At 38.6% G+C, this 72,089-nt stretch overlaps 1 protein-coding gene across 2 annotated transcripts; it reads left to right on the forward strand.

Annotated features, from left to right (window-relative positions):
• Positions 1 to 6,639: 6,639 nt before the first annotated feature.
• On the forward strand, positions 6,640 to 54,709 carry ITGB8 (integrin subunit beta 8). 2 transcript variants are annotated; one of them, XM_030969438.1, is made up of 14 exons: positions 6,640 to 6,824; positions 21,599 to 21,684; positions 24,258 to 24,432; positions 26,941 to 27,187; positions 28,946 to 29,111; positions 31,834 to 31,992; positions 36,760 to 36,855; positions 36,943 to 37,032; positions 39,625 to 39,759; positions 42,634 to 43,036; positions 44,106 to 44,331; positions 45,884 to 45,987; positions 47,066 to 47,229; positions 54,530 to 54,709. In XM_030969438.1, the coding sequence occupies exons 1-14, from the start codon at positions 6,695 to 6,697 to the stop codon at positions 54,692 to 54,694; spliced, it is 2,346 nt and encodes a 781-aa protein (XP_030825298.1). In that variant the 5' UTR covers positions 6,640 to 6,694; the 3' UTR covers positions 54,695 to 54,709. The 2 variants fall into 2 exon arrangements, with proteins under 2 accessions (XP_030825298.1, XP_030825304.1); XM_030969444.1 differs by lacking the exon at positions 54,530 to 54,709 and adding an exon at positions 47,323 to 53,732.
• The last annotated feature ends 17,380 nt before the right edge of the window (positions 54,710 to 72,089 follow it).

Raw genomic sequence — 72,089 nt, forward strand, 5'->3', positions numbered from 1 at the left:
TTGTGGAAGGAATATGAGGAAGAAGATGCAAAGCTGCTTGAGATAGCTGCAGCAGCAGCAATCATGACCTTGGGACTCTGTTAGGGAAGTGAGACACAGAGGAGTAGGTGGTGAAAGCAAGAGGCCTGTAAGTATCTGAGGATCCATTCAAAGTGACTGGGTGGAGGGAGGGTGAGAAGAAAAAATAAAAACTTTTTAATGCAGATGAGGAAGAAGGCAGAATGGGAGTAGTAGTCTTCAACGGGAAAAAAAATTAAAAGAGGAAAAAAAAATTGAGGAAGAAGAAAATTAAAACACCTGAAGTGTAATACAGTGACTTCATGGGCACCTAAGTTGGGTCTCAGCACTAAGTGGAGATTACATACCTTCTTCAAGCACCAGAGGGAAAAGTAGGAGACAGGTAAAAAGAACAGAAGGAAATAGGTGGAGGTAAAATAAATGCATGGAGTTCCAATGTTCTGTGGACAGTTTGAGATTGCAATAATAACAACAACAACAAAAAAGTGTGTGACTTGCTAAACTTCACAGTGGCTGTTGTTCCTCTGTAGAAATAAAAGTGCTATTTGTGCATGTCACAAAGTATTCTGTGAAATGTGTGTTTTCAGAGCTCAGTTGACTTCAGTGTCTGTGGATCTATACCCACATCTATCAATATGAAACCTGGTCTTCACCCATCCTCCATGGAGCTAGAAAACAACATAGCTTTAAAGATGCTATGACTGTTTTTGGGTGGGCTGCAGTCCTTTGTGAATATAAAGCTAATTGAAACAATATGCTCTTTTTTCTCTGTTAGTCACTGAAGGCAAACAGGAAAATGGCACACAGATTAGTAACACAGGGTCAGGTCTTCAGTCCTTCAGGCCAAAGTCCCACTGAAATAAGGTTAACAAAATAACTCATCTGGCCTACTGTTCTTCTGTCTGTTCCTTTCAGAAATCAAGTCATGGTGCCTGTAAGTCCATGAAGTAATATCTGAAAAGTATTAATGACAGCATATAGAAGAATCCCAGGTAAATTTTATACTCCGAAGACAGATTACAGGGGACCTCACCTCTCTGAAGTCAGAAAGACTCTCAAAACAGTGTATTTGTCAAAAGAAAACACTTCTGTCTAAAATATCAGTTCAGTCACATAAAAATGCATAGTGGAAATACCAAAAAATCTTAGTGAAACACTATTCTTTAAAACTCTTCATGTGACAACATCTGAAATGTTCTTCTTTCAGAATGCATCTGTTTAACTAAATATACTACTGGGGTTTTTAGTAATTACTTCCAGAAAGAGATTTTTAGACCATTTCAATAAACAATTTCAGCTTTGACCACTTGTTACAATACATATTTTTATGGTTTAGAGTATCCTAGGGGGACTACATAGATAATTTCTTATGCTTTCTTGTGTCTAGAAAAATCATCCTATTCTTTCTTAAACAGAGGACAGGGACACCTTCATTGAGCGCCCCTGCCCCGAGCCAATATACAGATCAGCTGCCTGCACTACAGATCTCTTTGGAAATTAATGTGTAGAACTTAAAGCACTGGGTTTAACCTAGTAAACCCTAAACAGAATGATACCTTCTCACCTGTGAAACAACTGCTTTTTCTGTCTCAACTGCTTGCTGACCATTTCTGTTGAGAACCCATCTGCACTGGCTTTTTTTTTTCTTGAATAGTCTGAAATATTTCAGGTTTATTGTCTTATAACACAGTCTTCTTCAGTGGACTTGTCAGAAGCACCGAAGTACAGAAGATCATGCTCTGGGATTTCAGGAGAATTACATACTTTATTTTTAATATAAATTTTTTACAATTCAGTTGGTATATATAAACAAAGCAGAAAAGTGTACCAGTATGGTATTGCAAGTAATTTTCTCAGAAGAACAGAAAGGAGAAATTTCTGTCACATAGACCAGAAAAGAAAATAATTTTATAGTTAAAGTTTTCCAAATATATTATGAATAACAACAACATTTAGATGCAGTATACATAAGTCACCAGGCTGAGTATATGGAAAATAAAAAGTGGAATTCCACCTGTCTCTGCATGACACTGACCAAACTGTTAACACTGAGAGGGTAAACGCAAAAAGGTATTGGTTCAGATGCTGCCAGATAGTTTCATGCAGGCCTACTGAAGTTGCAAACCTAAGTAAGGTTTGTAAATTCACATAAAATGTCCACCTGAAATCAAAGTAAGCCTTCACAAAAAATTAAGTAGATTATTGGACAACGTGAATTACTGCTTTACAGTAAAGTGGATAATTTTCTCTTTGTGCCATTTACATCAGGAAGTTCAATAGCATGGGCTGGTAACTAAGGTAGGTATTAATGAAAAAAATAATGAATTTTGGGGAGTAAAGATTTTTCCAGTTTGGAAACTGACATTGCCAGTTCTTACAAGAACAGAGGCTAGAAACTAAAAACAATGTGCACAGTTTTAATATCTTATAAGGAAATGCATCACATTTTTCATCACATTTTCTTTTTCAGAATTACAAAATAAAAGCACATTTTTTTAAAAAAATGTGTACTGCATTAGGCAGCTGGAATTATATGTATAATTTTTCTGTATATAATAAACAGCATAGGTGGATTGTTCATAGTCTGCACTTCTGAGGAAAAGGCCTTCTTGGCAACTGTTTTTTTGGGAATAGTAACTGATTTTGAATTTGGGAATAGTAACTGATTTTGAATTCCATCATTTTTGATTGATGGATTATAATGGATTTGCACAATACATTGACCTTTTTATATGAAACAGATGCAGTTTTAGATTCAAATATTGTATAAAGAAATGAACACAAGAGATAGCAAATGCAATTGTATCTGACAGACAAGCATATGATTCTTTTTGTTAGTTATACTGCAAAAAAATTCAAATTTGCATGTTAGTGGGATCGAGTTAAACCAACAAATCCAAAACAATTACTGTACTCTTGCAGGATTCTATACTATTAAAATAGGGAAGTTGGAGGAAAGTAGAATTAATTTAACAATACCAAAATGCTTTTTACGGGGATTTTAATTGTGTCTAAGATTCCATAATAATGTAAGAAATCACAAGATTGGATAAATAATACTTTTCATTTTGAAAAAGCTTTGATACTAGTTGCAAAATACCATCAACCTTCCCTTTGCAGTCCTGGTTTGGACTCTCCCCCAAGAAATGGCACATTAAAGATGGTTGGAAATACTCAACCAAAAAAGGAACATGGTTTTCGTAAGAAAATTTTTGGGGTTTTTGACCAGCTCTAGTTAACATTCATTGCAGATGCAATATTTTCAAAGCTGTTTCCTGAAAAGAGAGACTATTCACCAAAAATGTGATAGACAATTGCATTTTGTTTCAATAAAGCAAACGTAAATACTGGAAAGAAGCCACAGTTATAACACTTCAACAAATTTGGGATACATGTAATATAATAACACACTTTCCACCACAAAAAATTGTAGAATAACTTAGGTTGGAAAAAGCCCCCTGAGGCCCAACCATCCCTCTGCTCAAAACAGGTTCAATTAGTTCAGTCTGCTTGGGAACATGTTCAGCTAAGTTTCAACTCTCTCCAAGGACAGAGATTCCACAAACACATTGCTTCAAGATTTCACAGCCCTATGGATAGGACAATGGATTGAGACTTTAAATCCATTTCCAGTCGTGTTAAATTCCTTGTTACAGGAGTTTAAGAGTTACATACTCTCATATGTGACCTTGGATGATTCAGTTTCTCCACTTGCAAGCCTAGAATTATTATTCAAAACTCCTGCCTAATTATATTATTGCATTATAAACACTGTCTAAATAACAATATATTCAAAGATGCTATCACTGCAAACTAAATGTTTTTAAGTCCTTGGATTTCACCATGAGAAGAATGAAGCTAAAGAAATAGGGCATTTATATAAAGCAGCAGAGTATACTTTAAACTCTTACAGCAGCCTCTATACATTGAGGCCTAAACTATTTATATCTTCAGCTCTTGGCTTTTTTACTGGTGACTTTATTCAGAGTGCATAGTTTTCACCCAACATTGGCATCCTTTCCATTATATTTTCAGGGTTTAAGTTAATGACCAGAGTAGTTTCATTTTGGTAACCATATTATCAGATTTTTTATGAAAATGATCCATCTTTATTCTTCCACATTAAACTGCAGGTATTGTCTTTCTGCCCAGAATACCCAATCTTTGCATGATGTTCTCATCAGGACTAGTGCATGTAATGACTGATTCCTACTTGTATGATGAACAGCCTTTGCTTAGAAACTCAGAAGATAATTCATGCTGTTGAGGACGTAGCCATTTTTTTATGCCGCTTATGATAATTTACATTCTGTCTAATAAATAGTTTCATACACAATATATCTGTATGGGATATCAACTGTATCATTCCTCCCATCAGCACCACTTAGAACTATGCAGGTGAAAAATCCAAAATAGAGAGATCCCAGTTTCAGTCACTTTTGCTTCTGATAGCATTTTGTTTAAAGATACTTCCTTGAATTTCTTGATGTATCATCTGAATCCTTTTTTTCTAGATACATTTGAATCACCATAAATTTGTGACATCATGATCTATAAACTAGACATTACAGTACCCATCAGGAGTAAATTGAGTTTAGTTCACCCACCACCAGTGTATCTCATTTCAAATAGCACCCAACTGAGTTCTCAAGGGACATGTAGCTCTCCACCTACAGCTTTTGAGGCTGTGACCTCTGAAATCATAGAGCTTTTAGGTTAAGAATGTCACAATCTTTGAAGTCCTGTAGATGCTACATTTCTTTCTGAATGTCATTGCACATGGCTTTCTCACATCCCATATCCCCATCTGGGCTGTGACCACTCAAGGAATGATAGTCAGATGCCTGAAGTGGGGGATTTTTCCAAAATGAAGCAAAAAAGATGATACATCATTTAAAAACTCCCAAGAGTGGGACCACGACATTGCTACATTGCCAGCTCTTCCTCAGCACTCTTGAACAAACCTACCATGCTCAGTTTCTGACCTCTGACATTCAGATGCTAAACCATCCATAGCTTCCCAAGGCTTAGCACAGGATCTTAAAAGGCTTCCGCAGCCCTTCATTCGTAATGACAGTGAAACAGCACATAATTTACACTGGTTGCATTTGCAGGATTTATTAACGTTGTACCCCTTATAGGCAGACTTGGATGCAGCACAGAGATCCTTTTAGGATCCTGCATGCACTGTCACCTGTTGCCGGCATCAGAAATGAAGGATGCCACAGGGCTGGCCATCAGAGGCACGAGGTCAGCACACCTACCCCGTAACGCAGCCGGGCGGGGGCCTGGCCACCGGCGTGTGACAGGGCGAGGTGCCCAGGGGGGTTTTACCTGCCGGGAAAACGCCTCCACCCACAGCCTCCGCGGGGAGCGGAGCCCTGCAGAGGAGCACAGGGGCAGGAGATGCAGGGAGCCCCTCCGGGGAGCGGAGCCGGGCCGGCCGGGGCGGCGGCCGAGGTCGCACCTTGGCCCGGTGGGGCTTTCCTGGCCCGCACGACGCGGTACTTTCCGCACACGGTTAACCTTTGCGTTACTCCCACTGCGCCCGGAGGGGTGGAAACTCCGGGCAGAAATCATTCGGGGAGGGCGGTAAAGCAGGGGAGGTGGTTTTAGGTAGTGAAGTTTTACTGGCCGCACCAGGGGCCGGCGTACTGCTGCCAGCGGGACGGCCCGGGGGAAACAGCGGCGTTCCTGGGGCCGGTGGGCAGCGCCGCGGGTTGCGGAGGCGCTGACGGCGAGGGTCGCACAAGCAAGCGGCGGTGGGGTCACATGGAGCGAGGGCCGGCCCAGCCGGCGGAGCGGGGCGGAGCGGAGCGGCTGCTACAGGGCCACAACGGCGGGTGAGGTGCGGCGGGGGCCGCCGGCGCAGCGCTCTGCCCGCGACCTTCGCCCGGCTCCCCACCCGGGGGCAGCGGCCGTGCCGAGCTCGAGGAGCAGCGACCGAAGCCGCCGCCGAAAAAAGGCGCGGGCGGGCGCAGTGACTTCACCGCCGGGCCCGCCCCCGCATTCCCGCCCGCGGAACCTGCCCCGCTGCCGTCTCCTGGCAACCGGCGGGGAGCTGCGGGCCCGGCGCGCACCCTCCGCGCTGGGACCGGACAGCGCCACGCAGCGCCGCCGGCCGCGGTCTCCGGCCCTCCTCTCCCCGTCCTCAGCGGACCCCGTCTCCCCGGCGAGGAGAGGCGGCCCCGGCGGTGCCTCGGGACGGCGGCGGGCAGCGCCCACCTGGCCCCGGCGGGCGGGCAGGGGCGGCAGTCCCCGCCCCTCCCGGCAGCCGCCCTCTTCGCCCGAGGGGAGGTGCGGAGCCGCCGCCGCCGCCGCTCCCCGCGCGGTGCCAGGAGCCTCCCCGCGTCCCCCAGGCAGCGCGGGCGGCGAGGCGCCCTGGCCCGCCGGGCTGGAGGCGGATGGAGGGAGCCAAACTCCGCGCTCGGCCAGGGCCCCTCTGCCGCCGGGGGAGGGCCGGTCCTGGCGGGGCGCGGGGGGCGCGGCAGGCCCCTGCCCCCGAGATGCGGCGGCCCCCGCCCGCCCCTGCGAGCGCCCTACCTGTGCCGGGCCCGCCGCCGCCCCCTCCCCCGGCCCCGCCGCCGCCGCCCCCGCGGGGGCCGGGACTGAGCGCGCCGCGGCGCCGAGACACGGCCCCGAGAAGAGGGAGCGGGAGCAGTGCCGGCCGCGGCGCATGATGTGGGTGCCGCTGCTGGCGTGCCTCACCGCGGGGATCGTCTCCGTGCCCAGGTGCCAGCGCGGCCCCGGAGCCTTCCTTGGGGCGGCCCGGCTGCTGGCGGCCGTGCCGGGACTCTGCCAGCGCTGTAAGTGTCCGAGCGCCTGGGGCTGCTCGCCGTGCCCCGGCTGTTTGGGGCTGCGGCTGGGTTTGGTTCTGGCGCGGGGTCGTGCGGGGGCGGGGGGCTTGCCCGGGCCCGGCGGCTGCCTTGGGGCACAGCGCTGACAGCTGGGACCGCCCGGCGCCAGCGGGCCGAGCTGGCGGGCGGACGGTACCTGCAGGGAGAGCCGGGCTGGGGCGGCTCCTGACCAAGCCTCACACGGCCAGGGCCAGCCTGTGATTTAACTGCCCACGCCGGGGGCGTTCCGCCTTCTGGGAGCCGTGGTAGCTCCCGGGGAGCCGGCGGGACTATTGCGCTCCAGGGTGCTGCGGGTCCTGAAGTGCGCCCTCCGCAACACTTCGTGAAGCGGCACCCGGACCCGCCCGGGGGAACCGAGCAAGGGATGGACAGTTCTTGGGGGTGGTAACACTTTGTTTTTACGTCGTTTATATGGCATGCAATGGCAGGGTTAAATAGGGATAGAGCTACGAGAAGATTGTCTTCTGTTTACCTTGGGATAACGTGCATGTTGACAGTTCCCCGGGAGCTATGGTTCTCGGGTGAAAAAGGCTCTGGTAAATGTGGGTAACCCCACGCGTTGTGCGATTGCTTCCCAAAGCCCCCAGCATCAGTTTTAATGTGTGCAGGCTGAGGGGGGGTTTGTGCAAATGCACCTTAGATAGTGCAGCAGTTGACAGAGCAAGCAGGTTAGTCTATATTTCATAAAGGATCTTATTTAGCTAGCAGTGATCATAAAAGCAGATCTGGTTGTCAATCATCTTTCTGTATTTTTTTCTGCTTGTGGAATAATTGGCATTTCCCAGCTTCAGCCTGGAGCTGATTTAAAATGTTAACATGTAACCTCTGAAACTAAGATTTACAATGGGAACAATGTATTACTCTTAAGTTCTTTATTGCATATGTGACAAATTCATGCCTAATTCAGTAGGATTTGCCCAGTGCTGTTAAAAACAATGGAATAATTTGTTAACTTTCATAGGATAATTTATTTTACTTTTTTGGCTTTGTAATTTGAATTCAGAACCAAACCAAATGTCAATAGGAAAAGTAAAATATATTATTAAATTTCTTATGAAACATGACATCTCGTATGTAGTATCCCAGATTTTTTTTTTTATTCAGTGCAATTGAGTTGAAAGGCTAATTGAAACTTTATGAAGAGTATGGTTCTGTGCCTGAATGCAGTGTTGTGCTTGCTCATGAGTGTAGTTCCTGGGTACACACTATTGCAAATAATGCATCGGAACAGAATGCCACAGGGGGGAGGTTGTGCATGGGGCTTTTGTGCCAAAAGATGCTTGCTGTCTTTGTTGTGCTTCATAGTGAAAATATATATGGGCAATGCGTCACGGGTTATGTGTTTATTGTGACAGCAGCTCTCAGATTGGGCAGGCTGTAACTCACATAGACCTTGTTTTTTCCTTTTCATTTGAAACCTCTGCTAATTCATGAAAGCTGAAAGGCACACTGAATTCTTTCCTTCATACATAATCACTTTACAGGCTACAGCCGCAGTTGAAGCAAGAAGAGTGTTTTGTTTTGTTTTTCTGTGAATGAACACATGAAATTTTTTGTTATTATTAATGTTATTTGTGATTTTTTACATTTGGCTGTGGTAGCCAGTGCAGCACCACCTGGATTCTTTGAATGTCTGCAGGCTGCTTTGAGAGAGACTGGGCAGCAGCTCCATGTACAGATATTTGGCAGCATGGCTTTGTTCAAGCAGCCACTCCTCTTTGCTTCTGCATCAGCAGTGCTGGGCATGGAGAAAAGCATCGTGCTGTTCCTGTGCCATCAGCAAATCCAGTTTATTTATGTGCAGAGTTGGCAGAACCTTCATATCTGTTGCACTGAATCTCCAGTTCTAAAAGAGACTGGAATTAATATGAAATGTACATGGAACTCAAATTTATTTAATTCTTATTGGAGCATTTCTGGCTCTTCTAATTGAAAAAATTGAGAGCTTGAAAATACCTGGGGTATTTGTTCTGCAAACTGCAGTTTGAGATGAGAGTCATTGCCTGGGGATAAGCAAAGGTAGAATTTGGCGCAGGGTTTGAAGTTATAAGGAGTGCAAAAGGAAATCTCACAATGCTGTAAATTTGCAGTTCCCAAATTACAGGTCCTGTAAGCTCAGATAAAAAGAGTAGTGTTGCTGCCTTCTACAAAGAGTCCCTTGTTCAATAAGTCTCACCAAAAGGAAATTTGCAGTTCAGTAAGCCAATTATAACAAATACCTGACATAAGAATCAAGCTAGTTCTGTAGGGATTTCTACAGATCCCTGCATTTATGTTGGAGCATTAAACCTGACAAACTCCTAAAGGTGTGAACCCGTGGACTGAATAAAAGCTGGATTCTACAGCAAAAGCATGTGTATGCATTGTGCTAACCAGTTGAGTAGGTGCTTACTTCAGTGAAGACAGTTCCTTTGCCTCGTTCAGAAACCAACTGCTGAAACTCTTACCTGCTGTATAAGCACAGGGGTTATGTGGGGTTCAAGTACTGAAGAATGACTGATTGGTCAGGCTTAATAGATGACATTAGTTCAAATCTCCACAGTGTCCCAACACCAGTTATAATTAATATTAAAATATGAAAACAAAGGTATTTGGTGCTTTCCAAAATACCCAGGGAGTTATTCCTCTATGAAGCTCAAATAAACAGAGTGTACTTGTGATGTGCAAAGAGGAATGGGATGGAATGAAAATCTTTATCTCTGAACTAAAAGTTGGAAAACGGTCACACAGCAGTTCTCTTAGATAGTTGTGATTGACAGGTCTCTTTAAGTACCAACTTTAAAAGTTTGTATTTTCAGTCTTCTTGAGAGCGTGATTTGGAAAGACCACTGGGGAAAGTGGGGATCTGTGATCATGAAGGGGTCAGTTGTTAATTGATTTATGCCAATAGTATGACTTCTGATTCATTAATTTTCTCCCATCAAGGTCTTTGGTGCTTTGCCAGTCTGGTCGCATCAGATTTCCATGTGATCCCTCTAGTAAGAAAGTTTTATAAACCATTACTCGTGTTACTTGTCAAAGGAATAAGAAAGGCTATTCAAACCACCCATGGAAGTTTTTGAAGAGAGATGATTGAGAAATGTCCCATGACACACACACACAAGCACACAATAAAGTCTGAAATAAAAGATATATCATGATAGCTTTAATTGGTGTTTGTCTGTTAATTCTCTTGTGTACCCATGCGGCCCATTTTCTGTTGAGACTCAGTGGAAGAAGCTGTGTTATGTGGAATACCCAACACTGAGCCAGTTCGGCCTTTCCTGAGGCTTAAAACAATCCAAGAAGAAGAGAAGACCCATTTTTTATTTCCTGAGTCTGCGTGGGTGATCTGATCCCGAGGGCTAATGGACCATCTTTGGGAAAGCCAACCTTTTGGGAACCAGCCTTTGGGGAAAAACAACCTGGGTGTTTGAGCAGGCTGTAAGTTGCAGTTCTGAGGAAAAGTGAGGGAGAGGTTTGTTTATGTGCACATTGCTCAAGGAGCATATTTTGCCAATGACATGAATACATTTGCTTTGCAAATTGTACACTTTTCATAATCTGTTGCAATTTCATGTCTCTTTGGGAGGCTTATGTGGTAAGGTGTTTTTTTTTATTTTATGGTTATTACAAGTTGAATGAAACTCGTTGCATGTGTAGTGTTTACAGTGTTTTCATGCTACAGCTGTTTGAGATGAGGCTGGGAAAAGAGAGGAGAGGGGCAGTTTATGAACTAGAGAATGGTTATTCTCTAGTTCATAAACCATTCTCTTGGTGCTCTGGAAAGGTTGCCTCTGTTATTTTGGATATGCTGTTGCTGAGGAAAGTTGTCAAGGCAGTCTGAAGAGTGCATGCATCAGAAATGCTCTCTACAGTGTGAAGAGGCAGTTGCTTCTTTTTGGGCCTTTAAACTTTCAAGGACTGGAACTGCAACAACTGAGAAAGGAAAAATTAGACCCTGTTAGTCAAGAGGCCTAAATGAATAAATTTGATTTTCCATACAATCTAAGTTTAATTTATTTCACTTCCCCAGACCATCGGAAAGATGTTAGAATGTGAACTTCATGGAAGCTAAAGGAAATCTTCATTGAATGACCCCCATTCCACAAGCGGACATTAAAATGTCAGATTATAACCTCCCTTAGACTTTATAGAGTATTTAAATGCTGGTAATACTTTTCAAATCCCTATGGAGAATTTGTGATGACTTGTACATGTTGTGTCTTGAGTTTGGGACAATTAGAACCAATTACCATAGGAGAAGAAAAACAGAAGATATTTTATTTACAAATTGTGTAAGTTGACATGGGCTGCTGATATTTATCAAGACTTTTTAATAACAGTTTTAACAGTTGGACCAGAGGATTTAAAGGATCTTTTCCAGCCTAAATGATGCTATGATTCAAGGAGGTACTCCTGTGCCTACATGTACCTTTCTTATCCTCATCTCTGAAAAGTTCCTCCTCTTATATGAAGGTGGAATCATTCAGGACAACAACTCAAGAGGAGCCTCAGACAGGTGCATATAAACTCAAGTTTTTCATGTAAATATATATCAATGTAGAGGATTAGTGGTGGACTTGGCAGTATTGGGTTGATCTTAGCGGTCCTTTCCAACCTAAATTATTCTTATTCTATCCTCTGATTCTGTGAATAGATCTGATGTAAGGAACATTAACCTTAATGTAGAAATTAAATCTACATTACCTATATGATTTTTTTTCAACAATGTATATTTTAAAAACTGAATATAGAAAAAGTGTACTTTCTTAGTTCGGGATAGGTGTATCTAAGGCAGTGATTGGGATTTAATGAGTTCTGTCAGGGTAAGAAGAACAAGTGGAATAGCTTGATGTTCTGACCTTTAAAGTTTGTTTAGTATTCTTAAAATATATAGGTGGCACTAAAGTCATATGTTATATTTTCAAAACTTATATATGTGAACTATTTAGAGCTTTTACTGTAACTGGTTATCTGGACATCTTGGTATAAATTTAACTTCTCATGATGAATTTACTGAAAACAGAAGACTGGAGAAGGATATAGTTTCCATTTTGTTAATAAACTTTCTGTGTTTTGGTTTTTTTTTTTTAAATAAAATTCTTAAGACCTCAGTGCTTCTCATTCTACTTGCAACCTCCTTTTCAGCAAAATCTTGTTTTCAAAGTTCCTGTATCTCCTCTACTAATTGCTGACTTCTGTCTAACCAGTGGAAAGATGTAATAATTCTTTTTCATCTGCTTAAGCAAACATAATTTTTGATGGACAAAGTAGGATATGGTCTGTTATTCTTTTCTAAGTACTTGAACTTCATTAATTTTTTTTTCCTTTTGGCAGTTTACATAAATGGACTTGGGCTATTTAGTATAACTTTTGGGAAGGAAGTGGGGCTCTAATGAATTAGTTCACTGTACACTGTAATGGAACCTTTCTCCAAGAAGAAAAGTAAGCTTCTTGCCAGCCATTCAGGATTCCCCCTTGTTCTGGTGGCAGAACAAGAATAACCCCTTGAGCAAAATGTAAGTGTTTCAGGATGATCAGAATTTACAGCATTAGAAAGCTGCCAAAAAAGCAACTTCTAGCTGAGGCTAAATTGGCCTAAATTGAAAACTTTGCAAAGCTCATAATTGACTTTTTTCTTTATATGTTTCTCTGCTTCCCATGACTTCATTGTCATATGCCTGTGGTAACTTCTTGGTATTTACCCATGGTGACAATAATAATGAGTCTGAAGTATTTATGGTCATCAAAAGATGCTGAGACAAATATTTTAACTATGGTTATTAGAGAAAGAAATTTCTGTAGCTTTAGGCGGGTCAAATGATGTTCCTGGATGTTTGATTTTCATTTTACTTCAGGCCTCTTCTCTGCCCACTGATTTGGGAGTTAGGTTGTTAGCAGCAGTAGTTCATTGGGTTCAAATATTGAAGACTTCTGGTATTTTCGGTGTTTTGCTGTTGTAGCAGTGTTATGAATACAGCTGCGTGGTGTATGGTGACATCACAAAAGTAGTCCAAGTCTGATTAAACCAGTAGCTACCCTTTCTAAAATAAATTCTGTTCCTTCTCTATGTTCAAGGGAACTAGGCTAAGTGAATTCTGTTTGTTCTATACTTGAGAGTACAATTTATTTCCATCTTATCTCTGCAGGGTGGAAAGGGTTAGTACTGTGCTGAGGACAAGATGGGAGCTTCTTCCCAGAAACAACCAAGTTCCCATCTTTTTGTTCAAACAAGTCTACCAGGAAATAAGAAAACTTGTAGGAACTTACACAATGGCACGAATGGCACAAAGTAACTAAATAAAACTAATGACATCAGCAAGCAGGCTCTTCCAAGCTAAGCAAAGTTGTTGGAGAGCATTTTGCTGTTAGAAATGTTGTGGCATTACTTCAGAACATTAAATAAACCACTACCTGTATAAAGCCTAGAATTTGCACGTTTGAAGTCTGTCCCTTAAGAGAGCATTTAAGCTGCACCTGCAGACCCTACACAAATGTGAATACTTCCTTGAAAGAGCAGAAAGAGAAGCTTGCATTCAAACAGTCTGTGTGCACCTGTAGTTTACTTATAATTAGTATGTGAGTCTGTATATTTTATAGCCCACTGTCATGTTTTGTGTAATCTTTGCCCCCAAATTATAAAATTTAACAGGCTAAACCTAAAATAGAGGTTGTACAGTGTCTGTTCCTAGACAGGTGGGTTGGGGTTTGAGGTTTTTAATTATGAAAAAAATCCCAGAAAGTTTTTTACCAATTTGTCTCAGGGACAATAACCATCTTTGGAGATTGAAAATCCTATTGAAAAGCAAATTACTGAAATAACAAATATGATAGACTTGGTATTCCAGAAAACAGTAACATTTTTTAAATAGCCCTCTTGAATAAATGCTCCTCCCAATCTTGTGGGCTACATACAAATCCTTAGGGAATGGTGGTTATCCTCTCTGATACCAATCTTAGCTTTTATTTCATATTCTTGAGGTTTCCTCATTGCAAGTGTAAACTATGTATGTTCAATGATCTGTCTCCCTAATCCACACGTGCACAGCTTTTGGTTTGTTTCACGAAAATATTCTGTAAAAGCACAATTCAGTTTATCATTTTGTGTTCAGAACTGAGGGACTTGTTCCCCTAGGTTGTCAGCTTTGGGAATTTCGAACTAGAATAGATTTGTTCCAAACCACCATGTATGCAGATAAAAGAGAGTGATGTAAGTAAGCTATTTGCATTGCTATGGACTAAGAATCTATCAGGTTGTCTTTGGTGACACTGTGTGGGAAGAAATAACCCTGAGCTATTAGGATCCTCTGCACTTGCTGCTGGGTATGTGAATGAAGAGACAGTGCCAGGATGAGGTCATGCTCCTATAGGGCAGAAAGCAGCAATTTGATAATGATTAGACATGCAATAAAAGGGTACTTTAGAGAAACAATTAGGGGTTGAAGGCCTGGTTTAAGGAGGTACAGCTATAGAAGATGGTGGGAGATAAAGCTTAGGCTGGTCTTTTATTCGAGGTTGATCTTCTTAAGCAGGCAGAAAATAGTCATTTTTATCTACCTTTATAACCTTCATCAGCTCCTGATTAGGTAAGACTTTATAGAATACACAGGAAAATAGCTACCATTCTGGCTGTTGATAGGCTACCTGCTAGCAGTGCTTACTAATACAAAAGAAATTAAATTAGCAGTGATATATGGCAGTAGCCATTCCAGGCTTTGCTGAAGCAGCATGACTGTATTCACGCTGGTCAGCTCTGAGGGAGCTTCTAGCAGCTGTAGATGGCTGGAGTACAATGATTCCTATGACCATGTTCCATCCTAGGAAATAGAATGACCACAACTCCACACATTTTGAAGTTTCCTTGAAATCAAGGGATTTAAAAAAAACCAAAACAACCTTTTAAGCTCTCTGGTTCCATATGCTTTGCATTTTTATTGGTGTAAAGCTGTACAAGCAGGACCATCAAACCTGTGCCATAGAAGCATTAGCTTTTATGACTGTGGGAAATTAGTCTGTTCTAATGATATAATCCTAGTAAATTTTCCTGTATGTTTTATTTGCAAGAGACAGGATAGATTAGTTTCTGAAGCCAAGTAGTCTTTGACTCATTGTTTGCAGGCATGAATTGCATCAACAAAATGTAACCATCTCCCAGAAAAGCAGGAAGTTGCATAGAAAGGAGAGGCTACAAGTAAAGTTGGCCAAGAAACAAAAATTGTGTTGTGAAAAATTTCAAGGTTGCATTGCTTGTTTTCATTCTGTATTGTGGCTTGGGAACAAAGTCAGACTGGAGTAGTCAATAGCTCTGTCTCTCACAGTCAAGGCCATGTCTGAGGCTGTGGTTTGAATGTTGTGTTTTTGAGTCCTAACTGCAGTACCAGTAGCTACTATGGGTAGTACCTTTTAAAAATGGTGTTATATGCATCTGTCTGAAAAAAAAATCTTCAAAATTGCTATATGTAGATGAAAAACTTGGGTTGCTATGCATCTGTCTGAGGCTTATGTTCCCCAAGTCTTCATCTTAATGTGCAACCTTCATGTAAGTGCTGGAACTTTTCAGAGAGATGAGGATAAGAAAGACACAGGTAGGCTCAGAGAATGTCAGGAGTATCTCCTTGAATCATAGCATCATTTAGTCTGGAAAAGACCCTTAAGATTCTCAACCTAACCCAGCACAAGCCCACTAAACCATGTTCCTAAGCATCACATCCACGTCTTTTAAATACCTCCAGTGGATGGTGGCTCTACCACTTCCCTGGGCAGCCTGTTCCAAGGCTTGACAGCCCTTTCAGTGAAGAAATTTTTCCTGATATCCAATCTAAACCTTCCCCAGCACAACTTGAGGCCATTTTGTCTTATTGTTTGTTAGCTGGGAGAAGAGGCCAACCCCCACCTTGCTGCAATATCCTTTTCAGGTAATTATAAAAGATGATAAGCCCCCTCCCCACTCCTGAGCCTCCATTTCTCTAGATTAAACCACTCTAGCTCCCTCAGCTGCTCCTCATAAGACTTGTGCCAGACCCTTCCCCAGCTGCCTCGCCCTTCTCTGGGCATGCTCCAGAGCCTCAATGTCTTTTTCACCAGCAGCTTTCCAGCCCCTTTTCCCCCCAGCCTGTAGTGCCACATGAGGCTGCTCTGACTGAAATGCTGAACCCGGCACTTCCTCTTGTTGAGCTTTATATAATTGCCTCAAAGCCTAATATGAATATCCTTCTCTAATTACAGAAGCGTTCATTCACTTTTTGGGAACTCCATGTCAATGTGCCTTTACAGAGCAGACTTACAAAGCATTTTCTATCCTCCAGCTTCAGCTATGACTTGTTTTCTGCCAGGGCTTTCCCAATGCTGTGTTGACAGAGGTGTCCTCCCCTTTTGTCTGCGCTGTTCAGCTGAAATCCAGTGTCAGCTCTCTCCAGTGACTTCACTCAGACCTTGCACAATGTGCAAAAAAAGGAAGATCTTGGTGTTTTTTCCTGCGTGCTTTGCAAAGGCACAAACTCATACAGGGCAGACTTCTGCATTGCTTTGCATTTTAATGGCTTTGTAAATCACCTGTGTAGCTGTAACTAATGTCCCTCATGCTTAAAAGGTACTTCCTTCATAAGGTAATGCAGATTAATTTGGGAAACCCAAAACTCTCAGGAGGGAAGGGGAGGGGAATGGCGATGGAGGGGGGGGAGGGGGTATATTGGCAGAGTTAGGAATGGGAAGTCCCTATCAGTTATCAGGACTTGTTCATTAGTGATTCTTGTCACTGCATTTATTTAGATGTACAAAGACTTCTTATTCGATTTTCATCTCTGCCTGTTACCATTTCTGTAACCACATAGTTACAGATAAACCATTATGGTTTATCTCTTCCAGTTCCATTTTTCCATTAGGAACACTGTAAAAGTTGATTAGTTTCGTTTGGAGGGGTTTTTATCTTGTTTGTTTGTTTATTTGTTTGGAAAGGTGTTTTTACTCTTGTGCCAGATTTACAGAAGTATTTTTTGAGAGCTCAGAATTTAATAGTGTTTTGCGCCTTTCTTTTATACATCTTTATTTTCTTAGCAAAAACATGTCTTTGCCATGCAGAGTTTTAGTTTACTGCTTCTTTTGTTGCTGGCAAAAAACATTTTAAAATCAGTGTGCAGCTTAGCTTCTTTCTGTCTCAATAGTGAAACGAAAGTGCCCAAAAGTTAATGATGAAATGAAGCAAATTAACAAATCCCATATGTAATAGAAAAAATGGGAGAGGAAAGAAAAGTTGTTTGGTATTCTTCTCAAGTAATCTTAGAATTTTGTTATAAAGCATAAAAAGTGTACAGTATTCAAGTTAAAATCTCCTTTCCTGGGCAAGGTTGAGTACCTCTTAAAGCTGATTTTGAGGTTTACCTTGTAAGCTTATTGGAAAATCTGGTCGTGATATAGTGTGTTTTTAAGGTATGGCACAAAAGGCAGAGAAAATTATTGTTTGGGAAAAAAAAAAAGAGGGGAAAAATCCCCAATTCCAGAACAGGGTTTTAGGATTGGCAGTTAAAGCACAGACACTCATTTTTTTCCTGTAATCTGAGCAAGTAACTGTCCAACATAATAATAATGGAAAAATAATCCCTCCTCTGTAGCATTTTTATAATGCTTTTCATTGTACCTGCATGCTCAGTCAGAGCGAGTGGGGAAGCCATGTGTTAGGTGGGATGGCCACTGTCTGTCCCCTCTGCAGGGTCATGTTGGTCTGCTCTGAAGACAGAAAAGTGAAAGTAACTGCAGTATACTGCATAAAAGCTGCAGCTTTCCTCATAAATTAGTCTATACATGAGTTAATGAAGACCTCTTTCATTATCTGTGCAGGGGGATAGCCTGGCTGATGGCTGCCCTAGAAAAAGATTAGATGCACAATTGAAGGAAAACCAGCTCTGTGGAAGCTGGATATTTTCCTATCTGCTTGCCTTAATGAGTGTTCACCAGTGTGAGGGCTATGATCAGGGAGCAAAAGCTGCAAGCTATATTTTGGCTGTATCTTTTAAGAAAGCAAGTGGTACACCCTCCAAAAACCAGCACAAGCGTGTACCAACTGTGAAGCTGATACAAATCCAGATTCTTGGCTGTACTTGAACAAAGTGCTGTCTGTTTGAAAACCTGTTTAACATCCCCTCTGAGACGCCAGAGTGCTTTTGTTGCTATTTCATCTCTGAGATAAATACCCTGATTGTGATAAGGTTACTTTCATAATAAGGAGGCAGGCTATAATTATAACATATAAGATGTTTGTCTTGCCTTGATCCCTCTTGTTGCAGAGAGTTTAGGCTTGCCACACCTGTGATCACTGTAAATAGCTGCAGTTGTTGGAGCATGGTTGTAATTTTGTGGAGTAGGCTGGAAAAGTGCAGCTTAACCTGATGCACTTTTTATTATATGCATATGCCTGTGCAGTTCCCAGCACAGAATTTGGCCCTTGTCGAAAATACCTTTTGGCATACATCAGTTCAAACTAAGCCAGTAGAAACTAGCCCTTAGCTTTGGCTAAACAGTAACTCAGTCTTGTCTGGACTCTGTTTTTGGTGAAGTGGCAGGAAAAATCTCCGTTCTTTTTTAAGTCAACTCATAAAAAATATTGCTTGCTTTACCATGATTTTTTAAAGCAACTGAAAAGTTTATACTTCAACAGTTATGGTTTTAGAGTAGGTTTACAACTAAATAATAAATATTTGATGAATGAAAGCATGTCCATAAATGTTACTGTTATTATGGACTATGTACTTGGGAACCAGAGTAGTGATGTAAACAGAATAATAAATAAAGAAATTAATTCAATTTTTTCAAGTTTCTCTTTATTAAAAACACAAAATTTCAACCTTTTGTCAATGGTACCAGGCTTCTCTATTGCCAATCTGTGACTTAATGTTGTGAAAATTGAGCTCTTGAGACTGGAGAGTTATTGGCAAAGAGTTTTGCATCCAGGAGTACTGTATATCTCATTTGTTAATGTGATCACACTGAAACTAGATTTTAAGATATTTTTTCTGATTTAGCAGTCTGCAAAGTCAGAAAGACACAGACCCCCCTATTTTTTACTGAACAGGCTGTATTAATAAACTAAATCAAGTTTCAATAGATTCAGTAAACTAATCATACAAAAAAAAATTGGGACAGTTATTTTTCAGTCAACTTTCCAATGCATCTGGAAAATGGCACATAGACACATGTTGTTGGGGTTTTTTAGCAAGTGCATATTAAAAAAGGTGTTAATATTGTGCTATGTGGTCAATGGCATTTAAATTGAAGTATGTGTTTTGCAGATAGGATTATATGTCTTAAGAAAGGAGTCTCAGATATTTTTGCAGGAAATAAATCAGGCCATACTTATTATTTGGCTTACTTGGTTTACTGATTGCAATGACTAGGAATTAATCTTCCTTATTCCTTATCTGAATAGCTAGAAACACACGTTTCTCATTTTTTCGTGTCAGCTATTTATTCTTATCAGAACAGCTCTGTCTCTTGCAATGAATATTAGCTTGAATGGGTAACCTCAAAATTAATGTAATTTTCTCCCTATTTTGCTCCATGGTGGTCTTAAAACCACTATTATGCTGCAGATCAGCAACTTATATTTTTCCTTGTCCTTTGACACTTTACTGAATTTATCACTCTTTTTTCTTGTAATGCCTTTCATCTCTGCTATCTTTGATATCCAGTTGAAGATGGAAGGGGTGTTTGTGTGCCAAGAACAATTACATTTCTTTTATTTTTATTCTTTCAACAACTTTTCATTCTGAGTCTTTGCACTTTATGAATACTATCTAGAAAGGGATCTGTGGCAAGGTCTACAACCCTGTGCATGTCAGTACCTACCCTAAATCTTCATACTTTTTTCCCTCTCCTGCAGTATGTGGTAACATTTTCTATGGCCTCTAGGACTGCTCTTTCAGAGTGAAGAACTAGAACTGCATAAAGTGCAGTTGCTATCTTCTTATAATTACAAAAAAAGTTTTATTGTGTTACTGCTGAATGAGCTTGCTCTCATTTCACATCCAAGTAAAACGTGCTATGCTTGTTTTTATAACAAAAGGAAACCAAACAAAAACCTTCAGATTTTGTCTTGTTCTTTTCGTTCTCCTTAGCAACTCCTTCTTTATTTATCCCTACCAACCTCTCCCACCCTTTAATCAGTTTTCCCAGCATTCCAGCACCTTCCTGGGCTGCTTTTCAACTTACTGTTTATATCATACCTGTAGCTCTTCTTTTCATTTATGCTTTTTTTCCTCACATTGCCTTCATGGCAAAATAGTCAGCAGCAGTTGATATGAAATAGGAATGTCGGTCTGACCTTTGAAATTAATTAAATTGCCACTAATCTACACTTTATCAGTATAATGCTGCAGTTGTGCTGCGCTAGGCTTGTTAATACTGGTATATGTGTTGTTGATAATAATAACAATGTGCAAACTGTGATTGGTGCCTTGCATCAGCCATCGTTCTAAGTGACCTCTTGAAAACTAGCTGTTTATATGATACAGGATCTCGTCTTAGAATCCACGGCTGAAATCAGCAAAATAAATTTTAAAAAAAGGTATTTTAGTACATATTTTCCTAATGCAACAGTACACTATGAGAAGTTTGTCTCATTACCTAAAAAGAAAGATGGTATGCTTTATTATTTCAGGTTGGAAGGAAATAATCTCAGACAGTCCGTGTCGCCAAAACTTTGCATGAAAACCAAACCTTTCATCAAACTGTTTTGATATGATGATGCACACTATCACAATGGACCAATTAACATATGTGGCCTTTGTATGCAGAAATTAAATTTATTTTGTTCCCTTTATATTTTCTAATATGGCATGCTGAAGATGCCAGAAAGCAATGTTGTTTAACACAGTACTACCCAGCTGTGCATTTTGTGCCCTCCATATAACTCCTAGCAGGTGACTTCTGTCTCGTTTGGAGGTGCACTGGTCTGCAAGAGGCTATTGCTCAACATGGTGAAAGGATTCACTAATGCTGACATTCTAGCTGAGCTGACCCAGCCCCTTGAAAAGACTCTTCTTCTCAATACCAACTGCCAAAGTTTCATAGGAAAGAGTAGTAACTTAAGCAATGATCTATGAAACAAAGATGTGAAAAGGATATAAAGGACTTTGCTGGTAGACATGTAAGTAGGCACAATTTTTGCAATTGGTGGTACAGAATGATGTGTCTTCAATCTGTGACACATGTAGTGTTGGATTAATTTCTATTTGCTTCTGGAAAAGAAAATCTTCCTCTTCTGGGAAACTATTCATTGTAAAAATGATTATGCAGAGGGGGAATATTTATAGAAGGTGAGAAAATACTTTGGGTTTCATGAGGAGTGAATAATGAATAATTCAGTCAAGTGTAAATGACTTAAAGGGAAAATGTCTGTGAAATGACAAGCTACCTAGTAAATTCTTTTCTCTTAGGCAGTAAATAAGCAAGATACATGCCAAAGATAAACTTGCACTTCAAAAGTTTTCTAAATCAGGATCGTAAAAATTTGGCCTTGTGAATTGTGAATGGAGTTTATTCAATTTGTGCATATATTTCTAGACTGTAGAGAAAATAAAACTGTGTTCCATTGCCACAGTGCCTTTGTTCTGTTTTACTTCTGTTTTAATATATTGTCATCACTCTTAATCTGGAGAAGTAATTTTTGAAATCTTGGTTTAAAATTAGGTATTTTACAATTTCACATATCATCATAAATCATGAATGTTTGGGTTTGTATTTCATTGCAGCGGAAAACAGATGTGCCACTTCAAATGCAGTAACATGCACAAAGTGTCTTGCTTTGGGTCCAGAGTGTGGATGGTGTGCTCAAGAGGTATGGCATTTTGCTTAATTACATTTGACTTTATATTTTAGCTGCTTCTGATCTTTATAAAGATAAAGACATTTAAACTGAGAAAATTATAGTGAGAAATAGCAAGAAAATCTTTAAATGACCCCTAGAGACAGAACCTGAGAAATCATGTGAAATACATTTTGTTTCCAAAGGAGAAAATGCAATCTTTTATTTGGAAAATTGCAGTAATTTTAAATAAAGTGAGACCTTCCTAATGCATTCCATCTGCTTTGTAGACAGCTTTGGCAGACTTACAGTAGCTTTGAGATTTTAAGAGTTTTTGGCTTCCAAAGCAAAATTACTTATCAGTACTTTGTATTAAGTCCTTATCATATATGAAAACAAGTCTACACATATATGTCTACTGCATTTAGCAAAAGGTTGTACTAACAGTGGAGTTGACTTCACCTTATGATCCTATCACAAATGGAAAAAATGATGCTTTTCTCATTTTGACACTGGAAACTATCAGTTCTGAGACTTGGCACGGAAGATAGATCTTAGGTAGCAAGAATTATTCTGAAATTATTGTTACTTTGCAAGCTGTAAGAATATGAGAATTTCTGGGTTTGTTTGACAGAAAACATATAATCCTGTTGATAGCATGATTTTGAGTAATCACTTCAGAGGAGCAAGCTTTTGAAAAATATCACTGGCAATCGCAAGCTCGTATGCTCTTTAAACTCACGTGGAAATTACCAGTGGTAGCTTTCTGGTTAGCAGCAGAGAAGGTAGATAAGTTCCTGGGGTGTATCTGGCAGAGATAAGAAGAGTAATGCACTGGTGATATCTATGTCTTGGAATTATTAACTTAGTCTGCCAAAGGTACAAGGCTGAGTAATGCAAGGATGGGTAGAGGCATGCAGGGCTTGTTTTCCCAGAGGAAGCCTAGCACGTGTGGATGGCACAATGGATTACAGTGTTCATTATTCTGGCCCCATGTCCTGTCTTACAAAGAGCAAAGCTTTATCCTCCTCCATCTGCATTTATTACAGAACAGCATTTGCTAATTCTCCAGTGCTATGGAGCTGCAGTACGTCCCCTTCTAAGTAGTCACATGGACTTGGCCAGTTTCACTTCTGCTCTGCTTGTCCTGCTTCACTTCTCAAGTCAATCCTGAGAGCTGTTCATGGACACCAGGGCTTTCTCAAACCCTCTTAAATGGCTGGCTCACCTACACATCATCCGTGGTTATGGAATGGCATAACTGATATTATTGCAGATGGAAATATTGCAGTGCAGCTTAGCCTGCCTGCTTCATGAGAAAAATCTTTTTAATAAGATAATCAGCCCTGAGGAACTCTTGAAATGCTTTGAATTTATACCCACACACAGTGGACCTCAGAAACACTACAAATCTATTAGTTATTACTAGTAACAAGAGTAGCTAAATTCTTTATGCATTTAAAAATCTAGCTTTTTGAAAAGTATCCACTAAAGAATATGTAAATAGCAGTAACTTAAAAAGCAGTCTCTGTTGGTTTTAATAAGGAAGGTTATAGAAAAAAATATATCAGGGATAGACTACAAAAATAAACTTTGAAGATTGAAAAACAAGATACAGGACTGTCATATTTCATTGTTCAGGGGCTTTCTCTAGTCTTTACAGGGTTTGGATGACAATTTATTATCTAATACACAGTTGACTGTAGTTTAGATTGCTTATTTTCCCCATTTGCACCTGAAAGATCAGAGATTGTGCTTTGTTTGGTTGGTCTCCAGCTTTGACTCAGATGGACCAATACTTTGAAAGACTGCAAGAGATCTTGTCTTTCCTCCCCCCGCATGTTCAGAATTGTATTAATCATCAGATTAGTGGTCAGGAAGGAATTTTGCATTGGATCATTTTGGCACAATTTTGGACAACTTTTCTCTTTCAATGCAGAAAAGGATGGGCTGCTTCTGACATCATCCTTTTACTAATCACTTCTCTGTTGCTACAAGGGCTTTTTTGTGTTGGTGACATCCTAAACTGTCCACTCCTGTAATTATACATGGTTTCCTCTTTCCGGGAATTGAAATGATGTAGTTCAGCAGGTCTTTGGATTTTGTGTAGTGGGATAGACAAATTCAGGCTGGCTAAATCTAGAGTTGACCTCTGGTGTTCCTACTAAATATCAGCCTGAGTAATGTTACCAGTGGATTCTTCTGAAAACTAACCTGTTTTGATGTTGTGGGAATGATGCTTTCTTGCTAAAATGAGCTCATAGCATGGCACAGAACTTTTTTGGTGACATAATAAGAGTGTGTATTTTCCTTTTTCTCCAAAGTCAGATTGTTCTGATTGTGCAAGATCCTATTTCTCATTTGAAATTTTTTTGTGTAGAAAAGGGTCAATGTGCAATTAGTTTTAACTTCTAATTTAAATATTGCATCATTGCCATTATTAAAAACATATGGCTTCATGAACTTGTCCTATAATTTATACAATTATAGTAGCATATTTTAGTGTTTCAAAGACCAATATTTTGGTTTTCTTCATCCTTTGAAGTTAATACAGTTTTTATTTTCCAGCTCAGATTGTTTTGTACTTTTTCTTTCTTATTAAACAGGATTTCATGGCTAGCACAACACAGAAGGGACGCTGTGACACTGTTTTCAACTTAATGAAAAGAGGCTGCCAATCAGATTTGGTTGAAAACCCCACGGTTCATGTCACAATGCCTAGTGACCATGAAACAAATACACAAGTGACACCAGGAAAAGTTTCAGTCCAACTGCGTCCAGGTTGGGTCATCTCTAACACATTGATATTATAATAAATTTAAAATAAAAACAATACTTCTAAGTACAGATATTTTGTGAAGAGGCATCTGGAATAATTATTTGGAAGAATGATGCTATAGCATTGTATTGTAGAATTGTGATGGTGTTCAAGTATCATCTTCACCAAGAATTGTTTCTGTCAAACACAACTCGGAATAATGCAAGTAATAAGTGGAAAGGGAATTTTAGGTATTCTTTCCTGTTTTCTTATGTGGTTTCTTGATTCTTTAGCCACTTACACTAACAGTTTTGCCTTACATGTATATAAATATTCCTTCTGAAAATAAATAGAGTTATAATCCCTAAATTCATAATTTGATAAACTTCTTAATTATTTCTCTACTTTCAAGTGCATTGACTAGACAACTAGAAAAATGCCAAAACCATAATATAAGAAAAGACTACATTCCTAAAGAAGACTTAGCTGTTCACTGCCTGAATTTTTTTATAACTAGTATATCTCCATTTGCCCTCAGCACAAGTCTAGTTAAATCAGTATTCATTCTCTGACTCTAAAAAAGCTGTAGCCAACAGCAGAAGTGAAGGTGATATAAAGGGATGCAGGGTTGTCTTTCACTCAAAAAATTTAATTTATTTCTTTTGCAAAAAGAAAGAACTATGTGAGAAGGATCAATCTTTGTCTGGAAAACATTAAATGTTTAGGAGAAGTATTTTGCTGATCTTCACTGTAGAAATGATAATTTTCTGTCAATTACAAGGGAAAAAGAAAGCATCTGTGTGAGTGTAAAGCACAAAGGACCTCTGCTTTTCACACTTTATTATAATAAAACAGTCAAGGTAACATCAGTCCTTCTCTTTTCTTCACTCTCCTTCTAAAGAAGTGACTGATTTCTGCTTCGAGAAATGGTTCGAGGAACTGAACTACCTCTAAGCACTGTCTGTGACACCTTTATGTCCAAAGGCATACTGGATTCATAGGAAAAAAGTTAGCTTTCTCAAATTTGGTTTCATTAACCTTTTTTTCAGTAAATAATGAAATTAGGTTTGGAGTTTTTTATGCTTTCCAGAAGTTTTTGCATCAGGGAGGCAAAAGAATGAAATTTCAAGGACTCCAGAAGAAAAACTTTGTATATATAGATATCTTGCCCATATTTTCCACCTCAGGGAAACACACAGATATACCACTATAGTTTTTCCTCAAAACAGACATTTGCTACAGTATATTCATGCAGACAAAGATGCTTTTGTTTTGATACTGGGGGGGTTTGTCACTGTTTACATATACTCATCATTTAGGATTTATTTGGGAAAAAAATAAAAGCTGCGCTCAGTATCTCACTATATGCAAACTGGAGACCTGCAAGGGTCGTTTACAAAAAGTAATTCAATTTGCATTGGCAAAGAGGAAACATAAATTACAGCACACTGAAATTTTCCTCATACAAGACCTAATACAGACAAATCCTGACATTTTCAAATGGATTATGTTCAAAGACCATTGGAAGAAAGTACTTTGCATATTTAAATTTTATGAGTCATATCTCTATACTGTCTGTACCTTTTGATAGTTTTAATTGAAAACCTGCATGGTTCTTCTGTAACATCTTCCTTCCTCCTGTCCTTTGCTGTATCTTCATTGCACAATACTGGATTAGATTCTTCACTCATCACATGAAGATCCTGAACTCATTTCTGCTGTGAGCTCACACTTTTGATGACATAAAATGATGGCTAATTTGAAACTGTGAATTACTGTACCCACTCTGCCCATACAAATCACTTCAGTCATATTCCTGACATTAAGAATATTAGACAAGCAAAAATGTGAGGGCTGGTTTTAGCAGTTTCCAAAGCATTAACATCTATCATCTCGAAATAAGAGTTCTATTTTGTATATACCAAAAGATGGATTTTTTTTAATATTAAAACATTTTAATAAAATATATATATTTTGATCCCACGGAGTTTTCTCATCAGATCTTTGGGATTTGATGAGCAGTTTGGGATAAACTTGTGTCATTATTTTTGTGAGTTTTTGAGGCTGTGCTGTCCTTGTGGTGTGTATGTAGTTTTAGATTCTGTCATATGACAAACTATTTGCAGGATACATTTACATACTTTGAAATGACAACCTTGAAGTGACTGACCCCAATTTGTATGCAGATCTGTGTCCTTTGTGAGCCACAACTGCTTTTTGTTATAATGCCAAAGGGATTGCATAACCATGAATTTAAAACAAAATGGAGAGAAGTCAGATTTTTACAATAAATTGCACAGTGCTCCTGCAAGAAAAAACCCCCGAGATGTTCTCCAAAACAGCCCTTTATGGCTTATTTTTGAATGCTTCTTCAAGGATTAATTTACTCTTGGGAGATTTTCTTGTTTGTTTGTTTTTCTCTTTGCTGACACAAACAACTTTGTGCTGAGGTTGCTACAAAAATAAATGTATTTTTAAGCACGTCCATTCAAAAATAGTAAACAAACGTATTTGTTTCTTTTTTTAATCAGGAAGTGAAGCAAACTTTATGTTAAAAGTTCGTCCTTTAGAGAAATACCCTGTGGATCTTTACTATTTAGTTGATGTCTCAGCCTCTATGCACAACAATATAGAAAAGTTAAATTCCGTTGGATTTGCTTTATCCAAAAAGATGGAGAATATTTCTCTTGATTTTCGACTTGGATTTGGATCCTATGTGGATAAAACTGTGTCACCCTATATTAGCATTCATCCAGGTAGAATCCATAACCAGTGCAGGTATGTAGTCTTTTTACATTCACTGTAGCACAGAGACGTGTATTTAATGACAGAATATGCATTATACATATTTATTTTTAAAATTCTTCAGAACTTATCTTTGTTTCCTTTTACCGCGGTTCTTTGACAAGGTTCCTAACAAAATGCTGAAAATTTTTTTACAGTGATTACTTCTGAAATACCTGGTGAATGATTTCAGAAAAACTGTTTCTGTATCAGAAAAAATGTGCTGTATTTTCTTTAGCAAAACAAGCCAAAACCCATGCTGCTTTGGTGATGTTTTGTATTTCATTTTAAATTCAACTGTTGTGGTTTTCATTATTTTGGATATGATACCTAGATTCATCACGAAGTTTTTACTTTCTGATCTAGGTACTTTCTAGTGTATGGTCATGTATTCATTAACTCTTTTGTGATAATTCTACTTTTGTCATCATGATGTGGTTTCTTTCAGCACATTTAATGAACATAATTGATTCTCTGATCTACTTCTACAGTTCTAATCTGAAGGAGCTCCTCTTTTAAATACAAAAGATGTTCTGGCCTGCATTTCTTTGTTCATGCCATGCCTTATATACCTTGAGTTCAACACTTGTATAAAGTGAGGAATCACTTCCAAAACCCCCGGAGAACAAGATTGCGCACAACAAATTCAGAGCTGCATAAATGATAGTAGCTGGAAAAATGAATATTAATTCTTCATACTTTCTTGCTTGCCTTTCCTGGGAAGACATGATCCAAAGTTCTGTGAAGTCCCTAAGTACCCTTTGTGATTTCAGTGGGTTTTGAATTGGTTCCTAGTAGTGGAGTTCCTTCTAGAGATGTGACTATCTATGGATAAAGCAGTCATCTAGGCCATCTATATATAGTGAGTGGATATTGATTAGCATTTCTAGGTCATGATGTATTTTGCCTAAGAGGACACATCTGCAAAGGTATTAATCCTTTCAATGCCAGTTTCTCTTCTTTGACTCTACCTTGATTTGGAGGAGACCAAGTTACAGTCTGGATGCAGTAGAAATTAAGAGTTGAAGGCTGCTCAGCACCTCTGAAATGGATGAGCACTTCAACTTGTGCCATTAATCACATCTGGGAATGGGTCCCAGGTCAATGACCTGTATAAGTGCTGCTTCACTAGCTTACCTATGATAAAAATCAGACTTTCTCCCTTTTGCATAATTTGAGAAAGTATCATTTGCTATGATGTTACTGAAAATGAATTTTCTCATCTATTTGATGAGGTAATTATTATTAATATCAATATTAATTTTGTGTACAGTTATGTAACACTAGTGGATATAGGAACTTAGATTTTGTGACAGTTCAGTAGCCTGTGTAGCAACCTATTAAAAGATCTTACTGTTACGGTATGATAGTCCTTTCTCAGGATAATGAAAAACAAAGTTGTACCACACTGTAAATATTTCAAAAGGTTTTATATACTCCCTGAGATCATACCATCCCTCTTGTTGCATTTTTTGTTCTGTATGAAACACTACATACATACTGTTAACATAGTAACTAAGTTACTATATACACAATTCCATAAAATACAAGATAATATACATTCTTTTTAGTTAATTATAACTACTTCCCACTGAACTTAATTTCACATGGACTTGTGTTTTTTTTCTGTTTCTTATTCTGTTCTACATACATCTTCATTAATATCAGGATTTTATGGGTTAGTGGGGATTCAACATTTTCATCTCCTTCAAAGGAAAAATAAGACTTTTTATGTGTTTTGTTTTTGTACAGTGATTACAATTTAGATTGTATGCCTCCTCATGGTTATATTCATGTGCTATCCCTGACTGACAATATAGCAGAATTCAGAAATGCAGTGAATAAACAAAAAATATCTGGGAATATTGATACACCTGAAGGAGGTTTTGATGCGATGCTCCAAGCAGCTGTGTGCCAGGTAAGGAAGAAACTTATTTACAAAAGAGTAAAGAAATAGTAATTCAGGCACTATATATATATATACATATATATGTACAGAGAGAGACAGAGAGAGAGAGATAAACTGGTGGTCAGTGTTCCTGAATTCAAAATGCCAGTGCTATGCCTGATAATACTAAGATTTTTTTCTTCCTTTTCCATTATTTCCACCTCAAGTGTAAATTTCCAGTTGAAACTGAAAAAGGGGAGCATGAGGGAACATGTTTCAGTATTGATTATGGATCTTCAATTTCTGGCTTTAACCAGCCTAACTAACATAGGATGGATGATGAAATTTGAACAGACAATGATGAAGTTTGAACAGACACATGCATTAGTTTCATTCAATTACATAATTCGTTTCAAAAATCATTAAAGCACTACTTATGTTCCTCAATGAAGACATACCATTTGACATTTCTTCTCCTTAAGAACTCGAAAATTAAATGAGACGTTGTACTTAAATGCTTGTGTAGATAAGGAAAACACAAGAACTTCTATGTTCTCAGCTTTTAAAAAATTCAAATTTTAAAACAGTACAAATCAACTAAAAATTAACTTTTGTATATAGATAAAATGTCATCACAGTCTCTCCCATGCAGAAAAGGATAGAACAGATCTGCATGGATAAGTCTCAACCTGTAAGCATATTAGATAAAGAGAGTTAGTTTTGCTCTAGAGAGCTACTTTTGGTTGTTGTTTTTCTTCTTATGCATATTAATGCAATACAAATTTTGAAATTTGGCTGATTCATGGGTTTGCTAATGCTCTATAAAATATTCAACTTCTATTCAAATCTAGGGCTTGGCATGCTTCTCATCTGTTAGAATGATGTCAGGACAATTGTTTTATCTTGTCCATCTTCACACTATTTTTCTGCACAGTACAATATCTCAAGAACAAAAAGTAATCCAAACTATGCTAAAAATGGATAGTTTGGTCCAATTTTATTTTCAAATTTTGATGAGCAGGTAAGTAAAAACCACGCTTCATAAACACTGTGATTGAAGCTGTTACAAAGAATTATTCTGGAACTTTGGAAAAATTCCTAAAAATTCAGTGTTTCTCACTGGACACATTCCACACTTATGACATATGAGTTCTAGAATAATATATGCTTCCAAGAACAATAGAATGGAAAGATTCATGAGAATGTGGAGGCTTTCCTGGTAAGTGAATTGTGAACTGAAATGGATGGGAAGAATGTGCAATTCATAATGACCATCATGAACTATAAATTATATTAATGTGCACTCATTTTGCCTACAATAGACCTTTATAACTTGCTCCATCTTGCTTTAACCAATGCATCATACTTGCAAGAGGTAGCAGGTTAGGACATGGAGCTACTTAAAAATTTAAATTGCTGTGACATATGTAGGTAGGAATCAGAATCACAGAACATCTCAAGTCAGATGGGACCCATAAGGATCACTGAGTCCAACTCCCTGCTCCTCACAGCATTACCTAAAGCTAAACAAGTCTCAAGGTGACAAAGTCAAATGATGGAGTCTTAGGAGAAGAGGTTTTTACAGTGCTGGAGGAGAATTTGGAATGATTTAAGACAAATCCTGTTTACAAATAAAACTTAAAATACTCCTTCTTTAGAGGGATGCTGTCTAGGAGTGTCTGAGAGAGACTGATGCCTAAAGTATAAGTTGGAAAGACATGACATCCCTCTGTACTTGTTATTCTTGCTGGCTTGAGATATTTAATCTCCATTCAGAGATAGTAGAGAATGAGCCTGAGAAGGGAGCTAAATTCCTTTCCATGTAGAAAGGAAGGCAGAGAGTAAGTCACAAAGCCTGGCTGAGTACATGGACTGTATTGCAGGTTCATGTTTCACATGAGAATTGTAGAGATTCTGTGTCATATGGAGGAGATAAAATGGAAGCAGTGAAAAAGTAGATGGAATAAGCAAGAGAGGGAATAATGAAAAAGCATATGATGTGTTTCCTGTGTGCCTCAGAAATTTGATTATAATCGGGGAGATAAATGTTTTTAAAATACAATTTGGCATCTAAATCAATTTAGGTATAAGCTTACTCTGCTACATCCTTCACATCACCGAATTCCTGAAAGGCATTCAATTCACCCTTGAGGTTGCCACTTTGCTATCAATCCCCTAAGATGGTGAATAAGTGTTGCATTTTGCTGCTTAATAAGGAATTTCTCAATTTATAATTGCATTAAGGCCTTCAAACTTTAGTTTATTGATTTGTGATCGCATACTAATGCACTTTCCAGGAAATTGTGTAGGAAAAGAAAATTATAAAGTGATGAGAATATAAATCAAAGTAAAAATAGAACAGTGCCAAGTATCAATACAGATGAATGCATATTTACTGGTCATAATGCTTCCTAGGACCCCAGAGGATTTTACAAACTATGGGCTTTGCATTTGTACTTCATAGTGACATGCACAATGTGGCAGCTGTTATCAAGCCCACTGTATAAAGCGTAACTGACATGTATAGTGGGACATGGCTCTTTAGAAAGCAAAGAAATTAGTAGTTTTCAGATATAGTACATTATGTCCATTTCCACACAAAATGCTTTAAATAGCCTGGTCTAAATGCAATGCTGCCAGGCAGTATAACATCTGAAAGTGGTCTTTCATGTTAATTTTTCATTTTGTTGTTGATTACTTTAGAAAATAGGTAGCTACTGCTTTCTTATGCCTAATTTTGTTTTCTTTGTAGAGCCATATTGGATGGCGTAAAGAAGCAAAGCGACTGCTTCTTGTGATGACAGATCAAACTTCCCATCTGGCCCTTGATAGTAAATTAGCAGGAATTGTAATTCCCCATGATGGAAACTGTCACTTGAAAGATAATGTGTACATCAAAGCTACAAGTATGGTAAGGTATATGTCATGGATTTTGCCTTCAGAGAGGCAGTGCAAAACTGTTTAAAGGAGGTTTTTAGATTGCTCTCAAAGCATTGCTTTTATTTCAGTTATTATAATAATATTTTTCCAGGTAGGCAAGTTGTGGAATGAAGAATTGGTCGCCTGGCATATTGACATTCTTTTTGTGTGGACTAAAGTATTTTGGAGTCTGAAAAAAAACAGTACACAGCAAAGAAGGATATGTTGTGGTTTTGGTGTGGGTTTTTATCAGCATCTCATAAAAATCACACACATATTGTATAAAATATAAGTAAGAAGTGTGTGGTGTGATATTTTGCACAAGTAGAAGCTGATAAGATGTAGGAGTTGTACAATTGTGCTCACAAGACAAAGGTAGTGGCTATGGTTTATGGTCAGAGGATGCACAGGAGTGTTGGTTGAAAGACTTGGTAAGAGTAAACTAAAGGGCATACAACAGCAATGAGCTACCTCAAATGGATGGACTAGCATTAAATGCATTCAGATTTCACAGAAAGCCAATGTGTGGTAATACAAACCTCTGCAAAAAGTTGCAACAAATCTGCTGTAGCAAAGTAAGATGCCTTCAACAGATTTTTTTAACTTTCAAAATATTTTCTTCAGTAATAGATAAAGTAGTTATGAAGAAAGGAATTTTTTCCTAAGAATTATAGGCTTTAACTGCTTTGGGTATTTTCTTAAATAAATATGAATTGTTTATTTAAGAAACATGAATCACTGCTTAATTGCAATGTAATCCCCAGAAAGCAGAAGTATGAGCTGTGATACAATTAGAGCACATTGAAGTTTTGTTCTCAGTGCTGGCTGCCCTTAGTTGAAGTGTACAGCCTGTGTTCAGCCAGAGCCAGCAATGTGAAAGTGAAGTCAGTGAGGGCTTGTGTAAGTGGGATTAGACCTGAATGTAATCCCAGCAACTGTTATTTACAAGGATGGTGGAGCAGCAGGAAAAGGCTGCTGGCTGTTGTGTTATCATGAAATACAGGAGGTTTCTGGGAAGCAGTGAGTGTCTGGGACCTTGCTGAGCGGAGGAGGGAGATCAGTGTGTGCTAACAGGAAGGTTATTTAGATTTCCGTTTATCTGACGTTCTTGCATTCATGTACTCCCTCTGTCACCTCTTGGATATTTCCTCACAGATGTCAGATTTTTTTTTTTCCATTCTAATCAGCCTATTCAGTTTATTCTACTTAGAGCAAATAATCCTGAAACTTTTCTTTCCCAATGCAGAACATTCTCTGTTTTTCTTTCTTTATAGTTTTCTTAGTTGCAGTACTATAAATCAGAGAATGTTTGCTCTGCTTATTACGTAGTTGCTAAAGGTACAAATCTTTTTTGCTGCTCAGGATTCCTTTGATAATAAAGATATTTTCTGTTTCAGGAAAAAAAACCAACAAACTGTATTTATTTTCTGTCCAACTTTGGGAATTAATTTCTGTTGCACCTGAAAAACACACCAATGGAAAACATGGACAAAATTAATGAATATATTTCTATGCAGCTATGATAGATTGATGCTCACTGAAAAAAAGGTGTTTGTACTGATATTCTGCATTCTGGTTTGATAGTTCATAATAGAACTTTCCCATATGGAAAATGAAATCTCCATGATGACTGCTACTAATGTATTTTATGAAATTGTTTTTTTTTAGCCACCCAAATAAAGTGACTTGAAAGATGCTTAGATCTGTGGTGGAACATTTAGAGCCACGTGTTTTCTGGCTGCTAACCCCTTTTTTTAAAAATATATGCTAATTTTTGCATGCCCACATGTTAACAGTAGGCATCAACTTAGTACTAGGAATTGCATTTTCTGGAGCAGATTTGATGACAACACAATAGTGTCTGTAAGGGAAGGCGTCCTGGTTTCTTGCTTTTTTCCTCTCATCCATGGTGGATGTGATTATTTTATTTATAGATATCCAACTTAAAATAAGTGAGTGAAATCAGAGGGCTGGAATCACTATTTGATACTTAAATGAAATATCATGAAGGTCTGTCAGTCTTTTAGAAAACATAATATGAAACATATTTTTGGATTTTTTTGGTATCAATACAATTTTGTTTGGCTGTGCTAAATTAAAGACTTCTGCAATTACATTGTTTTCCTGCTTTGATTCTTAGCTTTGGGTAGTCATGAGAAGATTGTATTTTGGCATATTTTTATTTCTTACTTGTGCCAGTTTAGAGGACTTTGCTTTATTTATTTGAACAAGCTTAGACTTTATATCAGAAATGTTTCCACTTAGACAATTTTTCTGCATGTTTCTTTCTAACTTCTGCTAAGCAGTCACAGAAGGGTCAGCGAAAAAAATGCATGACAGAAAAGAAATCTAGTCTCTTTTATTTAGACCTGTGCTTGGTTAACTCCCTTTCTGAAATACTTAACATTTGTGTTAGTTATCTTCTCAGCTTAACCAAGTTAAAATAATAAAATGACTGATGCAATTGAAACAAGAGAGATATTCTGAAATTAAAGTACATTTACCTGAGCAGTAGTGGGAAGAGATAAGATGAAAACACATAAAGTACAGCAAAGTTTTCACAGCAGGCAAAGTGAGGCTCCATAAGTGACCACCGGTACCTTATGTCATCTCTTTACATGCTTAAAAGTAAAAAGCTAGTGTGGGTCTGTTGATTCTTTGGGCTTTGTTTGGTTTTGGGTTTTGGGGTTTTTTTACTCAATTCTAATAAACAAGAAGCTGGACACTCTAGAGAGCTATTGATGACAAGTACATGGAAGTTCAGCCTTCCTTGTGAGCAGAGGTAGTCTGGGGATCCTGTCCCTGTAGCCCTTGTGTGTCTGGGCGTCATAAGCTCCATCTGAGTAACTTTTTGTTTTGTGAAGGCTTGGAAAGCTATTTCTGATACTCCTGATTCCAGAGTTACACGAGTAGCTGCAGAGTTGCTGAGGAGCCATTCTGCTAGAATTCAGACAGATCTAGTATCATGTGCTAAGCCAGAGGACTGACTTATTTTCCCAGCATCTCATGATCTCTTGGTGCTGCCCCTGTCATTCCCACATGTATGGTGCAGGAGAAGTTTGCAGAACGTCTGGCTTCACTCGTGTCCTGGGACCACTTGGTGTGTCTGTGATGTGCCAGCCAATTGCACATGGCCTGTAGGGTTGTGCAGCACAGTGGAGGCCCCACCACTGTACTCTGTGCCATGGAGAAGGAAGGAGGGCTTAGCACTGTGTTGTAGGCTACTCTTTCCAGCTGGAGCTGTAAGAAGGCATGTTTGATACTGTGTTATCTACCTTTCATCAGTTATCTTAAGGAACATAATCTTTTACCAAAGCATTGAAACGTTGAGAGAGGAATATACCCTGGCCAATATCAAACTGCACCAAGAAACTCTTTGTTTTCTCTGTACATTATACAGGCTCTTTATAATCATGCAATATGATGGAAAATGGATTTTGCTCTCTTGCATAAGATTCTCTTGGTCTCAGTTGTCTTGCTATTCAGATTATTGCTAGCAGGGCTGTTCACTTGCAGGGTCCCTTAAGTCATAAGGGAGAAAGAAATCTGAGGAGAAAGAAATTGTTCAGGGTAACAGACTGTGTTTGTGCGAGAGAGACGATAGGGGGCAGATGGTGAAAAATACCAGGAAAAGAAAGACAGCAAAAGTATGTGGGGGATAAAAGTTGAAGTACCTGACGTAAGTGGAAGTGTCCAGATGAAATCTTTTTAAGTGGAATCACAGACCAAGACCCCAGTCCCTTTTTTCTTTTTAGTCATTAATTTTAACTGTTGAATTTACTTGAGAATTGTTGAATACTTCTTGAGAAGTATTCGCTAAAGGCTGGTTAAGAAGTGGTGATTTTCAGATACAGTTTGGTTTGGAGTACTGGAGCTGAAGGGATCTCACATAACCCAGGTGTACAAAGCCCACTGGGATCACACAGTCACCCAGAACTTCCCCAGATCTTGGAGGAAGAGATAGCAACACAGCTCTTGTTCTCAAATCCATGTCAGATCTCTCAATGAGAAGTATAGAAGAGCAAGTCATTGGCACAGGACATGCTATCATAGGTACTCCACCAAATAAAACAATGCATTACTGAGGAGAGCTGTGAAACTCATACCATCTTCTTCAAGCATAGGTGTGGTTAAGAAAATGTACAAGGTCATCATGATGAGGACTGAAGTCATCAGTCCTTAGGTAGGTCTTGAACACACCAAGGAGAAAGCTGTCAGTCGTAATGAGATCAGCATAGAATACTGACATTGCCAGAACTGATCCAGTGGCTGCATTTGATACCAAAATACACCTCTGAGAATCAAACATTTTTAATTACTCTCCTTGCTGTTCCCAAAAGCGCACCTCATCTCAGTGCTTCATGTTTTACTTCCTCCCTGGCTTTTGCACAAGAACCCACCTATCATTCCCTGTTCTTCTAGATGGACCATGGATCACATCCTATCCATATTTCTTAAGCATCAGACTCAAACCAACAAAATAGTACTGGAGAGTTAGTCCTCCCACTAGTGCAGCAGATCAACATAGTTGGCAACAGATAAGCCTGGCTGATGTTCTGATGATTTTTTTTAATTGTTTATTAGGATGGCCCCATCCTGGTTTTGATGTCAGTCTACCATTCGCTGTACATTTTGGAGTTATAATTGGAGTGAAATCCATCCAATTTGATTGATTTGAAAATCTTTAATATGTCATATATGAAATATAAGATTTTTTCCTACTAATCTGCAATCTTCTCTTTCCTGTTGTATTTTGCAGGAGCATCCATCTCTTGGGCAGCTCTCTGAAAAATTGATTGACAATAACATCAATGTTATTTTTGCTGTTCAAGGAAGCCAGTTTCATTGGTATAAAGTAGGTTAGAAACCTGATTTCTTTTTTCAGTTCTGAAGGCACAATATATATACTTAAAACTGTGCATAAATTATTTCTTTTTCATAGGATCTGTTACCTCTCTTGCCTGGTACTGTTGCAAGACAAATAGAATCCCAAGCAGCAAATCTCAATGATTTGGTGGTAGAAGCCTATCAGGTATGAGGAGAGTGACATGTTCTATGTAATATTTGTACATTTTTCATCTTTTATAGCCTGAAGTTGGAATTTCCAGGATCTCATCTTCCATCTGAAGTCTGCAAGGATACATTCTGTACTTTTCCTAATGTTCAGGTGGATAGGTGATACTATCTTTTGATAGCTCTCAAAGTCCCAGGCTGTCAGGGTCTCAAAGCCAAGAGCTACTGGTTTTTTATTTCTAAGGATGCTTCTAAATATTGTATTTGGTTCTTTGTATCTGTTCCTATGTCACTTCAAAAGATGGTTTATTTATTTGAATTTTGGCACCTCAAATCTTTAGTTACAGACCAGACACCACTGTCTAGGCACCATATAAATTCAGAGCAAAAGCCTAATGCAATATCTGGAGAGTTATGCAGCATAATTTTTAGAAAACAAACAAGAAATGGGAATTTACAAGGAGGTAGTTTGAGAATGGTGGATATCGTGAAAAGCAGTATCTATACTGTAGAAAGCAGAGTCATGACTTGGGGGTTTTAGGCATGGAAGTGAAGAGTTTTGATAGGGATTTGGGAGAGAAAAATGGAAATAGCTTTGTGAACTCTTGCTTGGAGTCATCAATTGAATGTAATAGTTTGAGAAAGGAAAAGTAATAGTATGGGAAATACCATAAAGTCATTTTCCACACATGATTGACACAGAATGGCAGTTTGAAAGTGAAACAGGCATGTTGTTAGTGAAGGAAAGAGGATGTAAACAGCTTTGATAATGAGGCCAAGAAATAGACATTTGAGGTACCAGAGCATGGGGAGCCCATAGAGCAGCATCTGAATGAATGTGATGGGTTGCATGGTTGAATGCTGTTAAGTTGTGCAGTCACATACAAACATTCCGTTTCAGAAAGTTGAAATCTCAGCTACAAAAGTATATGCAAGGTATCCACATGTATCACTTTTTTTTTTTTAATTAGTTGGATTTGGGAGGCTGAAATTATCCATTTTACTTGCTTAACCACAGAATCAAGCAATTTAATTACAGCAAATTTGCTATAATGAAGAGCAAGCCCCCATGTCTGTTCCCAATTCATAGAGTGCTTTTGCATACACTTTTCTCACTGTCACATTGGAGACATTGGGAGAAAGGCAAACACATTCAAAAGCAGGGGGGTTTAGGGGTAGTCAAATTGCAGAGAAGTTCTCACTGGTATTTTAGTTCCTCTTATAAAGTCAAGAGATCTCATTTTAAATATGGAGGTTTGCAGGAAGTTGCTGGCATAGAATTTTGAAAATTATAGTCCTTTTGTATGACAGTTTTACACTGTCCTTCCTAAATTGAAACACAGTTCTTACCCAGTGCAGGGCAAACATTCAAGGGGAGGAAATGAAATTTTATGAAGCAATTACTTTGTTCAATACAAGATTCAGTGGGACTTTCCTGGTCCAGCCATCCCCAGTTTGCTTTAGCTTTATTTTCATTTTTTAGACACTGTCTTTCTTCCCATCCTAACCTTCATTGGATTTCACAATTTGAGTTTTTCATCATAGTTTTAGGGACTTTTTACTATGTAAACACATGGTGAACAGGTCTTGAATGTGTTGCATTCTAGGAAAAAAAAGACTTAGATAAGAAAATAAATTTAGTGTTGATATTCAGTGACAGTGGGCCTCTTTCACTCTTGTTCCAGGCAGGGAAACCTTAGCCTTAGCTATGGAAAACCCTGGCTGAAAATCCCTGGCTAAAAAGCCAAGAATGAGTCACTAATTTTCAAAAAGTTACTACTAAGATAAACATGTGTTAAGATTCATATAATTGCATTTCCATTTGTAGCAGTAAAAATATCCCACTAAACTTATTTTTAATAGTAATATGACAGGAATTTTAAAAATCCCTCTGTGCAATTTTCAGCTCATAAATTTGTACAGAGCTTTAATAAATTTTTAAATGGACAAGAAGTATTTCTTCTTTGAAGGAAGCAGGATTTTAGGTCATGTAGTAAATACAAGTTGCAAAGAAGTTGCTTTTTCATTATTTTTTATTGCAAAATCGGCCAATTGCTGGCTGTTATAGTCTTAGTTGACCCAGAAAAATCAGTAAGAATAATCCCAATAGCCTTTAGGTCACCCTAAGATTTGTTCAGAGAAAAATTTTCTAAGACAAATGCAAAGTATCAGAAGTTTTTAAAGTGTCAAGTCAATTAGAAAACTTTTCTGCTAGATAACAGTGGTTGTATGTATGTTTACTGTTGTATTTTAGGTGTGTGGCTAAAAGTCAGTGTAGACACAAACAATGAGCAGTTTTTGTTGCACATGATTGTTGGAATAGATTTTCAAATTGTGAAAAATGCAGTCTCAAAACCATGTTAGCAAAGCTGAAAACATTTTTATCTGGAAAACCTAATCCTCTTTATCAGAATTACCAGTTCACTGGTTGTGTATATTTGGAATGTAATTGGGTCTCTACATAGGAAACAAAGCTTTAATTCATTCCTTTATTCACACAGACAAGCTTTCTTCATTTTTAGTCAGACATAGGAGCTATACTTGGTGTTAGTCACTAATGTACATTATATTTTGAGATGCAGTGCAATTAAAACTTGTTTTCCGGTTACAGAAACTAATCTCTGAAGTGAAAATTCAAGTGGATAACCAGATCCAAGGTCTTCATTTCAATATCACTGCGATCTGTCCTGATGGAAGTATAAAAACTGGCATGGAAGGATGTAAAAATGTGGGATATAATAAAGAAGTATGTTGATAGTTCTCATTCTTCAAGGAACTGGAATACTTATTTTTCTGTTTGGTTGGGTTTCAATGGTGTGAAATCTTCTAGGGATTTACTTAAACTGAAAATGGATTTATGTGATTAATGATCACAGGCTCTCTATTATTCTCTGGGTTTATTTTTCCTGAATCTTATTTTAATTCTCACTAATCCCATGGAACTAAGGCTCAAAGCTTTTCCTGAAAGCTAACGTCCATTAAAGCTTTCCTTCTTTGTCCTCCACTGGGCACAACCACCACATCCATTGTGATGAAATCTGTACGTAAAGAGGTTGAAAGATAATCACCCAGTGGAAAAAAATCACTGGAATTTGTGTTCCTTAGGACTAGATGTCACCTTTCTCTCTTCTTGCTTTAGTAGTCTTCCTGCACAATCAGGGTTGTGGATAATTAGTTTATTTTATAAACCAAATTAATAAAATAATTTATTCCTATTTGAATTGGTGGCACCTACTGAATGAAACACAGCATCATGCACCATGAAAATGCAGGGGAAGATGTCTGGCTGAGGTAAAAAACATGGTTTTCTTCCCAGAAAAACTTCTCTGTGCCTTGATATATTTATTTAATTGCTTGGACTACTGGAGTAATTCTTTTCGCTTGCCAGGAAGAAGTCTGTGTTTCTAGAGAGCAGGGTCAAGGAGTTCTTTCCTGCTTGACATGTACATATGTCTCAGCTAATGTGAGAAATAGCTTGTGCCTGTGTGTAGAAATAGAAAAACAAATTAAATGTGTGAATTGTAATGTAAATTTGAATGTATTTTATGTTCTTCTGAATTTTGTCTGCATGCTGCTGATTGTAGCTTCTACAGTTTACAGGAGATTTGCTGGTTTTATTCTTAAAGCATCCTTTCCCCACTGTTGGTCCCTGGGTATGTCATAAGAAACAGGACTGGAATTTGTTCTGTTTAATGAAAAGAAAAATATTTATATCTGTTTCTTTTTAATAAAAGCCAAGCCAGTTGATTGTAAAAGACTGCATGTGGTCCTAAACCTCTACGGCTGTTGAAAATGAGCCATCCTTAAGAGATTAATTTATTTTAACCGTAAATCCTTCTTTCAGTATTTGTTTACAGACAAAATGCTTTTCCTTAATTCTCACATTCCTTTCATTGTCTAATCCTTCTTCCTTCCTTTTCTTACCAAAACACAAAGTGGATTAAATTCTGGAAGAATCCTGTGGCCTCTTCAGGGTGCAAAACTAACTTTGGCTATTAGCAAGTGTCATGGTGTTATAATTATTTAGTCACCACAGGCTCAATCTATCTGCTGCTGTGTTCAGAATCAAATTTCACAACTCATATGCACAACATGATTTTCCCTTCCCTCCCATTTTTCCCCTGCTATTCTTCCAGTACTGTTTTTTACATGAAGATGATGTTTTCTGGCAGGGCTCTGTGTTGAATAAAAGCACATTCCTTAACTGCAGCCTGTCCTCCCCACATGATATGCACCTGCTGTATGAATCAATTTCTCTATACCCACACTTTTGCCCTGCAACCCAAGGGAAGAAATCTCAATGCATGGAGAGTGTGGGCTGCTGAGAGGTTATGTGTGTAGTGGCACATTTGAGAAATGAGAAGAAGAAAAGCAAAGGGTGAGACAAAGCCTGTGTGTCCCCTCAATATGACATTAAGTGCATGTTTCTGCACAGCATTCTTCTCCTGTTGTCCGTGTAGGCAGCCGCAGCCCCCCTTGCCACAAAGCCACCATTGTCCCCAAGGGCTGGGTTGTTCTCGTGTGGGGGCGCAGCGGGAGGGAGAGACAGTGATGAGAGATGAATGGCCTCAGTATTTGCGGGTAGTTTCAGCCTCATATGTAATCAGTTTCTGGGGGTTTCTCCTTTTTTATTTGGAAATCTTTATTTTTTGGTAGTAAAGATTAAAGGTACTTGCTTCTCTTGTGTTCCTCTCTCACTTTTTCCTCCTGGTTACATTTTCTTTGTGAGGAGATGAGAAAGAGTTGCTTTGCATCAGGAAGCTGAAAAAATTCAAAACTTTAGGGAGAATACCCTGTCAGAAGTGTACTGGACAAAAAAACCCAAAAAATAATTGTAAAATACAAGATTGGTATCTATTGTGTCAGACATGTCAGAGCTGTCAAAAACTTTTAGGGGTGATTGGTGGAAACTCTATGGCAATCACCTAACTACAAAAATGATCCTTAGTCCTGTGCTAGAACTACAAAAAGCCATGGGAGCTGCTGCTGTAGTGGGCCCTGCTGCGATGAGAACCTGGAGAATGCTGGTGATGGCCATGACATGGCCTGGAGCTAGGCACTGGGTCCATGGAATTGAGAAAAGTAACTGCTAACATGTGAGCTGTTTCTGTGTTTTAGTAGGGGTAGCCGGACCATCCAAAAATCTATGTGGTTTATATGTGCATGACAAATTCTGCAGCAGGACGTTCATTATAGATTCTTTTTATGAAGAGTATCTCTGTTTCTGTTTGTGTATTGTCTTGCTCAATCTAGTCTCAATTCTTACCTAAATATTCCTGTGATAAAGCAGAATATATGTGTTAAATAATAGCAGGAGGATGGTGATGATATTTCTATTTCCATTTAATTTGTATTAAACTTGTCTTTTGCAGCTATGCTTTCTTAACTTGAAAAGTAGACTTCTATCAATCCTCTGTTGTCAGGATTTGTTAGGATCTGTATTTGTGATGTTTGTCATTACTAATATATAGTGTTTGAAAAGTGACCACTTTGTATTTTGCTATTATCAGCTAGTGCACATTCATGTACAATATAAGATTCTGCTTTATTTAGGTGTTAAAAATGCAAGTGTAGGCAAGAAAATAATAATAATGTTAAATCCATCTTTATTTCTTCTTAGGTACTTTTCAATGTATCAGTTACAATGAAAGGATGTCATACAAGTGGAGGAAGAAAATATGTCATGCTTAAGCCTATTGGTTTCAATGAAACTGCCATTGTCAATGTGCAGCAAAGCTGTGCCTGCCAGTATGGAGACAGCACAGGGCACAAAGGAGTGTGGGCTGATGAAACTTCTGACAGCAAACAGTCCCCGTGCAGTGACAGTGACTGTAGCTCTAACAGAGACACGCTTCCCTCAGAGAAGTGCAGGCAACACCAGGACCAACCCATCTGCAGTGGTCAAGGAAATTGCATAGATGGAAAATGTTTCTGCTACAAAAACAAGCTAGGCAAGGTGTATGGCAAGTACTGTGAAATGGATGATTTTTCCTGCCCGTATCACCAGGGAAACTTATGTTCTGGTAAGTTGCAGTGTTTATGTCTGTATTTTCTTGGTTTGTTTTGTTTTCTGAGGCTGCTTTACATGATGCAGCTGAAAACAATGATATAAGGCTGTCAAGAACTAGAATTGTTTGTGCAGAATTAGTGTGGGAAATGTCCTGAACATCCTGTCAGGAATTCACACTCCTAGACTCTCTTCACCACAGGTATACTGTCTTCTAAATTTCACCACCATTTTCTAGGGGATACATTGATTTTTTTCCAAAGTTTAGCTATTTAATATTTAAATCTCAAAATTCTCAATAAGTAATGATACTGATTTCTCAAACAAAAAATAACATTATTCCAGGAAGCTAGTTGATACATTTCAGTATAATGGAAATATGAGATTCTGAGAGGTTAGGAAAGGATCAAAGCTTCCAGGTGAGGTTCTGATTTTCTACCACACTAAATCAGCCCTGTGAGACATACAGTGGCACTTGATTTCAAATACTGATAAAAACATGAGCACTGTAGGGAATGCCTGCTTCAGAAAGGAGACTCTAAGTGAAACAGAGTTGTTAGAAATTTTCATTCTTTTTATAGTCCACTTTATGGTAGGGGAGACTTAAAAAAAAGGAAAAAAAGGAAATGGAAATGGAAGTGGAAAATGAAAAGGAAGGAAAGAACCTAGCCTGTGCACATGAACTTTATACTCTTTCTTCCACTGAATCTTGCTGTTTATTTGAATGGAATGTTTTCTTGCTAACAAGAAGTTTGTTCAGTTTGCCTGAAGACTATTTTCCTGGTCATTGTGTAATTCCTAATCTCCATTGTTTTGATCCAAAGCAAAAGAGCAGAATTTTAGTAAAAGGTTTTAGGGTGACATCATAGTAGCAACTTATGCTCAACTTAACAATGAACAGCAGCCTTCAATATTGATCATGCCAGTAACTTCAGTCCAAGTTGTTAACTTAAAAAATGATTAGAAAGTCCAGGTCTAAATTTGCTCCATTCAACATAAAGCACAAGCAATACAAATGTATCCATCTAAAATTTGTTTTCTGTGTTTTCATGGAAGCATATGACTCCAGACTCTCTGTGTTGTAGGTAATGGTGAATGTGAAGGTGGTAAATGCAAATGCTTTGCTGGCTGGGAAGGTGATCGTTGCGAGTGCTCATCACAATCAGCAAAGCACTGCCTGAATTCAAAGGGCCAAATTTGCAGTGGAAGAGGAAAATGTGTATGTGGAAAGTGTGAGTGCACAGATCCAAGAAGCTTTGGCCGTTTCTGTGAATATTGCCCTACTTGTAACAAAGCCTGTGAAGAGAACTGGTATGTTTCTTGCACTGGACTTGACTTTTTCATTCCCTAATATTGAAACATGAAAATATATTTCTGCTTCTATTTCTTAGTTATTTAGAGTTCGGAAATTAGATCGATTTATACTTGATACTTCTCTGTGTAGTTGGATTCACACTGGCAGTTAAAAAAATTGCATGTCAGGATCTATTTTACCCATTCTTCATATGAGATCTCCTGGGTAGGAAATAAAACCATAAGTTTGTATTTTGAAAAATGGAAAATGATCCTACTTTTGAATGCCACCAAGTCCAGTAATATTCTCCACATTTGTTTTTGCACACTCCTTGTGCTTCTCAGATGAAAGAAAGTGGTGTGGCGCTAGAGCAGTACTTGTGGATTGTCACTGCCATTGATCAGCAGAGCAGAGCTGGTCTTACCCCGAGAACAACATTCTTCATTGCTCAGTTTCAAAACACTTAGTCTTTCCCATGCTGGTCTTAAAGCATGTCATTTTTCCTTACTCATGTAAAGGAAGGGACAGTGTAGAGGTCAAAACTGAGCAAGCCCTGGAGGGGACAAGCTAGACCAGGCTCTCAGTGGTGCACTCTGTGGTCCTGGCGCAGAGAGCAAATGAAGCCCTTTCCTTGGGCACAGCTCTTCTGCACCCTCTCATTACACATGTGATGTTGTGCATCTCAGTGTGGCACAGAGGGTGAAAGATCAGCCTTTCATTGGAAAGGTCATTGTGCTCAAAACAGAATCATTGTTTATCTCGTCTGGTGAAGATGGTGGAGAACCGAGCTTGGCCACATCTGGAAAGGTTGTTGCTAAGATTTCACTAGCTAAAATGCAATTAGCCTTTCTGGCTTACACTTGATCAAAGTCACTGTGAAATATGTGCCTTTAATAAATTCAGAAGATGGCATATCTTCATTAAAAATTCAGTTAGAGCTTTTTTGGGGATCTCTTGTGACATCTGTCTCCTTCAGGGCTATACAGTGAAGACAGTAAGACTGAGAGCATTGCCTCCCACTTGTTGTGCTCTCTCTCTAAACTGCCCAGCAGTGCAGACTTACTTGGCTTTGTCTTAACATAGCACCCAAACATTAATGTCAAAGCTGTGTTTCCTCTACTTACCTCTACCTTTCAATTCCAGCGTGCATCTGAATGAGATTTATAGGTAAGGAAAGACTAGAAAGTGGAGGTTGAAAGCTGAAGAAAGCTGGACCTTAGGTACACCCTTGCATCACAAAAGGCAGAACAAGGATTGGGTGAAGGTGACTCAAAGCCAAAGACATGTTTTAGTTTGCAACTTCTGACTAGCTGGTTCTGAGAAGCATCAGGGGGATAAAATGCTGAGAGAGGCATCACATTTCAGAAAAAAATAAATAAATGTCGCAATGTTTTTACTAACAACAGGAAAGCATTATGTGCAAGCAATACGTCAGCCTGTTGATACAATCTCTTAAACGGGAATGCAGAGAAAGACATAGGTTTTCAATTATAATTTACAGGAATTATTATTAAATTTGAAAAAATTATTAAATATGAAATTATTAAAATTTCAATTATTATTTTACAGGAACTGTGTTCAGTGCTATCATTCTAATAATGCATCGCAAGTCATACTTGACCAGTGCACAACCTCATGCAGTTACCTACTGCATTATATTGATAATACTTCAGGTAAGGGGCATTTTCTAGGTAATTTTAATAAGAGATTAAAATCTATTGCAATTAGTAATTGAATTTGCCAATGTTAGAATTTCTTTCAGAAGTATATCACATTATTGCAATAACAAAGAAAGAAAGCAGGAAAAAGAGAAAAATAATTCGTAGCTTTAGGGAAAATAAAAGATAGATAATAACAGGAAATAAGATTGTCAAGCATTGCTAAGTTCAGTTTTCCCAGCTCCTCGAGAAGTCATGTCTAATAATGATGAATCCTGCCTGAGCAATGCTTAAAGAAATATTTATAAAAATTTGTTATGGCATCTGTATGTTTTATTACATTGACCATGCTTATAGTATTTGACATTACCAGAAACAGGAAAGAAAGAAGTAGAATGCTTACCTCAAGTTCAGTAATGTTTAAAAGTTCCTTTCAAGTATAAAAAACTGCAGTTATGAGGTCTGTGGAAGAACAAAATATTTTTAAATAAAATCTCTCAAAGTTTAATCACTCCATGCAGCAATTAAAATGCAGGTAAATGGTTACCTTTTGTTATACCTTAACATATATATATGTATAAATATTTTTATATTACAGTTCATCAATGTGAAAACTAATTGTGAATACTTTTTTCATAACTTTAGTATTAAGGAAAGCTTACTGTATTAGTCCACCACTGAGGACAAGATTTAATAAAACACATATTCTTTCAAATTTTACCCTTGATCTTCACTCTTGTCTTGTGAAGATTAAATTCTCTCAGCCCCAAACATCTCTAATATTTCATGTTCTCTACTTCAGCTATAAACTAACTGGTCTGCAGAGAATTTATGGTGGGCAATACAATGAAGCTTAAATTCTGTTTCTACCATGGATCTTGATCTGAATTGCCTGTCTTGATATGCCCAACTTTAAAAGCTTGCATATGACAACTTTTCCTCTTAATTTCCCTTAATTTATTTTCCCTTAATTTCTATCAGGCTTGTATTACATTTGTGCAGCATTACTAAGCAGTGGTGGATATGCCTGTGTTAGAGGGATGTGCCTGTTCCATACATTAGGCTTTACCCTTGTGTTTTCCTTTCATTGCAGATTGTTTCTCTGGACGAAACTACTTTAGAGTCTTTTCCATAATCTTTATAGTTACCTTTCTGATCGGGTTGCTTGTTGTCCTTATCATCAGGCAGATAATTCTGCAGGGGAGTAGCAATAAGGTCAAATCTTCATCTGATTACAGAGTATCTACAACAAAGAAGGTAATTGATTTCAGAGCCATCATCTTCAGTAATCTTTTTCTTGCATATAAAAGTTAGCTAATTGCTGATAAAAATTATATCTTCTCCTTCAAGGATAAGATGTTTTTGCCTACAGTTTGTACAAGAACAGTAACATACAGACGTGACAAACCAGAGGAAATAAATATCGACATCAGCAAGTTGCGATTAAATGAAACTTTCAAGTGTGAATTCTGAAGACTGCAAATGTCTATTTCCATCATGCTCGACTTTTAAGAAATTACCTTTTGTACTCTATGGGAGTCTTGACTGTTGCCATATGGTTTTGTGTTGTGCATTTTGTTGAATACTGTAACAAAGTGACATGTAAACATATTCACATTATGTGATTATGTTTGGAACTATAGCTGCTGTATTTTTTTAAATTTTTTTGAAAGAGAAATGTGCGTTACTACTGTTCAGAAACATTAGTGTTGATGTAGCACTTTAGCATATTCTAATTTATTTAGTTATGGTCTAGAATGTAGATACAAACCGGTCTGACAAAGCACTGATCTCACTCTACATGTAGCTAGTACTGATGTGCTCTGTGGGAATGGACAAAAGCTGTGACTGGAGTATTAACATTGCTGTATATTATAGCAATAGATGAAACTATTAAAATGCTCTTTAATAGAGTAAATGGTACTTTTATAGTTCTCTCAGTTGACAGATTCCACTAATTTGTCTGCTTATTCCTCTTATCTTTTCTTCATAAAAATGATGGGGTTAAATGACTGTTTAGTTCCTGGTACGGGTGTGTGTGTATACATACACATATGCATGCACACACAGGTAAACTATATATTTATAGGGGTTTTTTGTATGGTTGATGTCATTTAAAGATAATTTATATCTGATAAAGAGTAATTTTAAGCTTTTTTACTTGTTTAAATATAATGCCCCAATTTTATACAAAACTTAAGGTGTTTGGAAACTGAGTGGCTACAGAAAATGAGACTTCCTTTACCCAACAGCATAGCCTACATGATGATCACTGCCAGCAGACTACACCTTTAGAGTCAACAGCATCAAAGCCATTGCAAATAGATAAATTACACCAGAGCTGTGTTTGGTTTGCTAGCTACATATCAGTGTAGACTACACCTTTAGAGTCAACAGCATCAAATCCATTGCAAATAGATAAATTACACCAGAGCTGTGTTTGGTTTGCTAGCTACATATCAGTGTTTTGCCAAATAAGGACTTGGATCTTTTTATATGATGTCAGGCATAAGTCTGATTTTACATGTGCTCTTTTTCTCTATGTAAATTAGTTGATGAGATTAGGTTTTCTAAGATTTTTGTAACCACTTCAGTTTTTTGTGACTGCATTGAGAAGTGTGTCCAGCGTGTGATGGAGAAAAGAACCTGCAAACTAAAAGAAAGTGAGGAAAATAAGAGTCTTTTTCTCAAAACACATTAATTGACTTTATAAGTATGGATCAGATTCTGCCTTCAGGAATGTGCAAAACTCTTCCAAACATGGCAGGACCAATATAAGCTTATCTGAGAGCAGAATGGGAGGTACAAAGTCAAGCAGAAGCATCTTTTTTTTTATCCCTGAAACCAGCTAGAGTGGTAGAACATATGTTATTGTTATATGCTTGTTGGAAGTATCAGTCTGATTTACTAACTCTATGCTGCTGAAACCCTATGAAAATCTGATCAACCTCTAATGCACTAAAACCTTGCTGGCAGAAAGAAAAATCATCTCAGAAGATGGTGTATAATTTCACCAACATTTATTACTAATACTAAATACTGTCACTATTTGTCATAGATAAGAGTTACAGAAACAAAGCAGGACTTCCTTATGTGCAGTCTTTAGAAATTACTTATATTTCCTATTCTGTATTTCTTCTGTAAATTCCCACTGAAACCTGAGCACTGTGAGGATTGAAAGGAAGGCAGGGTGTAGAAAAATGATGAGTGTTTTATGAGTGTTAAGTTTCTTGGGTAATAGATCAAGTGGGATTGAGAAAAATAATACACAGACAATGGGCCTTTCATTAGTCATAAAAGCTTAGGGATTGTTTTTTAAAAAAATGTGTAAATTGGACTATTAAATGTTTTTAAAGCAGTCTCCGAAGTAGGTCCTGAGCTTTCTACCACACAGGTAAAATTATCCCTTTTAACAAAAAGAGTGTTTCTTTACACTGACCCTGACTTTAGTGTTAGCTTAATTGTAGAACATTAGTTATAGATTAATTCTGTAGTTTAACAACTACACCTTAAACTCTCATTTTCTTTTAAAGTATATAGGACCATTCTGCTCCTGTGTAAATTAAAAGATTTCAAACAACTGATTTTGGTGGGATAAAGATAAAAGATTGATAAAGGTTGACCTGCTGTTACCGTTGTCACAATTCATGGCAATTTGTGAGTGTGAAACAATCTCTGGTTGCTATTTAACTTAAATTTTAAAAATACTTAGTGGAGTATATCTAAGTATATAAAAAAGAGGTTAATTATGTTCTTTAAACAGTGTGATAAACCCTTAAAAAAAAAGATTCCTCAGAATCTATTTTCACCCCATAATGGCCTTTAAAGCATATTCTAAAGCATTTATTGAATTGATAAATATATTTTTTTCATTAGAAACTACTTTTTACTGTTAGAGGGAGTTCAGTTTTGTGGGTAAGGGATAATGGAAGTGGGTTCTTGGTGGAAGAAAGACTTGAGCTGTAATACCCATCTTCCAGACACATCACATCATGCTGCTACTGCTTTTTATCTGTAGCACTTGGCATTGGACTGCTGCCTGTGAAGGGGCATGGCCAGTATTTCCTTATCAGACACCTGCCTGAATGTTTAAAATGCTCTGATCAAAAAGAGTAGGCTCACAGGACAAATTGCACTGTAAGCTGCTTGCTGTCCTGAGATTAAAAAAATGTATATAAATTAACAAAAAAAAAAAAAAAAAAAAGGAGAGAAAAAAAAGAAAAAAGCTTTCTTGCATCTCCCTCATGGTTTTGCTGTATTGTGGAAGAGACTGGTGAAAGAGAATAAGCTGCTGCTAATGTGACAGGTCAAGGCTTTTAGAAGGCCCGTGGGGAGCTTATACAGAGCAGGATTCTTGGGAGGAGGCTTTGTTTCTAGGGATGGAATCTATCCATGAGAAACTCTGGCTTTGCTTGGTACTTGTTTCCCTCTGCCTTTGACCATGTTTTTCAGAAGAGCTGCTGCAGGAGATGAATAGCTCAACAAAAGCCTCACTATTTAGGGAGCTGTGTTCCCTCAGCACATGACCTTAAATGAGAAAGCAGCCTTTAATTCACAAGGAATTTCTTCAGTGATTGCAGGAGGACTGTGCTTCCTATAGTGCTTAATAAGGGAGATATTAAAGACAAATTAGTTCATATTAGTTTTCAATCTATTGTGCATCAAAATGTTCATAAAAATAGGGGAAAAAAATAACTAACCTCAGAATAGAGTGTTCCAAAGTTCTCAAATAACATTTTTTATACTGGGCTTCTTCAAAAAAATTTAGAAAGAAGTCAAATAATTCTACTGTGTGCTTATATCCAAAAATATACCATCTCATTAGTTTGGGGAATTGTTTTTAGATTTGGTCCCACAAATGAAGCATGTGCATGACTTTTCACAGCATATTTGTTACTGTTAAAATCCATATGTATACTTTTCAAATTCTAGTCGCATTTTTTAACCTTTGACCTGTTATTTGTGTGACACTTCAGAAATTGCATGTTTATGTAATTAAAAAGTATGTATTTTACTTCAGATTTTTTTGACTACTATAAAATGAAAAAATGCTATGAAATAGTTCTTTCCAAGAATCATGACTACCCTAATAAGATTGCTGCAGAAGTGTGTGGGAAAATAGCTGTTTCATCCAGAAAACGTGCGCATGGTATGCAAGGAATTTTCATTGTGCCCAGCTGAAATTCCCTTACATTTGCAAGGTTAAAAATGAACCTTAAAAAGGAAGGATGTTCGTATGGGCATAGTTTACATTTTAGCTATTATTTACAACTGGATTTATTTTTTCCTCTCTATGATGTCATGAAAACCTGCTATGTAAAGCATTCTTCTGACTGCAATGGAAAAATATTATTTTCCCAGTCTGATCATATATAATATTTATTTCCTGCTTAGTGTGCATGTTTTGCAAACCATGGGAGTGAATGTGTGAAACAGCTTCAAGCAACCCTCTGTCCTAAACTAGGCATAGAGTCTGGTGATGCCCAGGGCAGAGACATGCAAGGGCATGACTGCCTGTGTGGAGACTTCAAGAGGGACATGCTGGGGCTCCCCACAGCATCCCTGCAGAAATGGTGCTCTGAGATCTCACTTTGCCTTTTGTCAGGGCAAGAAGCCTCTTCAGAGTGGGTTGGCTTGGCAGTGGTGGTGCCCTAGGTTTGCATTGCAGGCACTTGGCCCCAGACTGGGACTCCGTTGTGTGCAGTCTGAGCCCTAATGCTGCAGGCTTTTTGCATCTTTACTCATCAAAAATGCCTGCACACAACCCAGCAAGGGACAGCCTGTACACGTGGGTGCTGCAGACCTCCATTAAAGCTCCTGGGGAGCGTTTGGGCACCTGCCCGCTGACCTCCCACCAGCCCCTGGATCTCCACCAGCCAGCCTTAAGGAATGTGAGCAGTGGCTGTAAAGGGCACTTCTCACAGAGGCATTTGTGCTGAGTCAGTGCTGGGTGACTCCTACTCTGTCCCGACTGCTAGTGACGCCTGGTGACAATGTCCTGGCTACCATTTTGCAACAGAGGGGAAAGCAGAAATGAAGCAATACTTAAGAAAAACACTAATTTTTAGTTCTGATCTTGAGACTGCTCTGATGCACAGGTATCTGTTGGCTCTTACAGAGAATTGAAATTCATGGAGGGGGGAGAAAAGGTTAAAGTTAACCAACGGGAATGCATCTTTATAGCATGCCCGATCAGTGGGGTTTCACTGAGAGCAAGGCAGCTCAGAATGGTTGGCCTGTCTGGGAGGGGCTGGGAGGGGGAAGAAAAAACCTTAAATTTCTAGATTCTTAAGCTTTCTGCTGGTCTGAATTTCATGTTCTCTTTGTTTCCTTTTCTGAACATGCTTAAAAAGAGGTACATATTAAAAAAAAAATTAAAGTATGTGGCATTTGTTAAAATAATTACTCCTGTCCAAAGTTTAACATTTCATCCTGATACCTATATTGTATTTGGGCTGTTTCAGTTATATTTTGAAGGGAGATGTTGAAAAATGAGTCTTTTGCAGATGCATTAGTGTTGGATGAATTCACTGTGCTGACATCTTCACACTTACCTACTACTGCTTCAAAAATAATGCTACTTTAAAGTGTCTTACTTAGCAATTGTGTGACAGCTTTTAATAATACTATAGTTTTAAACTTTCTATTTAACATATACTACCTTTTGTAAAAAATAAATAATGTGTGTCTAGATTTTATGCATAGAGAATGTTAGTAAGGGAAGAGGTTTTAAATTTGATAACTTCTTACTGCTCATTTTACATTTTGAATGATACTTTTAAATCACTACTTTTGTTCATCTGGAAATATATTGAATATTTTATTATTTAAAATGGTATACTTTTATAGCTGTTTTATTAATTTCAGTTGACTACTAACTTTTATTGTGATATTTATTAATGAGTTACACTGTAGCATATTGAGATGTTTATTTTTCTATCAGAGCTGTAACAACTATGACATAGCATTATTTTAATGCAACATCATTGTACTTGCTCTCTAAAAAATAAAATCAATATTTAATCCATATGGATTTTTCATATTTTTGATATTAAATATATGTGTGACAAGAAAGAGATGTTCATTTGCTTTTAAAAATATAAAGCACATTTACTGAGGTGTACCGATATCTGCAAAGGGAAGATATGATTGTGGTTATCTTAAAATTGAACAATACCATGTCCAAGGAGATAAAATACAAAGAATACTTTGTTTATCAGATGTAGGCAAATGAGTAGATGCACATTCAGGATGAATTTTGAGAAGATGGGAAGGAGCAAAAAACTATTTATCAGTTTGGAGGTGCAGCTGCCCACCACCAAGGGTTTTAGCTTGCCCAACCCATCTAAACCTGAAAGCACCAGGAGGTGCTGGTATTTTATAGAAGACAAGAAGATACTTCCTGTGTAAATACAATCTCTAGATTGATGAGTGGTTGCGATAGCCTCTCTTTTCCCTTGCTCTGCTGGGTGGTAGAAGAGCTAGATTTCTGGGAATGGGTAAATCTCTGCAGATGCCTCATCTATGCCACTCACTGCACACTTGGGTCACTTCACGTGTACTGGTGAAAGCATGTCACTGGTGGGGAAGGTTCTCATTCTCTCCTTGTGCAGAATCAGTCACAGCATTTGCTTTGCACAGCAGCACAAAATTGCTCTTGAAAAGGATTTAGATATGCCTTGGATAAGGACATTTAAAATTTGCCACGATGCCTCAGACATCTGTGGCACTAAGACACCTGCCAGATATCACTGGTAAAACTGCCCATCCATGCTGCTAACATGATCCAGTTTTTGCTTTAGAAGTGAGAGGGAATCAAGTGACAACTGATGTGTTCTCAATCATCATGTAGCTTAGTGTCCAATAAAAGAGAAACACTAAGAACAAGTCAAAACTGTAAGAAAAAAAAAAGTAATTAACACAGGGAAAGTGTGTAAATCTTTTTTGCTTCTTTTATCAAAGCAAGGAACATCATCTTAATATATGCATGGTGAGACTATGTCTGAGAAATTTCCTTTCACAGATGCTGTAATCAACCTTCACTGACACCCAGAGCAAGCAGGAGCAGCGAGTCCTATAAACAGAAATACATATTTTCCTTGAAAGCTCTTTATTGGGAAAACATTCATGCTATCATTACTCAGAGTAAATATAAACCTAGATCTGAATTTCAGATGTAGAATTCAAGTGTATAACTTGAGCCAGAGCTGTAGGCCTCCATTTTGCCATTTGGGAGTAGCTTGAAGCTGAGGTTTTGTTAACACTTAAGTCTCCCATAGCCAGTGATCCTGGCACCAAGCATTGTTGGCATATCCTGTATGTTATGAAATGATGGTAAGTGCTCTGTATAAAATCTTTCTTCCTCTCTTCTTTCCTATCTTCTGTAATCCAGTAACTAATTCTTGCCTATATACCTTTAAATATCCAGGTCATGACAGGGTTTGTGACACTGGCATTGTATGTAGCCAATTTTTACCCACATATACACAGTTGTCAGCAAGAGTACAACAGGACCTAAATGTGTCTCTAACCTAACGCAAGTGCTATTTTCTTGCAGATGCCATTGCCAAGGAAAAGGCTTGCTGCCCAGACTCTCCAAAGAGAAAAGAAACCTAAATTACAGCCTCTAAAGCTGGAGGAGGAAAGAGATCCTGATTTCAGCCACTTTTTTGACACCAGTCATGTACGTGTATTCTGTTACAGAACTTCTCTGCCTGCGTGATTCCTTTCGTGGTAGCTGCAGAATTTGATAGAATATTCAGAGAAAATGGCATTAGGAGAGTGGGTTTGAGTGAGTATCTGAATATGCCTGATGATAACCAAAAGATGATGATTAGAATTAAGAATAAAAACTTTGTTTAACAGACTGATTTTGACTAGTAAGGAGTTAATCTAACAAATGGGTGGTTTCTTTTGCTTTCAGGTTCTGCAACAAAGACGAGAACCTTGGAAATGCATTCCTGCTACCCTGGCTTTAAAACGAAGCAGTTTAATGTATCATATAAAGTAAATAAAAATCTAGTTTTACAGAAACTCAGGTGGTCTGAAGCTGTGATTAGAGCACAGGTGCTGTCAGTTTTTCTGGCTGCTCATCTTCTGCTTGGGAGTCTTGGAATGGCCCAAGTTGGGTTGGACTGTACAGAATTCATATAAAGTAGGCTGCCAGTCTGATTTATTAGTACTCAAGAGGCCCCAGCATTATCATCTGGCTCCTCATTCCAGGGACTGCGGTGGGTGGCAGAAAGCAGAATTTTCCTTATTTTTTGTAAACCATTCTGTCTCCTCAGCACAGAGCATAACATGGTCTCTGATTATTTTCTTGGCCTTGAACTTCATGATTCTTGAAGGACAGTTACTGTTTAATAAAGATGATGTGTATGCAAGCAGATAAAACTACATTATTAGCCACAAAAGTGTAATAATGCCAAGTTATGTCACATATGCTTATTGAAATCAGTACTTGTAATGTATTTCTTTCAGTTCTGCAGCTTGCCAAGTCCCCCTTTTGGGGCTCTAAGCCTCATCCTAAACCTCTTGTTTATGTCTGAGCAATCTGAAGAGCCCAGGACCTGTCTCTGAGTGGTGTTCCTCTGCTCTCAAAGCTGCTCACAGGAGAAGCCTTTCTCACAAGCCCCTTATGATTTTTTGGGCTTTGACCATAGCCTTATCACAGGGAAAGCATCACTGAGGCTGTAAGATGTGTGGTCTGCTGAGGAGACTAGGGACATGGCACTGGATGGGTTTTTCATAATATTTTCGGACACACTTTTGCTTTACTCTGCTCTAGACAAAGCAGGAATTTCAAAGACTTACACAACTTAATCATGGCGTTCTTTAGATTGTCCTTGTCTTCGGGAGTGTTTATGGTTGGCCTCTTTCCTTGAATCATTTTGCAGCTGCACCCCAGGTTCCTGTGGGGAAAAAAAACACAACAGATAAAATAAATACTTCCTGTCTTTCTCAGCTTCTTTTCTCCTCTTCTTGTGTATCTCTCTATAGCTAATGGAGCTCTACCTGTGTCTTTGAAAATTGCAGACACAGGATCAGAGAGCTTCATCAGGAAACAGCTGATGAGGAAAGCTTTTTTACTTTTGGGCAGAAAAGAACAACTTAAAGCCTGTGGTGCAAAGCTAAGGAGAGAGCATCTCTCAACTTGGTCAGGTGCAGTACCATTCCTCTGCTCCTTTCCAGAGTTAAGAAGCTGGGGCTATTTCTTGGTGTACTAGCCAGCCCACTGATACCCATAGGAGTTCTCCTGCTGTAAGCTTGAAATCGCAGCTTCTGCAAGGTGTTTGCACCATACAAAGCCCAGAGACGTATTTCTCCTCTAATATCGCCATTCTGATAACAAATTTTTTCATTTGTAAGTGTTTCTTTCTGTATAACTTTTTGTGTGTGTGTGTTTATGTATGTTTATGTGTGTGTCTGTCTGCATATTCCATCCAAATTAACTTTTCCTCAGCATCAACAAGTCCATCTCTGATTGCTAAGCAGCCTGTCCGTCTATATGCAGGCATAGTCTCACCCACCTTTTTTGTATATCCTTAAAATGGGATTCCTCCCCTAATTTCATATGCATAGCAGGATCTTCCTTTTAAAATTCCTGTTTCTGTTAATGGCTAGCTGCTATCATGTGGAAACTGTGACTTGAAGTGTTCCCTGGTGTCTTTATTTATTCTTTTTGCTTTTATCCTTTTTGGCTTCTGCCTAGCACATTAAACCTAAAACATAGAAGACAGACACAGCACCTTACCCAGGGATTTTTGGTTCACAAATAGGTCTTAATCATGATGTCAAAAATAATAAATTAATGATTCCTTTGCCAGTTTTTATCTCATACCTTTGAAAGCAGAAGTTTTTTCCTCATGCCTTTGATTTTTTTAAAAAAGAAAGAATCATTTGGCCCAAAGAAAGAAAAGATAATGTGTCAGATCATTTTGCAAATCCAAAAAGTGTCATTCTCAGAAGGAAGATTTATTATTGTGCAACAGACTGAAAGTGTTTCATGCTGTCTAAAATGAAAACCAAGTAGATTAATTTCCAGACCCAAAACCAAACAAACTCTGGTTTCAACAGTTTTGTCCAAGGTTCATTTCTGTGAAATTGCTGGGCCCTTGTGGTTCAGTTGAAGATTGTTAGAAGTGAACATGCTGAGCAGCTTTAAATATCAAATCCATAAGATCGCCTTTGATATCAGATATATAGCAGTTTAGGAATGTTAATGTAATATGTTATATTCCTTCTTTTAAAAAAACACAACCTTTTACAGAACTTGTTTGGTGATCCAAAACATGAATCGCTTTATTTATTGTCTCAGCTGATGTTCTCTCTCGGATCACCAAGAATTTCTGCTAGCAAATATTGTGGAGTATTCTTATGTCTTCCATTTTTCCCCTTTTATCCACCAGAAAAAAAAAAAAAAAGGTAGTTTGGACTTAAACTATCTGAAAATAATGCAATTCATAATTTACTGTTGTTTCCTGTACTAACCAAGAACTTTGCTTGTCTAATTAGCTGACTTTTTGTCAAGTGTGTTATTGTACTCAGTTACTTTTTTTCCCCTTTTTTTCTTTTTTTTTTTTAATGTGGGGAAGGAAAATTAACAAATGTCTGTCAGCATCACTTGAAATATCTCAAAGTAAAGTGTATTACCCAGTCTAAATGCTATTATTTAAGCCATTTGATACATTCGGTGCCCTTATTCCTGTGGAATTCAAGTGTTTTTACCTTGCCAGATTTTACTCCCTTACTTGGTCAGTGCTTAGTTCCTTCTTCTTCCTTAGGTCAATGCAAGTGCTTGCCAGCAAAGTCTGCAATTGTCCTTTGAACTAATGAAATAAGGGAGTTGCTATTCTTCAGCAAGCTTTGGCAAAGAGGGGAGTATTGTAAGTTTTATATGATTACAGCACCTGGGCTATTGAAGTTTTATTGGATATAAAATGTGTAGTCAATTTATACACAGCTGCCCTGAAGTCAGCAGTATAACATACCTGAAATTTTGCTAATTCTAAAGGTTATGATGTGGGGGACTTTTTTGAAGAACTCTCTTTTATTTGAGTATTTTTGCGATCCCCCTTGGAATGATATTTTTAGATACTTCATTTCCCCCTGGTGCCTCCCTAGAGGTCATCAAAATAAGATTAATTTACAGTATTCACAAGGAAGAAGAATGATGCTGTGCCCTCCTTACCTTAGCGATATGGAAGTGGCAAGTGCTCCCACAGCACCAGAACTGTGTTCCAACAAGAGTTCTTACTTTCTATCAGTACTCCATGAGAATAGCCAGGTTTTTTTCAAACCTGGAGTCCATCTAGCATGGTGTATCTGTCTCCAGCAGCAGAGCCAAGCTGCCATGGGAAGCATAAGCACACTCCAACTGTATATTACTTCCATGAGGCCCCCTAGCCTCAAGTAATTTTTCAGCATTTCCTACATATAATTCCTTTGGTAAATCAGTAAGCCTCCCTTTCAGGTATGTGCCATTGAGCTTACTTAAAAAAAAAATTAAAAGAAAAAAAGTCAGCCACCAAGTCTGGAACTGCTGTATGAAGAAGAGCTTTCTTCGGTTTTGAATGCAGCATTTGGAATGCAGGAGCGATGCCCCCAAGCAAATAGAGGGGACATTGAACCCCAGCCACACTTCTCTGGAAAACTTGTCATGTGTCGCCAGGTCACCTTTCCCAGACTGTGAAATCCAAACATACAGAGTCATTTATACCGAAGCCGGTACTTATCCTTGATCATCTTTGCAGCACTTTTCAGATCCTCTCCTATCACTGGCATTCTCATCTCCTTCATTAAGGATGAAGGAGTAGAGCTGTTTTCAAAATTCAGAATGTAGACAACCCACCTGTTTACTAGGCAAATACTGATGTTTTTTCCTTTTCATTGTATAATGCTTCCTAACATTTTTATGACTTCATTTGATGCAGAATTTTCATGTCTTTGTCCTTAACAGAGGTCTTATACTGAATTATAGCATACTTTCCTGTTTAGCTCTGAAACCTTTGAATGAAAGAAAGATGATTCCTCACATCTCTCTTGCATACTAGTGCTAGAAGTTCAGTTCCCTTTTGCCTCAAGAAGGATCTCTGTCTCTCTCCCCCCCTCTCTCTTTTTGTCTCTCATTCATAATTCTGTTTTTCCAGTGCATAACATCATTCCTGGTGAAGCAGAAATCTCTGCCAGATATCCGCTCCAGTATTACAGCTCTGCCTTTCTACTTCTGTCTCCAGTTCTGCACAGGCTGTAGTAAAGGCTTCACAGAAAGTTCTCACTAAAGTCCTGGTCTCCAGATTTTTTTTTCCAGCATGAAAATCTTTTCCTCCAGAATTTCCTACCTTCTCTCTTCTGTACATGATTGATGGTTACCTAAATTCTACCCACTGCAACCCACTACCTCTGAGGTTAACCAGCTTTGCACTTTGTAGGCAAATTGTATGTTTGCCTATGTGTCTGAACTGTATTAGAGCATTTTGCTCCTCTTCCCTTCCTGCTGGACATCCTAATTCAGAAGGGCATTTGCATTAAGAGAGAGCACATACAATCCAGTTAAGAGAAACCTATTACTGGAGTCATACTTCCTTTCACTTGTCAATATGACATTCCTGGTTATCTCACCTGCCAGCCTAAGTCTCAGCAGAAGTAAACAGCTTTTCTTAAGACAAAATATTCAGCAACTGCAATGTGTCCTCAATGAATGTCTCCATTAGCCCAGTTCCCTCTGGGCCAGCTGTGTGACTCTGACATCCATACACAGGTATGTTGGCTTTTCCACAGAGGCAATACTTACATGACTCTCCCTCTCTCCCTGCAGAAAGGGTGCTTCTAGTGTTCTTCCTTCTTTTTGCCTTTTTGGACAGCTATAACATCTGTTCCTAAAGTATCTGTTGCCAACTGCTCCTTTTTCATTAACCTCCCATAGTGCCCTGGCCACCAGGAGGGCCACACATGTCCTGGGATGCATCAGGCACAGCATCAGCAGCTCGGCAAGGGAGGGGATTGTCCTGCCCTGCTCTGAGCTGGGGACACCTCACCTTGAGTCCTGCGTGCAGCTTTGGGCACCACAATTTAATAAGGGCATGAAGCTGTTAGAGTGTCCAAAGGAGAGCCACAAGGATGATGAAGGTTCTGGAGGAGAAGCCATATGAAGAGCAGTTGAGGTCATTTGGTCTTTTCAGCCTGGAGGACATTAAGTGGAAACCTCTTTGCAGCTACAGCTTCATGAGGGGAACAGGGGCAGGCACTGATCTCTTCTCTGTGGTGATCAGTAACAGGACTCAAGGAAATGTCCTGAAGTTGTGTCAGGGAGGTTTAGGTTGGATATCAGGAAAAGATTCTTCACCCAGAGGGTGGTTGGGCACTGGAACAGGCTCCCAAGGGAAGTGGTCACAACACCAAGGCTGCCTGAGTTCAAGAAGAGTTTGGAAAATGCTCCCAGGCATATGGTGTGATTCTTAGTGTCCTGTGCAAGACACATAGAAGATGAAAATGTTATATATGGGCCCTAAACAGTCCTGCTATAAATGATAGCATCTGAAAAACAGATCATTTGGTAAGCAAATCTCCCTGAATTATAAACTGATTTTTAAATTCAATAAAACTATCAACTGTAAGCTGAATTTTTCATTAGATACAACTATGGTAATGGAAGGTATTTTTTCTTAGACAACAGGGAAAATGAGAGAGAAACAAGAAGGTATATGAAAAAAGTTAAAACAAGGATTATCATGTCCTCTACTGTGATGACTGTCATCTTAAAAATTGTGTCTTGGGGGGGATGGTAAATCACTATTTCACTCCTAGGTTTTGTTCAAAGACGAAAGTTTTGAACTTCAAAATTTTGGCAGAGATTCCTCCAATTTTTGGCACAGCACAGTCCCAAATGCACTCCTACATTTGTTGAATCACAAGAAGTGGAAAATTAAAAGTAAGAAAAGACTACTGGGATAAATCTGAAAGTGAGAGTCATCATGACTGAAATCTGTTAAGATATTTTCCACAGTATGAATCTCTACTGCTTTTCCACATGGGGTGTGGATTTAGATAAGGGTAGACATCTTGACAGGCTGAAAGAAGGGACTGACAGGAGCCTTGTGACACTCAGCAAGAGCAAATACCAAATCCTACACCCTGTATTAACCCACTGCAGACTAGCCCATTGCATCAATCTAAACAAGGGTTTGCCTTTTGTGGGGACAGCTCTGCTGGGAAGGATCAGTGAAGCCTGGTGGTTGCAAGCCGAATGTGTGACAGCAGAGAGTCCTGGCACCAAAGCACACCAACAGCACCATCTTGTATTTATTTATGAATGCATAGCAAGTGAAATGACGGAAGTGATTGTCCCCATTTTACTTAGCACTCGGTAGCACCACACCTAGATATTGCATCCACTTTTGGGTCTCAGTACAAGAAAGGCATTGAGGACCTTGAGCAAGTTCAGCAAAGGAGTTCTGAGATGGTCAGGCTTGCAGCACTTGCCCAGTGAGAAGAGACCAAAGGGGGCTTGTTCACCCTCAGTAAGAGGCAGCTCCAGGGCACCAAGGAGCAGCCTGCCAGTGCCTATGGGCAACTGTTAGGTGATCAAAACAATGGAATCAGTCTCTTCGTCAAGATTCGTGGTAAGATTATGGACATAGGCTGGAACAGGAGTTTGAGACTGGGTTTTCAGAAGAATGTTCATTCTGAGGTAATTAAGCATTCTAAGAGATTGCACAGAGAAGCTGTGAGGTCTCTGTTCTTCAGTGTTTTTTTTAAATCCAGCTGGACAATGTCTTGAGCAAACTTTTCCAACGCAGCATTGCTCTCCTTTGAACAAGAGGTTGGACAAGAGACCTCTCAAGGTCCATTCCAATCTGAATAGGTCTGTGAGTCTGTGAGATATGTGGAGCCTGGTTAACTCCTAAGCACACATCATTGTTCCCCTGTGTGTTACCTACATTTGCTTCAAGAGTCTTGCTGTATGCAGGTGGTCATTGGTACAGCTCACGACGGTTTGCTAAGGATCTGCTAGGAAGGAAAAGCTGCAATCATCACACTCCTTTACAAAGCAGACAGATTCTCTTCATTGAAGAAATAGCTATATAAATAAACTCAATTCAGTGACATTTAGAGCATACATTGACATTGAATGTGTGTGTATTCCTTATCTGGCCATGGAAGGTTTTTGCCATCTGAAGCAAAGAACCGTACTCTGCTCCAAGGCATATACAAATCCCCTTAGCTTCAGTGGGAATAGCATGCACATAGCTGAGGGTATGGCTTGGCCCAGGGTCAATAGCCTTCTAAAAGCATTTTTCCTACATTTTTTTTCTTGCAATATTCATCTTTTTCCTTTCCAGAGGTTCTGATGTCATTCCTGTTGCTGAAGTTATAAGGCTCAATTTAGTGGGAACATCTTTGAAGTTTAATTAGATTTCTTGAGAAAGACCATGGCTAATCTGAAATACAAATTCACAAGACTGCTTCAGGCTAAAAGTGTCATATTAGACCAAATATTATGCAATTGTTCTGCAATTCATGCTCTCTTCCCACTCATGAGTTGGGTTTGAAAATCTTGTGGAATATATATGACATATCAGAGAACTGCCAAATGTTCCTTGTATAGTCCATTCTCATATTTCCTATGGAAAATGTTCCTTCTCACAATCTTCCCTTTCCCACATTAAGCTGAAGTCTGTCCATTACACCAGAGTAACACCATCCATGCCCACAAAATTTCAAGTAAAGCCTCACATGTCCACAACATCTGTTCCAATGGCAGCATCCAAGGTCAGGTACAGACTGCATCCATAGAGCTAGCAAGATGAAATATTATATAATAGACACAGCTGCCATCTATGCTCTTTTTCTAGAAGTGCATAAGTGATTATACAGAATTATCCACATATGACTATAAAACTTGAACCTTATAGATGCTCTGAACTAGTCCTGGTCTTGTCCACCTGCTACAGTGTTTGCAGTGGGTGTGAAATCAGCTGTGATTTGCCTTTGGGGGCAGGGACAGAGATCCAGGAGAGGAAGGCATGAGATTACACATGTGCTTTACTCAGGTGGTCCCTCACAAGGTACACTGGCAAGTGTGGGGGAGTGGGGAGAGATGCTGTATCCCACCGTCCGGCATCTCAGCACTTCCTTCGTGCCCAACAGGCAACGGCATCTGCTTAGCAGCACAGAAGTTGGGCTACAGTAGAACAGCATCTTGTTCACAAGTGCAACATTTTCAGCACAGAAGATCCTGAAATGTGTTCACAAATCCTAAGTTAAAATTTACTCCCAGTAATTTACTGTCTAACCATTTCTGTCTTCAGGGGAAAAGCGACAGCAAAGCTGGTGTCAACTTGTCCAGATGTGACAGTCTCCAAGAGCTGACATGAAACAACACAGTCATCAAGCTCAACCTAAAACTGCTGCTCGTTTGGCCTCTTTGCAAGTACTCTAGGTAATGGGTCAGTGTATGATTCCTTGAGTAGAGTCTGCGAGAGCAAGACTAAGAGGTGACCGATGGCACACATCTTTGTCAGCAGGTCATGGTGATGATAAACCTCATGGTTGCAGTCCATGATACTTCCTTCTTTTAATGAATATGGGGAAGTTTAAGATGCCAGAAGATAAGATCCCACATGGAGGTGGGGTGATATTGCCTTAAGCCCACTTTGAACAGACTTAATACATGGAGTTATTTGGACCAACTGGATCCTTAGGCAAAATCAGCATGTTTTTTTTGGTATCATTGAAATAAGACTTTTGTGGATAAAAATCTTCCATTCTGTACATTCAGTGCTTATTTCTTATAAAAGAAATTAAAGCAATTATCAAGGGAACAGAGAACATAGAACTTAACTGATGCAACCCGCAAACAGCAAGAGATCCCTTTGTGTAAAATTAAACTTATATTTGGTTACAACCATCATTTTACAGCACATAGCTTTGAAATCTGATTCGTTATGGCACAATTCCAGTTTTATAAATGGCATTTAGAGTAACATTAGACTGATTCTGAGATGACTCTGTTTTTAATATTTGAGTAGTTTGTTGTTTTTCAACTGTCAGAGTTATGTGTTCAAAAAGCAATTTATGTGTTGAAAAAGCAAGAGTTGAATGTAATTTTCACAGCCATGAGTCCACAAAAAGGAGTGCCCACAGGTCTCGAACTGCTGCCTAAGTGTGACTATGGACTGAGAACTGAATATGTTATAAAACAGAAGTTCTGGGCAATATATTTGGGATAATTAATATTTTTCATGGTGTGTAAATCTGTCGTGTGAAGGCGTGAACACATGATAGCTTTGTGGGATATAAAAATGGCGTCCATAGAAGGTCCATGAGTACTAGTATGTTTGTGTCTCTCAGTGTCAGATTTTGCTCTGAAGCTGTGTTTTCCAGGTCATCCAAATGGAATATGGCCACCTGAAAGAAGACCCTCAGGCCCACCCAGCCCAAAGCACCACAAGTGGACCTCCCTGACCTGTCATGCTTTCCTCAACACTTTTTCCAGCAGCTGATTTATAAAACAGGAGAAGGATGAGAGCCGTACAACAGAGCTGTGGGGCTGTAGCCAGCAGGGGCCAGCTCAGGAGGAGCCCCATGGTGAAATCCCACCTCAGTTCATGATTTGGACCCTGCAAACAGTGCCCTTATCCTCACAGGCCCTCTCCCCAGTGAAGCAGCCTCTGTTAATGTAACACACTCTTTTTTGCCCCTTCTTTTCCTCATCTTAAACAGTCTGAAGAAAAAGAATTAGGATCCCTAAGTCATATGCCTTCTGTAGAAGAGCTGACTTGTGTGCTACAGACTGGTGGTGTGCCAGGACTTCTCCTTACAGAAAAATTAGTTCTTCCTCTATGATCATGCTTTGGGTTTATGTAGGAGTGTTTGGTAATATTAAGTACATGCTTTTTTCAGTTTCATCCAGTGGTTTTAGGTCTCAGGAGTATGACTCCTTTCCCCCTTCAAGGGGATCCCTCCTCCGCAGATGAACTGGTCAGCTATTCATACAAATACTGTTTATTCTTCTGGTTTTGAATTATGCCTATTAAAGAATTTGCTTTGCTGCGAGAGAGGCGTCCCTGGGATTTGGGACTGGCCACGTGCCATGGTTTCCACATGCAAACCCTTGGAGCTAGTCTCAGCCTTTCCATTGTGGCTTTGTGCTTTGACAGCCTTCAAGGGTAACGTTACTTATTTATTTTCTCTTTTTTTGATATCTGTCTGAAACTAGGTATCTGACTGTACTTTTCAGCCTTTAAAACAAGTTTAAAAAGCATGAGTTGTGCATATGATGAAATCTGGTTGCTCTCCATCTCCCAGAAATCTCCACATCTCTCTCTGATAACCCCAGCGCACTCCTTCATGTCCCCATTTATTTGGTTGGCAGACAAAGGGTGGAAATAATGCATATGCTCATTGGCAGGTTGGTGTGCCAGCAGGCCAGCAACAACCAAGCTTTGGAAAGGGTAAAGGAACACAGTTGTTCCCCTATCTTGTGTCCCCAGGTATCATTTTATCCAAACACCAACATGGGAAAAATTTCTAGATTTAAGAATTGTAGGCTGATTTCCTCTTTCAGAAGTTATGAATGGCAAGTGGCCAATTGAAAAATAAGTGATGGTGCAAATCTCTCTCCTGCTTTTATTTTTTATTATTGTTTTTTAGGAAACCACAAGAGTTAAATCAGCAGTTCTTAAGTTTTTTTCCTGTGGTTGATTTGGGCAAACAATGGTGCCCACCCACTTTGCAGATCTTTCTTGCTGTGTTTATATTTCCTCATGAGAAACCAGCCAAAATCGCTGCTGAAGATGGAGTTGGGAAGGAGAGGTCCCATAGGAGCATAGGCTGCCAGTAAAGTCTATCAAAAAGGTGCTGCTGCTGCTGCTCTTGCTGTGTATTATTACTGTACTTCTAAGGTTGAATATCAGTCTTACATGATTGTTTTTTTCTTGAAATACTATTTGGGTAAATAGGAACATATCCCACAGGAGGTAAAATTCATATGTCATAGACTTCCATGTTATGAATTATTGACATCTTCTCACTTTTCCTCCAGGGAAGATAAAAGGTGTGGATCCAAAGAATGTCAGCAAGAAAAAGCATCACGCAATTTCAGTACACTTGACACCATGAAACAGGCCTTGAAATAGAATAACCTGTTTTGAGGGTCCAAAAAGATCAATGGGGAAATTAGGGACACTTCCAAAACTTCAGTATTTATGCCTATTAATTATAGTTTATTTTTAAAACAATAAGTTTTTGACCAGGAAGCCAAATTTTATTTGATAGACCTTTATACTTTACATTTTCAGCCAATTTACTTTTTTTTCTTTTATCCACAAATTTGATTACACTGGAGCTGCATAAACAGCACACAAAGCAAAGCCCAGTATTGGGAAAATTGCTCATATAGTTGTTTTGGTTGATCTATTAAAGTAGTGGTGTTAACAGAACATCTTAAATTGCACAGTAATAATTTGAACTTCCTACTTATGGTATGATGGTTTTCCAGTTTGGTTTATTACACTGTAAATAACTCCCTTGCATCTGGGTTGATTTGTTTATTCAATTAAATCTGAAGGAAAAACAACCCAGTTTTGCAACAGTTAAATAAAGCAATTGTGCCATCCAGTGGCTAGCTAGGTTAACTCATGTCTTCTCTTTCCACATGATCATTTGATGTTTCTTTTTTCTTACTCAAAATAATATGTAATTCTTGTAATATGCAATGTTCCATTGCTGTATCCCATTTCTATATGTAATAAAAATTTAATTCTTTTAGAACTTCTTTTTTCTACACTATTTAAACTGAAGGCCCAAAAGAGGAATAAGATGTGCCATATATTCTTCTGGATCAGTTAAAGTTACAGGTTATTACACACCCTATGTCAAATATCATGGGCTATTGGCAAAAATGAGCAAATAAAAACATAGCATTTTTCTCCCTTGACCATGGAGCATGGCAGAACCTTTAATTAGGTGTTTCCAACAAAACTTTTTATAATAACAGCTGTAACTGAGTTTATAAATTGGTTCACGAAACATCTCTGTGGCTGTTTGAAAGAAAAATTTGGAGAGGGCAGACAATATGACAAAATAATCCTACAGTATGATTAAATTCTTCAATGTCACACTCATCTCTTGAGGATAATTTCTAAGGCAGCTCTCTGGAGCCTCATGTGAGATCTGTTGCTTGACGACTGAGTAGATTAGGACATGTGGTCACAAGTCACAACTTGAAAGTAGGTCATCATTTCCGAACCAAAATCCACTGTGATCACTTCAGAGGAAGAAGAATGTCCCTAATTACAACATTTTGTTGATGCTCCACAAGCCTGTTTTGGGGAAAGTTTCCTTGTGCAAATTAACTTATGGCATCCACATGAAACCTGCAGTTTGGACAAACACAACACTGAGTGCATGGGTGTGGAGGACCAGGCATAGGCATGTAGGATGTAGGTGTGTTTTGTCTCAAATATTCTGGCTGTTGTGACAGGAAAGTCGTGATCAGAACAGAGAGTCCCACAAAGGTGGGGCAGCACGTTGCTGAGCCAACTTCTTTTTCCATCTTGAGACTCACTCTTACTCTCCCCTGACTCCCTTCCTGGAGAGCTCAGAAGGGCTGACTGCTCAGATGCAAATAATATGGCTGTGTGTGCCATGGAATGGGAGGAAAAATCAGTTTTACATGAGAGACTTGCACCAGAAAAGCTATGAAAGGAAGTGCATCAGTCCCTCTCACTCTTTCACTTTTTCCTCTCTTTTTCTTAGTCTCACTACTCCAGATCCAGACTATCCACATAGCAGGACCATCACGGGATCTAAGGACTGATGATCTTCTTGCTTCTCTTTCTCTTTTCCACCTTTATTTCTCTCCCCTCTTGCTTTGTCTTGACAAAGTTCAACTGTCATATTCTACCCTGTACATTGCACTCAAGTTTGTTTCGAAGTTCGGAAGTTTTTGAAGTGTGTTGTAAAAGTTAAGGGCTTGATAGAACACACTTTTGAGACTAAAGACTGGGCTGGTTGCCAGAGCTAAGACAATTATACAACAAAGCCAAAGAGAGTTCCCTGACAAGTGGACTGGTGTCTTTGTTCAGCCTAATGGGAATTTTTAACAAACATTGTTCTCTCTACCAAGTTGGTTGTGACAGTGGGAAAGAAAAAAAGCAAGCAGCTCCTCCATAGAGGCAAAATGCAATCAAAGAATCTCAAACATGTATGGTGCTACACATAGTGCTACGTTGTGGGAGAGAAGCAGATTCTGATGGACTATTCTGGTTCCTTTTCTTACTCAAGTTGTTTGCCATCCCCTTAAAACATTATCCTTGTGCACATCCTGGAAACAGTCGCCAGGAGAAAAAGTGTATCATTAAAATAGAGTGGGGGCTTCATGCTGTGGGTACAACTCATGAAGGGCCATGTTCCAGCCCCAGCACACAGTGACAGTTTCCTTCTTGTGCAAGTGCCCTGTGTTCTCCTGACCGTGGCAACATACTCTTCTAGCAGATAGACTGGCCTTTTATTTTCACTAGGGTTTCATTGCAGGTTTTTAGCTCTTGGGCTCTTCATGTAGTCCAGCTGTGTAGTCCTTCCAGGAGCAGCACAAACATGTGTTGTGATCCCATGCAAAGCTCGCTCTTCAGGTACAGCTGCCAAACCATCCTCCGTTCTGGCATGCCCTCCCCACTTTCCTTCTTCACATTGCTAGCACAGGAGTGACTCATTAAATCTCAAACTTTTCTGTCAAGTATTAAGCCATTCCAGACATATTTCTTGAATGCAAGCAGCAATTCCCCTATGCCAGGACTTCCAAGGAAATCTGTCTGTAATGCTGCCCTGACTATCAGGGATGTGAATTACCACCGATCAGTGCCATATGCACTTCACCATGATGAGATATGAGACAATACTTAACACAGTGACATCCTTTTGCTACAGAGACACAGGAAGGTTTTTCCACAAGGAAAACCTTAGATTTAAGCAAAACTGTATCTTACCCTGTAATTTAGAAAATATCTACAGATTTAGGCTGCCTTTTGAGAAGGCCAGTCCAAGAGGAACTTAAAACAACTGGCAAGAATCCAGCATTTTTGAGGCTTCTTAGAAATGAGGCAGCAAAATCGCTGGTCACTTTTGAAAATGTTGCTGGAGATGCTTTGTTCCTTATGCACACATGTTCATATTTACAAAACAATGTTTATTCATACTGTGCCACACCTGTAAATGAGATTCATACTATTGCTTTTATTTTAGATATCACTAGCTCTTCATAATGAGAGAGATAATAATAGAATTATTATTATAATATAATCAACTATGTCAAACATATTGTAACATGTAATAAATATATAGAGACCATAATACATGTAATATAAACCATAATAAATATATAGATGACTTATGCTTTGTTATACAGTATACAGCCCATTGTATTGTACTGTATAACTTCTAGTATACACAGATCTATTCTCAGAACACAGATGAATAACAGCTAAATGCATATGTTCTCTGCTGATTGTTTGTTGGTTTTGTCTTTTCTAAATTGTTACAAAAAGCTAATGTTTAAAAAATGAAACAAAGAATCAAAAACCACAAAGCCCAGCATCAAAATATCAGCAGGGATGAAGAACCAAGACCTTCTCAAACTAAATTTTTCTCAGCTTCTCACCTGCAAAAGTCTAAAGAGACTAAATGACAATTTTGAATGTTTGTGTTGGAGAAAAAAAAATCTTCCTCAAGAACAAGACCCAGCCTTCCCAGTCAGATAAAAATTCACTGCTCTGCAGCCCCTTGAAGAAGGGAAGTGTTGACAATTGTCACTATTTCACTCCAACTGAGTGTGTGTCTGCTGGACAGACCTCTGCCACCCTTCCTGTATGAATCCCACTTACCAAATCCAGCTGAAGTTGGGACCAGGTGCAGATATAAAATTGTGTATGAGATCAGCATTGCTGTGATAACCATCATCAAAGGAGAAAAAAAAAAGAGTTTGAGCTGTCTTGAAGAAACATTAATGAATTTCTAGTGAATAATTTTTACTGGGCAGAGGACCTAAGGTAGTGTGTAAAAAACAATCCTCATATTTAACACATTAGGAGAAAATATTAGTGTTATAGCCTGGCCATGTAGTTAATAATAAGCCAAATGAAAGGAAGTTATGGTAGGGATATTTTTCCACTTTCACCCTCTTGCTAAAAGTGTTGACACAGTTCTTTGAGTCAAATCTCAGTAGGGAGGAGATAAGGCTGTGATTATTAGCCCTCTGACTCCTAACCCTGCCCTGTTTAAGTAAAGTTAGATCTAGGCTGGACCTGCAAACAAGGAGGCATTCATTGAGCTGAGCTTTCATTCTACTGGAGTATGTGTAGCTTGAGATATCTCACTGCATTCAGATTCCTGTGTGCTTGATTTTCATGGTTACGTGTCACAGACATTTCTTTTATGAAAAATCCTCTCTTAGGATTTTCCTGCTGAAGCTGAGAAGTTCAGCAACCAGACATAAACAATAGGTTATCTGCTTCTGTGGAATGCAGCAGGTCAGTTCTGGATTGGCCCAGATTGAGTGTTTGGAGGTAATGGCCAATCCGGAACTGAGATCTCTCGGACACAGTCCGAGAGAGCAAGGTTTGTTATTCTTTCTTTACTTTCTATTCTTAGGTAGCTAGCAGCTTCTGGAAACTCTCCCTTTCTTTTTCTTTTTAGCATAGTTAAAATAGATGTTTATATCATAACTTAATAAATCAAGCCTTCTGATCATGGAGCCCATCTCGTCTCTTCCTTCACCCCGAAAACCTTGTGGCCAACCGGCGACAGTTACGTATTAAGTCACTCCACTCCTTTCCCATTTATTTTTGGCTTCTTAAGCTTGGCTGCCTATGTCACTTGTTCTTGGGGAGCCCTTGGCCCTACAGGCATGAACTCCTGTCACAATTAAAGCTAATCTCTGATAGTTTTGATATGCCTGGGCCACCTTCCAGAGTCTGTTATGTTAATGCACAAAAGCAGTGATGAGGCAGGCAGGCTCATCTTTATGAGGGCATTATATTTGTCCCATCTATGGCTTATCTATTACAAAATATAACAGCCATGCCTGACCTCTTCCGAGGACACTTTATGGCAGTGTGCAAAGGTCATTCCCACTTACCATGAAGAGCCATGTTAATTGCCATGTTATCAAGTTCATAATTAAACTTTGTTAAAGGCAATCATCAGAGATGATTTTGTCTTCTTTCAGCTATGAATTCTTCTACAGCAGTAGTATTTGTGAGCTACTCTGACACAAATAATTCTCAATAATTAATTTCTCTCACAGCAGTCACCACCCAGGGGAAGATGCCAAATCTCTTTTTGTTCTGTCTCATTAGTCCCAAGTAATGAGCATGCAACTCTGATTCCTAAAACTTCAGGCAGGGAGGCAGCATCAGAAATAAACTACAAAAACTCAGCAACAAGTGTAGTTTTGGCCACGCTGCTTCGTGCTCATATCCAGATCTGCAGCTACTTGGTAATCTGTGCTCACTCAATTTTTCTCACCATCTACAGTTAAGGTAAACAGACTTTTTCCCCATTAGTAGTATTGTCATCCCATGTATCATTTTCCTCCTGTGTTTTCCAGTTGACTTTTCTAAGATTCATTTTCACTTTTAGTGAAATTAATATTTTACTTTAAAACTTTTCAGTAATATGTTGGCTTAAAGATCAGGACCCAAACAGCAGTTACTACCTGCTTTCAGTACTGATACAGTGTCTTGGAGATGCAACAGTTCTCCAACTTCTTTCTAGTATTCCTGTTCTTCTAGAAACATTTCTGTTGCTGTGATTGCTGATTAATGTAATAATGTAATATAATATAATATAATATAATATAATATAATATAATATAATATAATATAATATAATATAATATAATATAATATAATATAATATAATATAATATAATATAATATAATATAATATAATATAATATAATATAATATAATATAATATAATATAATATAATATAATATAATATAATATAATATATATGGTGAAGACACTACCTTCAGGATAGTCCTAGCTTGTAACTAGAGAACCCTTAATCATGGGAAATTATGCTCATTCTTAAAGATATATATTTTTAATATATA

The sequence above is a fragment of the Camarhynchus parvulus genome, chromosome 2, assembly GCF_901933205.1.
Source record: "Camarhynchus parvulus chromosome 2, STF_HiC, whole genome shotgun sequence".
Classification (NCBI taxonomy): domain Eukaryota; kingdom Metazoa; phylum Chordata; class Aves; order Passeriformes; family Thraupidae; genus Camarhynchus; species Camarhynchus parvulus.

Excerpts from the sequence above, each read along its gene's own strand:
- ITGB8 (XM_030969438.1), top strand. The coding sequence starts at position 6,695 with ATGATGTGGGTGCCGCTGCTGGCGTGCCTCACCGCGGGGATCGTCTCC. Across the intron at positions 43,037-44,105 it reads CCAGGGAAACTTATGTTCTG|GTAATGGTGAATGTGAAGGT; the intron begins GTAAGTTGCAGT and ends TCTGTGTTGTAG. Across the intron at positions 45,988-47,065 it reads TTATATTGATAATACTTCAG|ATTGTTTCTCTGGACGAAAC; the intron begins GTAAGGGGCATT and ends CTTTCATTGCAG.